The 71,362-nt window shown below is 45.0% G+C and overlaps 4 protein-coding genes, 2 long non-coding RNA genes and 1 pseudogene across 6 annotated transcripts; 1 reads left to right on the forward strand and 6 right to left on the reverse strand.

The window, feature by feature from the left end:
* Window positions 1–4,971: 4,971 nt before the first annotated feature.
* LOC109768791 (uncharacterized) lies at window positions 4,972–14,849 on the reverse strand (annotated as a pseudogene).
* Window positions 14,850–19,933: 5,084 nt separating this feature from the next.
* Window positions 19,934–23,073, reverse strand: LOC109768775 (uncharacterized). Its single transcript, XM_020327500.4, has 9 exons — window positions 22,875–23,073; window positions 22,723–22,788; window positions 22,546–22,651; window positions 21,979–22,021; window positions 21,787–21,859; window positions 21,557–21,644; window positions 20,541–20,597; window positions 20,371–20,449; window positions 19,934–20,261 (listed from the first exon to the last, which is right to left on the reverse strand). The coding sequence occupies exons 1-9, from the start codon at window positions 22,946–22,948 to the stop codon at window positions 20,248–20,250; spliced, it is 600 nt and encodes a 199-aa protein (XP_020183089.1). The 5' UTR covers window positions 22,949–23,073; the 3' UTR covers window positions 19,934–20,247.
* A 119-nt stretch (window positions 23,074–23,192) lies between these two features.
* Window positions 23,193–26,550, forward strand: LOC109768759 (uncharacterized). The gene is made up of 4 exons (XM_020327489.4): window positions 23,193–23,402; window positions 23,869–24,069; window positions 25,908–26,040; window positions 26,125–26,550. The coding sequence occupies exons 2-4, from the start codon at window positions 23,903–23,905 to the stop codon at window positions 26,179–26,181; spliced, it is 357 nt and encodes a 118-aa protein (XP_020183078.1). The 5' UTR covers window positions 23,193–23,402; window positions 23,869–23,902; the 3' UTR covers window positions 26,182–26,550.
* Window positions 26,551–37,235: 10,685 nt separating this feature from the next.
* On the reverse strand, window positions 37,236–37,967 carry LOC141026848 (protein FAR1-RELATED SEQUENCE 5-like). Its single transcript, XM_073503710.1, has one exon. It carries the CDS (start codon window positions 37,965–37,967, stop codon window positions 37,236–37,238), a length of 732 nt encoding a protein of 243 aa, XP_073359811.1.
* Window positions 37,968–39,181: 1,214 nt separating this feature from the next.
* Window positions 39,182–40,250, reverse strand: LOC141027705 (uncharacterized). Its single transcript, XR_012189436.1, has 3 exons — window positions 40,189–40,250; window positions 40,024–40,103; window positions 39,182–39,396 (listed from the first exon to the last, which is right to left on the reverse strand). It is a non-coding gene; the product is annotated as an uncharacterized lncRNA (long non-coding RNA).
* Window positions 40,251–40,735: 485 nt separating this feature from the next.
* Window positions 40,736–41,803, reverse strand: LOC141026849 (uncharacterized). The gene is made up of 5 exons (XM_073503711.1): window positions 41,592–41,803; window positions 41,314–41,508; window positions 41,058–41,231; window positions 40,794–40,967; window positions 40,736–40,744 (listed from the first exon to the last, which is right to left on the reverse strand). Exons 1-5 carry the CDS (start codon window positions 41,610–41,612, stop codon window positions 40,736–40,738), a joined length of 573 nt encoding a protein of 190 aa, XP_073359812.1. The 5' UTR covers window positions 41,613–41,803.
* Window positions 41,804–48,684: 6,881 nt separating this feature from the next.
* LOC120968498 (uncharacterized) lies at window positions 48,685–51,684 on the reverse strand. The gene is made up of 2 exons (XR_005763027.1): window positions 51,057–51,684; window positions 48,685–49,641 (listed from the first exon to the last, which is right to left on the reverse strand). It is a non-coding gene; the product is annotated as an uncharacterized lncRNA (long non-coding RNA).
* Window positions 51,685–71,362: the final 19,678 nt, after the last annotated feature.

Raw genomic sequence — 71,362 nt, forward strand, 5'->3', positions numbered from 1 at the left:
ATAGGGCATTCATTCAAATTCTCGTATTCACCGCGGTAGAGGATGCAGTCGTTAATGCATGCATGTATCTTCAGAACCTCTAAACCAAGAGGGCAGACAACCTTCTTTGCTTCGTACGTACTGGCGGGCAACTCGTTATTCTTCGAAAACATATTCTTCAACATTTTCAGCAAATTTTCAAATGATGAGTCACCTACACATTCCTGTGCCTTCCATTTTAGCAAATCCAGTGTGCAGCCCAGCTTTTTCAGACTATTATCGCATCCTGGATACAACGACTTTTTGTGATCCTCTAACATGCGATCCAAATTCTCCCTATCCTTGTCAGTTTCGCAGCGTCTCCGTGCATCAGCAATGGTCCGACCAAGATCATCAGCGGGCTCATCATGTGCCTCTTCTTCACCTTCACCTAACCCTTCCCCACCTTCAGCATCATCCTCCATGAAAGTATCACCGAAATGATCATGATAGTTGTCATCGATATCATCCCCTTCTTCATCTTCTTCCATTCTAACCCCTCTTTCTCCATGCTTGGTCCAACAATTATAGCTTCGCATGAAACCGTGCCGAAGCAGGTGCATGTGAACGTCTCTTGAGGAGGAGTAACCCTTCTGATTCTTACAGACAGCACATGGACAGATAATAAAACCTTGCTGCTTGTTCGCATTTGCCACTACGAGGAAATCTTTCAAACCCGTAGTGAACTCGCCGGAGAGTCGGGGACCGTACATCCATTGCCGATTCATCTGCATTATTATTATATAAAGTATATAATTAACCATCATGCATTTGTTAAACTAACTAGCTAGAAATAATACAAATTAAACAATGAACTACACACATGCGTATTTTATCAATGACACATGAAAGGTTCAAGTTGCTAACCGCGATCGCGGAGGAAAAATAAATGAGAAAGCTCAAGTGTGGCTCGGACACTTCATATCATGTTTGTTTCAGGCTCTCGGGCATTTCATCGAACACCTTGTGTGCATAGGAGGAACCAAAAGCAAACCCACCACCCCCTTCTGAAAATTGTGAAGTGAGCTGAGTGAAGTGAAGTGAGCTGAATCCTATATATAGGGATGGGCCTTTAGTCCCGGTTGGCCTGGCCAACCGCGACTAAAGGCCTTCGGGGACCTTTAGTCCCGGTTGGCCAGGCCAACCGGGACTAAAGCCCCTCCCGTCCGCCAGCTGGATGGGCCTTTAGTCCCGGTTGGCCTGGCCAACCGCGACTAAAGGCCTTCGGGGACCTTTAGTCCCGGTTGGCCAGGCCAACCGGGACTAAAGCCCCTCCCGTCCGCCAGCTGTCGACCGAGCGCGCTGGGCCCAGATAGTTGGTCGCGGGTCTCTTCCCGAACCGCGACTAAAGGCCCCTTTTGTCGCGGTTCGATTGTTTTGGGGACTAATGGGGGCGTATGGAAGCCTCTTTTTCTACTAGTGGTAGATCGGAAAAACAGAGGGCAAATAGAAGCCACTCCCCTTTCTCAAAAATTCACTTGCACATTGACAACAGTCCAAAATAAGTTGGTAGAGCTTTCTAACTATTGACATCCAGCGGATGATGAGAATCTCAACGCTTGGATTTTACTCGCACAGAAGCACGGAAATTGGCTTGGTTGGACGCAGCTATTCCACATTTCATAAAATAAAATTCACTACTGGCCACTTTAGAGCATCTCTAGCCGATCTCGCAATCGGCCGGGGCCCGCGGAACTTTTTTACGGTACCGCGAACCCTCAAGCGGAACAGATCCCATAAATCCGTCTTTTGCGCACGCTTTTGAGATCTACTGCACGCCGGAGGGCTCGTGGTCCTGCAGATTTGCATAACTTCGTAAATTAGAGATTTCAACCAAAAAAACCAAGTAGAATCATAATATACATTAAACATTTGAATATAAATGGTCCCAAAAGCAATTCACAATACAAAAATCGGTCTCATTACAACAATCGATCATCTCTTCTATGTATGAATCATCGGACGAAGACAACGGGGATGAACTCCAATCCATCTACAAAATGCACATGAATCGCATATGAATTTCACCCGAACCTCAACCAAGTCAAATCGAACACAAACCCGTGGGTGTTGGACATACCTCGCCTAGAGCCGGCCGCCGAAGCAAAGTCGTGCCGGCCCTTTCTTCTCCCCAGCCGGCCGAAGCAAAGCCGCGCCGTCCCCTTCCTTTGGCGCGCGCGGTCGAGCCCCACCGATTCTGAGGCTCACCGCCGCCGGAACAACCCGGATCCACCTGCTACAAGGTCGCGCGCCAAGCTCCAGCAGGGATTGGAGGCGCGAATGGAAGCAAGCGGAAATGAGTTCACGCCAAAGGAAACGGGAACCAGCAAAAACAAGGGAAATCCCGTAGATATGAAGGAAATGAGCCCGCGGATTCGGGATCCCACAAAAAAATTGGGACGGCCAAATTTGCGGGATCTATTCGGACCGACAAAACGGCATCCGTCCCGCAAACCAGCGGTTATTTTGCCAAATGGCCCGGTTTGCGGAATCTGCTAGAGATGCTCTTAGTCTACAGTTATTCTTGCACATGCACGAGCCTGTAAAGCTTAAGTGGCCAGTGCATCCTATTATTGCATTATATGCAAGAAAAAAAACAGTGCAATATTCACTTTTTATTTGCGGGCTCATCACTTGTATTACTCAATCATAACATCATTACAATCCTCAGCAACTATCTCCAAAACTACAGGAGGACCCGACCCTAACCAAGTCATAGTCCTATTATTAGCACAACCAAAAGCAGCTAACCTATCACTCGCTTTATTTTGTGAGCGCGCAACATGAGTAACACAAGTTTGATGAAGATTCAATAACAGCCTAATCTCATTCACTAGAGAAGAGTACGCCGATCGATCGATGCCCCCACATGTGATCATAGACACGGCAACTGAAGAATCCATCTCAATTGCTATCGGCAATTCCGTGCGTTGAATCGACGAGGACAGCCCCTCCATACATGCACAAAGCTCCGCCTCCAACGCGTCTCTGCAAGAGTATAAGGATCTGCATGCTGAAAAGATTACCTTCCGCGAAGAATCTCGCAAAATCATCCCTGCACTAGATTCATCACTCGTAACAAATGAGCCGTCTGTATTCAGTTTAGTCCAACCCTGGCTCGGTTTAGTCCATCTAGGCGACTTCGCCACTTCAACTGCCAGCTTTTCCCTCGGATCCAGGGTGATATACGCCTTGCCTTTCACCGGATCAGCACCAATATCATATTTGACGGCCATCAACGACTCCAAATAGCTCCGTAGGAATCTGACAGACATAACCATCGGCGGGGCAGGTTTGTGATGCACCAGTTCATTGCGAACATACCAGATACACCTCTCCAAATCACTCCTTGGCGCTAGTACTTGCAGTAGCCACTTCTTCACACAATTAACTAGCGATTGTAGGTGAGGGAGTCTCCTTGGCGCTAGTACTTGGACGGGATTTATATATGGCAATGGCGAAAATCTGGAAACAGTGCAGTATTCACGCTCATCGAAAGAACGCAATGACAAGTACAAATACTCATAAAATGTAGGTCCATCCTTGATGATTCTACTTATACAACAACAAATGGGTTCTTTTGAGGCAGATCGTTATCTGACATTCCCCAGCATGTACCCTCCTAAATTATTCTATGTGGTTCCAATGTGAGTCAACAGTTGCCATGCGAGTACGTACGAGCTAGCACCCAAGTGAACCCTGAGTCCTGAAGCCTCTCAAGCTCATGATTTGCCATCATGCCACCATCCCAGTGTATAGGGCATGGTGATAAACTCTCTGCCTCGCTTCCTGTCTCCTCCATTCTATTTTCAGTTTAGAAAATTATGTGGTGGTAGGTTTGCTCTCCCTATGCCACCTTTTATAATACGGTTTGGTTGGATGTGAATGTACAATGTCATGTTGGAATTATAATGTGATCAGATGGTCAAAATGTTAATTACCATAAGTTAATATGAGCCCATTAATTAATTTCGGGATTAATACCAATTAAATGGCAATTAACAAATCGGGCCCATGATTGGGGGGCTGAATTAACGCTAATATGGTTAAGGTCCCACGGTCAAAGCCAACACATTATATAAGGAGCAGACTTGCACGTACGCATCAGTCCATCGCATTAGCCATCGTCTACTCCGAAAATCACTCCTTTTCCAATCAGGAGAGCACGGCTCATTGACGTGAAGACTTTCCATTACTCTGGCGAGGTGCCGGAGACATTGTCGAGTTCTTCGTCCTCTCTAGACCCGAGATGGCATCACCAAACGGAGGTATAATCAATCTACTGCTCCTAATTTCTGCATCAGATCAAATTGTGTTCATGCATATTAGATACGATCCGAATAGCAGTTGAATAATCTCAGTAATTATTTCTAACATGTCCTACTACCTCTGTAACTTAATGAGGTAGTACACTAAGCTCATTTCCTTTCAGAACAGATAGTTTACAGAACCCAAAACGCAGCACATATGTTGGCTTGGCAACTGAGTGCAATGAACCAGCGCACGGCTAATCAGAGTCTGCAGCACTTGGACCATATGACAACACTTACATATTACATAAAATATATCCTCGAGTCTGCAGCATTAACAACACCAAGCAAGCTGGGAAGTTGGCTACAGTTCAGTTCAAAACGAAGGACAACGATACACTTCTTCTAAAGTTCCTTCCAAAATTTATGAAAACGATGCCCCTAAGGAGGTTGGTACACCCCCCGCAAAAAAAAAGGAGGTTGGTACACGATTTTGAAGTGGTTACAATCAGCTCGATTCAGCACGGCAGTACTCATATCCATCCTAAATCAAGGAACCTGGGCAAGTGTGATGGTGTTTGGTACCAGCGCACGGCTAATCAGATTCATGGCGCTGCACAAGATACCAGTGCATGAGTTGGGTTATGTATTTACCATAGCCAAAATAAGATAAACAGAATATAGCAGTGAACAGAAACTGTCACTAGAGCAAGCTATTATTAGCTCCACCAATTGTGGCTTCGGGGATTCTTTCTATCGAGTACCTGTGTTGGGTGATATACATGATTGCAACACCAGGAACCTGCCAACCAGCATGTACTCATTATCAGCGTATGGGTATCGCTCCGAAGTCCTAGTGCTGAGCTTTAAGGAAGCAAGTATACCTTTCTTATTCTCCTCTTTAAATCTCTATCGCAAGTGGCAACAATGTAGCATTTGTGCTGTTACAGAAAACGAGTCAATTGCAAGAAACCACCACATTTACGGCTAGATTTGCAAGAAACCACCAACTCATTAATCCGTTGCAAAAAACACCGAAAAATCTGTTAAGTCGTTGCAAAAAGCACTTATCGGATGATTTGGCCCATTTAATCACTTTCTTACAAGTGGGGCCAGATTGTAAGGAATTGACTTAGAAAAAAATAACACACACACACACACACACCTAGATCTAAAAAAATAAAAGCAATCAGCTCCTCACGATGATGCCCTCGTCCGCCCGCTCAGATCCGTCGCTGTTGAGCTCGGTTGCGACGGGATCCACCGAGGGGAGGTGCTGCAGCCATGGCTCCTCCTCTGGTCGGGCTCCCCACCACCCTGACCATGCCCTCTAGCGAGGATGATGCCATGGTGGCCCTTCTCCGGCCGCCGTCAATTTGTGGAACTCGTCCTCTGGCAGCGTCCACTCGCTGGCTCTACTCACAGGGAGGGTGTCCCCTAGGGTGGGCATTGTCTCGCCCAGCGAGGGCATGGACGGAGAGGTCTCGTCGCCGCCCGGCGAGGCCCTGGTGCGGCGGGAGGCGGCAGCGTTGGAGAAGGAAGAGAGACAGCAGAGTTGGAGAGGGAAAGGGGCGGCGGTGGTGCCCGGTGCATTGGTGAACTGGCGGAAGCGAGCTACAGGGAAGCCCGATCGGAGCGGCGCGAGGCTATGGCGCTGCCGATGCCAGCAGTCGGAGACGGGCGGAGCCGCCGGTGCGCCAGAGAGAGAGAGAGAGAGAGAGACGAGGGGATTTGATTGTGTTTTTTCTTTTTTGATCGAGGGGTGTCTATGTAAAGAGCTTGGAGAAAAATCTTTTTTTTGCCAAGTCAGCTCTCATGATCTGGTCCCATCTGTCATAAACACCCTTAAAGGAGTCAAAGTGGATGATCAGTGCTTTTTGCAACGACTTAACGGATTTTTTGGTGTTTTTTGCAACGGATTAACGAGTTGGTGGTTTGCTGCAAATCTAGCCGCAAATGTGGTGGTTTCTTGCAATTGACTCTACAGAAAACATGTGGTTTCAAATGATTACACTTGAATCCAATGTTTAACATAAAAGGCAACATAGACCAAAATGACTATTGACTTGCCATCTAAAGATGAACTTGTGTAATCCAAGGCAATAAAGACGGTATTACTTATGAGTAAACTGAAGCATTTTGACTTTTGTTTTTGTATGAATGTGCGTGAATAATTATAAAAATTTATATTGTGAAGCCATTCTTCATGATATTTGATTGTACATTTTCTATATATATATATCAATCAATGGTTGAAGATAGAGAATTCTGACTGCACGCTTTCTAGGAAACATGTATTGATACTAGAAGCATACGCGCGCCTTGCTGCGCCGTTCTACTTTTCTACCGTTTATTTGTTTGATTGTTAATTCACGAATAGATTCCTTGTTGCTCTATTTGAGGTCGGGGGTTGTTTTTCATTTCAAGGGCCTTCTGTGTTTTGGCTTCCATAATTTTGGGGTGAGAAGACCCTTTATTGCATTGCAGAATATGTTCGGATGCTAAGACACACCATCATCTAGTTGGTAGGATATTACTCTTTTTTTACAACTATTGTTCTTCACAAAAATGATATGTTAGCAGCACTCCCAAAAACATATCCAAAGTAGTGGTTGGTGTCACGTATGTCCCAGACCTGCAGGGTTACACCGTAGTACTGGATGGACAAGATAATATTTATCTGCAAAACTAATTCAAAAGTATGATATGCATAACTGAGGTTTCCGATTGTAGTATTCATCTACAACAATCATACAGCTCTATGATTTGACCAACCAATATTTCATAACTTACCTTAGTCACATACAAATAATAATAAAAACACCGATAATAATGGTCTGCAATAACGGTAAAAGGGTAGTGGAAGTGTGAAATACCTGGAAGTTGCAACACTGCACCAAATTATATGGCTTATAGTTTTCAGTATCGATCATTCAAATGCGTAGTTAGAATCAAAATAGAAAGAAAATATTTGAAATAAAAGCAATGGTTTGCACTGACTAACGACAGGAAAGGGAATGAAGCATGTTTATAGCGGCCTCTAAGAGGAAGAGACGAAAATGGGAGGGTAGATAAATAATAGTACAAGTGATTGATCTCAGTTTTCATTTGAATGTAACATTACTGATACATTAATAAGGTCTGGTCAGCTGTGTAAATAAGTGACCCGGTGACAATTAACCAAATTATCTCCACAGGAAAACCTAGTTATCATCTTGTCTTATTGTTTTAGTGCCAATTAAGTTCAGTTAGAGAACATGCGCCTTAGGCATGGAACCATATGCTAATTAATATTCCCTCTATTCTAAAAATATAGTACATACTTTGTTTTGAAAAGTCAAGCGTATCAACGTTTGACCAAGTTTTAAAAATTCAACATCCAATGTACTTTTATAGTTTATTTATTTAGTACTTAGGATATTGATAGTTATTCTAGACACTTCGTCGAACATGGACATTTTTGACTTTTGAAAAAACTAATATGCACTGCATCGTGGAATAGAGGCAGCATAAAGCATGCCATGTATAAACTGACTAAGGTTGTTAATCCGCGAGCACGGACATGGTACTCAAGTAGTGAAGTGTGATGCTTCTAGATTGAAACCTTACACGGTGAGACAAAATCCCGGTATAATGTACTACTTTTTTAGCCCCGAAGCGAGCGAGATTGAATTTGAATCAGGGTATCAAAGAAAGGATGGCAGAGGGAGAGGAAGGAGGTATCGGGAGTTGTACTGCAGACCTTTTTGACCATGGCATGCTGATGAAGGCGACGAAGTTCCGAAGACGATAGCCGTCCCTGTCCAGCGCCATTGCTAGCCGTGGCAGCCTACCTTGTCGACTGCTCCTCTAGGCCCCAAGCGTCGTCGCCATTGGATGTTAATTACCGCACAAAAGAAGGGGAGAAAGATGAAGAGATGGGTGGCATGTGCGGCGTGGTGGTTGACAGGCAAAGCCCGTGCAGCCATGTGGTGTGGAGGAGGCGGTGTGGGCCGGGCATCTGTGCAACCGTGTGGTGTGGAGAAGGCGTTGACGGACTGGCGCCCGTGCAACCATATGACGCAGAGGAGCAGGTGATGGTCCGGGTGCCTATGCAACCGTGTGGTGCGGAGGAGGCGGTGATGGCTCGGGCATACCCCATGAGAGAATGGGAGAAAGATGGAGAGATGGGTGGGGCATGCGGCCTCGTGGTGGACTGACGGCGCCCATGCAGCCATGTCACGCAGAGAAGGCGGTGATGGGCCAAGCTAGCGGTGACCGTGCAGGTGTGCGATGGTACATCACTATGATAGGCGTGAATATGGTTGGCCGCATCATTAATTTCCCTCGTACCAGTTGTACATGAGCGGCATGCAACCCTTTTTTCTCACAAAAAAAAGTTATCCCTATTATCTAAAATAAATATCATGGTTTTAGTTCAGAGAGTAAGTGATACGTAACCCATCAAGTGTTGGACACACATAGTTGGATGGTTGACCCAAACAGTAAAGAATACCTACTGTTGGATGGCTAGGAGGACATTGGTATCCTCTGTCCACCAAAGTTCTTGCTCGCGTTTTCCTGGATTTATTCCAGGCCTTTTGGTGATGTGCGTTCAGTGGGAGGAGACGTTCTAGTCGACTTGCGAAGGTGTCTGTGGCGACTTCGTCAATCTTAAGATGATGTGCAGACTAAGTCTCTCAGAGGTGCTCATAGGGATTGGGCGTGTGCGCATGCGTGCATTTATAGGGATGAGTGTATACTCTTATATGTAAGCGACTTTGATTGTACCATGTTAAAAAATACCTACTCATATAGTAAAAGACCGTGATTTTTCTAAAAAAACTAAGTGATTCGGTAATTCACAGGAGCGGACGAGCTCGCTCGCTCCCGAAATCGAGAAGCGCACGTTTGCATGGGGATGCGGGATGTGTCAGGTATTATGGGGTGTATAGCACAGACGCAAATTAAGTATTCCCTACCATATAGGTAAAGAGCGGACCCACATGCAGAGCTTTCCGCCAGGTACGTGAGAGCTGCGGTGTCCTGTACCAGCCTGCTTGTTCGGTTAAAATGGCATCCGTGACTGACGCCCGGCAGGTCGTTCGTCGATGGTGTCTCATCGCCAATCATATTTTAAGGAGCCCCACATTTTTTGGATTTGCAGAAAAATCATGCAACTTCCAAGGAAGCGACTATGGTAGGAGTGCGGCGATTTGGCTCCCGGGCTCATCTGCACCCGCGCTCACGGAAAAAATCAAAAAAAATACTAGAAAAATTCAAAAAATTCCAAAAAAAATTCGGGTGGTAGATAATTAGGTGCGTGAGGTGCACTGCAAAAATCAACTCGTTTGGACATTTGAGCAAGTCTGTGCAAAAAAGACAAATCGGGTCAAAACAGTTTGTGAACAGTAAACTTTTTCACAGACCCTGATTTTGTCTTTTTTGCACAGACTTGCTCAAATGTCCAAACGAGTTGATTTTTGCAGCGCACCTCACGCACCTAATTATCTATCACCCGAATTTTGTTTGGAATTTTTTGAATTTTTCTAGTATTTTTTTTAAATTTTTTGCTAAACAGGTGCATCTGAGCCCGGGCTCTGCCTTGAATTATCGCTATGGTAGAGATTTCCCTGAAAAAAGAAGAAGAATAGAGATTTTTTCAGCTGCGCGACGAGCATGGCCGATTTGCTGTAGACCATATACCCTCGAGGATTCCGATAACTGGAGCTCCCAGCGCTGGCTTATATGCCATACTACATCCGGAAACTGGAGCACTTTATGTTAACAAATGTACTTGTGTGCCGATGAATAATTAGGCCTCCACCGCAAAAAAAGAAGAAGAGAATAATTAGGCCTCCAAGCGCTGTCCATCAAAATGAACACACTAAATGTCCGTCCGCAGACACCGTTCAAATGTGTCAATGGATAGCGCTAGTAGACCCAGACGTTGAACCATATACATCAACTGTTTGCTGGACATTTAATTTGGTGCCCAAGCTCATCTGCACCCGGTGAACAATAAAATAAAAAATAGCAAAAATAATTCAATAAAACTGAACAAAATTTGAATCCAGGATGATTCAGTGCGCCGGGTGCATGAAAAAATTCGTGGCTAAATGACATTTGAGGAGCTCATGAAAAAAAATGAGATCCGAAAAGTGTTGTTTTCAAAAGTTTCTCATAGGCCCGAAATTTGTCTTCTTTACTGAGAGCTACTGAAATGTCTAAATTCTACAAAATTTGGCACGGACTTCATGTACATGAGCATATCGCATCACCAAAAAAGGATTTGAAAAACTATTTTAATTATTCTACTGTTCACCCATGTGTGCATATACACCCGAGAGACAATATACCACTTCCAAATGTCCGCCTCTTTTTAAAAAAATAAGAAGAATACAACTATTCAAATGTCCAGCATGCAGTCATTGAGCAATAGCAATTTAATCATACATTTAAATCACAAATAAAAACATTGGATGTTCTACAAGTTTTTTAAATTCATCGATCTCAAATTCAAACATACTCCTTGGTCCTCGTAAGTGACCTTTATCTCAAACTTTACCTCCTTGAGTATGACCTTCTTCATCACCACATGCTCTCTTAGATGGGCTGGCCTTTGAGTTTTATCCAACAGTGAATAAATGTGAAGGGTTAGCTCTCTATCCGATAGTACATCGCGACCAGTAGCCACCTTCTTCCACTTGTGAAATCGCGTTGGAAAACTTCATGAGGAATTTCAAAGTAGTGTACCACCGATGTAGCAACGACTTCTCATTGCGATCATGGATCACATCTAAATTATAGGACGTGTAATGCTTGTACTCATGAAACCAATAATGCACATGTTGCCAAAATATCGTGCCCTATTTTTCATGGTTACAAACCCCGTACTTGTGGCTGACCATGCGTCGCATAAGAATGCATTCTCCCTCACCGTTGCATGGATATCAGTCTTCGCCAACATATTTTCAAGAAAAAGATATCCGCGCAGAATAACTAGAAACATTACTGGCCTGTTTTGATTGTGACTATTTTTTCCACATATTGCCATATTATTTTTGGCACACTTGCCTTACTTAAGTTGCTCAAATTCATAGCCACATTTTGGCTTGCCTTAGGGAATGTTGCCACACCTTTTATGTCTACGACATGGAGGGCTTACTACCCATAAAAGAATTGTCTTAGGTGTGGCTAGAACCAAACACCCACCTAATTTGGTCAAACTTGTCTAAGGTGAGGTGTGCAAAGTGTGGCAAGGAACCAAACAACCCTTACACCTTTTTACGTTGTTGTTTTCACCTGCTGTTCAATAAGGAGTTAGTTAGGTAGAAATTCCCTTTGGCACATGGGAGTATATGATCCTGCCATCAAAAAATATATTTCAAAATGTCAAAAAAATCCGAACTCAAATTTGACACGCACATCTCAACATTGTATGTGCGCACGCCAAGTTTCATGAAAAACCGACATTTTATACGCCTTGTGTAAAAAAGACAAAAAAAGTCTCATGAAAATCCTTTTTTTAACACTAAATTTTGTCTTTTATGCATGTGACACAAAAATTGTTGGTTTTCTACGAAACGAGTTTGTATGCACTTAGAATGTCAAGATGTACGCGAGAATCATTTTGTCAGAATTTTGTTACATTTCAAAATATGTTTAAACACAATTTAAAATCCAGGAGCATATGCTCCCATGTGCCAAAACGCCACTCTCGTTAGGTAGAATTTTTAATACATAAACTTGCATAGGATGTACACATATATACATAAACTTGAAATTGACATAAATCGATCCTACAACTTGTGTTTCAGATACTTTTGAGCACATTTATGTCATTGTCGTTAACTCTCCATCAATACTTTTTTGCATATGAGCCGTTATGGTTCACACCCTATCACTTGGACAAAAGTTGTTATGTGAAAACATCTGCATATGAGCATCTTCTAAAAAATGGGCTCACGGAATTTTCCATAACCTATCGACCAGGAAAAATGGTGATGAGAGAAGCACTCACACAGTAAACCCGTGCAACACACATTTTAGATTGAAGACAATTTTCTGGATTAAATATATATAGCATTACATAACATTAACCAGAAATAGCATGTGGTGCAGTGGCTACTGCCGGACACGTGCGACACTCTTGAGTTCGAATCCAAAATAAAATATCACTTCAATTTTTTCAATCTAATGAAAAATACCAAAATCAAGAAGACAAAAACACTTGTTCAAACCTTGATGCAGCGTTTTGGTTCCAAATCAATTATTCTTCTAAAGAGTATAAGTAACGTCTTTCTCCACTATTGACAGAAACTACCAGGTGGTGCAGCGGCTATCACTTTATTTTTGTATAATGGTTTTCCTTTCTTTCCTTGCTACTGACAGGTAGGTATTGAGCGTGTGCCAGCTGAATTAACATAGAGTTAACGAACACACTGGAAATGTAATCAAACGTACCCGAAATACAAATTGTAAGGCCGGCTCGTATCATTTTTTCAAAATTTATATATGAATCTGCACCGAATGTAATTAACGACCAGGAGGCAGGCTATAAAAATGTAATTGATTTTTCAGTAAGCATCAGAGGGAGGGTATACAGAAAAAAGTTCAGTCAACCTGAGGTATCGTATTAAATGGCCCCACCCCTTTGTTGGACACCTCGTTCTGTAGGACCTGTACCACCAGTCCACCCGTACATCATGGTGGAATTCCTTCACGGCAATGCATCGTTCCGTCAAGTTGAGTATACGGTGCCATTACGGTGTATCTGCCATTTATCGCGCTAATACGAATCTGCATTTCCATCAGTCATAACTGCCACCAGCCACGTGACCTTGCTCCATTCGCTCTCATACCAGGAGCGCGCGCGCCCGAGCACGCTATCGCCGCTCTCCTAAGTGATTCTTCTATAAAAATAAGAGATGTAGCCACTTAACCCTTCCCAACCCCAAAGCGCTCACAGTGCTTACAATCGAGGGAGCTTAAATATTGTAGTGACGGTACTTGCACGGGCACAATGGATGCACCGGGCACAGTATATGCAGGGCCACAGAGGCTCTGCTCACATGCAGTACCTATTCATTCACCTGGGAAGGAATTTCAATGCCACAAATGAATAAGGCGAATCGACTAACAACTCAAAAAGGAATGAGTGACACTTCGTTAATCAAAAGCATCATAAAAAATTAAAAATCTTACAGTTTTGATCTTTAATGAGCGATCAAACCCATACTTCCAAATTTTCACTGCAAATGATTCTAGTTGCAAGTTTACAACGCCAAAAGAATATGGTCTTCATAGTAATGACATACTTATGGAGCACTATTTGTAAAGCATCTGAAGCGCCCGCTTAGGCGTCCTGATTGACGCTTTAGTGCAGAGAGGACGCCTTAGACTAGCCAGGCAGGGGAACAGAGATCTCTAGTGGGGAAAAAGGGCTGGCAGGAACACAAGGGCAGGAAAACTGGGCTCATATGTGAAACAGTTACAGGAGTCAGGAGGGGAAAGAAAGAGAGAGAACCAAAACCAGAGATGCAAATCTCCAGGCTTTAAGCCCTCTCCTCTCTAGTCTGGCAGCGGCTTCCTCCTGAGATCTGCACTAGGTTCCTCCTCTCCGGCCACAGCTCCTCCCCCTTCTCCTCTCCAACTGCAGCTCCTTCCCCCCTCCTCTTGCGCAACCACAATATGGCTCCTGCCCTCTCTTTTCCCCTTCCCCTCTCCCTTTGCTCTTTCTTCCATGCTCAAATCTGCACCAGCTTGTCATGCCTTTCCTGCTCTGTTATGTGTCATGCTATGCACAGCTCGTCTGCTGTTAGGTGCTGCTGCTGCTTCTCTTATAGTAGTTGACTAGTTGCTTACTGCTTAGTGGATGGATTAGAATAATGGCTACTAATGCATATGCTCACAGGTGGATTAAAATCAAGGTATGTATGTCTCACTAAATGATACTCCCTCCTTTTATCCATTTTGATGACAAGTATTTTCGGACGGAGGGAGTACTCTATTCTACAGCCCATCAGGTGCGGATTCTGTCTAAAGGGTCGCCTCGCTTTACGCTTTAGCGCTTAAGCAGTGAGCCCCCAGTAAGCGTCACAATTATTGCTGGTACCTCCACTCTAAGTACACAGAAAGTAACTCAAAGCAGGCAGAATCCTACCTGAGTAATTTTGTCAACGATACAGTCATCAGCATAAGTTCCTTTGTGTGTGCACGCCAGTCTCTAGAACCTAGGGTCCTTTGAAATTCTATGATACAGGGAATCACAAAAAATAAAGGTCAAGTGCTAATGGATAAAAAAATAACAATATCAAACACCTAATCACACATATGTACAATTAGCACAATTATAGAGGCATGAATATACCTTAAAGCCACACGATATTTTTGTCCCAACTTTTCAAGCTCAGCAATAACACAATCAGTGATGCAGAGGGTACCTTCATAACAAGGTCGGGTTTGTCATCAAAGAATTATGCAGTTCAACATACACAAGAAAAAGATAGCACACATCCAAATAAGACAACTGACAACAAAATAATGGCGCTATAAGCTTACATTTTGCATAAAGGCAGTCCATCATTCCTTTCTCCAAATCCAACTGCATAGGGAAAAAGAAGCATCAAGTCAGGCAGATAACTTTCTATGCATGAAGACGAGTCTGACTTGACTGTTAACATCACTAGCATTAGCAAAGCATATGACCAAGGCTATCGGACTAAATCTAATCCCAAACAACCACTTCATCCTGCCCATTTTCTTAGCTATTATAATGGTTTTTTATCTAGTAAGAATTAGTAGCTTCAGTTAATTTAGTGCTGAAGCTTCGCACACCGAAGCATGCCTCGATACAAGCAAATGAAATTATGAGAATACATTAACCGTTGCACATGAACTAGCACACATGCCTAATGGTACAACTCAAACTTGTCGGTAAGAAAAATAAACTCTTCATCTTGCGCTTTGAGCGTTGCTGAATGCAAATTCGAAACTGTCTGCTGTCCAAACGAGGCATTTGTAAGACAAGTTCTGGTGAACACAAATATTTTGTACAATTGAGATTACACGGGGGGCTTCGAATAAGTAAGTATAGACAAACAACAAAGCAGGATAGTTCTTCTTAATGAAAAGATAGCACTTCGTCTTCTTGCTCCGGAAAACAATCTAGGTTTGTTGTTGCATTACAAGTTCTCGAAAGCTACTAGCAGCCTATTTTGGGCCCATTGGCGAGAAAATTGCAAAGATGTTATGAAGAAGGCCCTAGGTCGGCACCCCGACTGCCTGCGGTACAGAGGATTCCCGTTTGTTCTATGCTTCCATGATAATTTTGAATGGAAATGATAAGATGTCACATTTATGAACCTCAAGAGAGCTCAATGAAAATCACCAAGCAACATTGCGCCTACCATATCTAATTACAAGCTCTGTCATCTCTATGACCGTCTTAAAGCCTGACACACACACTTGACACCCTTTAGTGCCCCTATGCATGGGGGTATGGCAGTTGATTGCAGACTAGGATGAGGAGCCAAGGTTCCAACTAAACTACAACGCAAATCTCAGCCAGAGGTACTCATGGGATCCATAAGCTAGTAACTGTGATATTATTGCTGCAAGTAGATTTGGTTGAAATAAATAAATAGAGTTTGGCTAATATTTTGGCAATCTGGTGCTCACTAGAGGATAATGAGCAGGCCATGCACTAACTTTAGTAATGAATTTGTAAAGCTGCTGATGTGCCCTTGTGCCTCCTCCGGGATTGTAACTATGAGGTTGTAATACTTATTTTGTGTTCAAGTGCATTGGCAGTAGTAGGAGAACTCAACAAGTAAAGGCGGTGTAAGGAAAACAAGTGATAGGTGTATGGTACTCCCTCCGTCCCATAATATAAGAGCATTTTTTACACTAGTGTAGGACGTGGATCAAGAGTATCCATGACATGCTGATGTGATGCTTGGTAAACGTTCAAAGCCAATTAACCATGTTGTTTTTGTGAATCGGTGCAATATGTAACATTATTCGATCCTACGTGTGTACACTTTTAGCACTGAACACACATGGTACTAGCTAATTGTAACTATTATTAAAAAATACCAACCAAAGCTCTTGTCAGCGCCTCGGGTTCCATCAAACATGCAACACGGGCATGAGAGAGCAACACCGAGGGCTTGCGACACAGAGTGACAGACATCCTGAGTGAGGGAATGTAGAAAAAAGAAATAGCCCAAGATCATCAAAAAGCACCCGAGGCAAGATGTACTAGGTACATCTACAAGGATTGAAGAAAGAAAAAAGTCCGTTGGCCATGATGTAACCCAACAACTTATCCGTCCATACCCGATGTCTCTCAAGCCCACGATTTTAGTTGCTCACGTTTTGTCTCCCATCCAGAGTGGCTTGGTCCGAAGCATGGCAATCAACTTCCTTATCCATATTTCTTTCTTCCATTCTTCCACTTTACAAAGACTATTGTGTGTATCATGGTTTGCTCTATGCTACTCGACCACTTATACATGGCTCAGCTGGATGCATTTTTTCAACCACATTGTCCCACTAAATGAAGGCTATTCATTATCTATCTTCGCTACAGCCAAGGAGCACATGGTTCCTATTGAGGATCATTTCCTTTACTCGTGTAGGAGTGAAGTTCTCATTCTCAGCATTTATGTAGCTTTAGTTCTGGGCAACCACAGCAATCACCACATGGTCCGTACCCCTAGTTTAGTTGCTACTTCGTATTAATTGCATCATAAATAGAATACCCTACACATGCTCATTCATAAGAATTTGTAACGACTTAATGGGAATTATAAACATGTTGTTTTGAAGCATTTAACTCACCAATAATCACATCGAAGAGTACACTAACTGTAGTGCTTTAAATGAAGACTCTCAACACTATATCATCTCAGCATTTGCATGGAACAAACCTCTGCAACAAGCTCATTCCGAGGAAACAATGATGGATGGCATAGATAGGTAACCCATAATACTCTTTTCTCAAAAATCATTGTGCACATTATATGAGTCTAAAACGGTTGAAGACCTTCAAACACTTGAGCCATGACTAAGTTTCAATTCACACAAAAATTATAGAGACTGAATTTAGACTAGTAAGGTTATAATATGATATTGCGGAGCCAGGAACTATCTGCAACATACCCATTCAGAGTAGAAGAAATTAAACTAGAGTATGCAATAAGTAATGTGATATCATTCCCATCCAATTGTTGATAGTAAACTGAGTAATTACTATCAAATTTATACAACATCCCTTCTCTTTAAAAAAAATATGGAACATGTTTCTTCCACTTTTTGGTAGATAAAATTCTAGCAAAATTCTTGTCCCCATTGGAGTACAATTACATCGAACAGCACACCTAGCAGTTTTTGGGTGGACAACTTTTGCTTCACCATTGTGCAAGTAAGAGCATCTACAGTCGGACTTGGCAAATTCGGCCCCTCAAACGCCCGCGGACGCGTCCGGGCGCGTCCGCGGACACTGACCGGGCACCCCTCAAATCGCGCCGTCCACATCCGTGTATCTCATATCCGAACCCCTGTATCCATACTAAATCATGCAACATCGATCAAACTACGTAGATCAACCGACCGGACATAGAATCGGACATAGGACAGCACAATAGTTCACCAAAAGATCACCAAAGTTCACATAAACGACGGACAACTTTATACTACATCTAAAACTTGAAATGAAATTGAACTTCACCACTTCCGGGCCGGCCCTTCTGGTCGTCGACGTAGCTGTAGTTGTCGGCGGCTGGTGGAGGATCATCGGATTTGTCGGACGAGGAGCCGTCACCGCCGAATGACGAGGAGGAGATGATGACGAGGCCCTTGAGGCGCTGGATGGCCCAGTCTTGCTGGCGCCTGAGCTTGGCCGGCTGAGCCGCCTCCGCCGCCTTCTCCTTCGCCTCCCGCTCGGACTGCTCGATGGCAAGCCGGAGGGCCTTCGCGTTCTTCCGGCGGAGCCGCCGAGCGTCCATCTCCGCCGTCGTAAGTGACTGGCGGTAGACCCTCGCGAGGAGCCGCTCGTCCTCATCGGGCTCTGCCGGTAACCCACAGTGGCGGCGGATAGAGCTCTCCGCAGCGTCCCTGTCCCTTGCCCGCTTCCTCTCGCGGCTGGCGGCACGCGCCTCCGACTCCGGCGTGCGCGTCCAAGCCGGCGGGTCGGGCACAAGCACCCACCGCTGCCATGAGGGGGAGAGGCAGCCGGCGGGGACAGGGGATGGCGTAGGAGAGGCACGGATTGCGCAGGCCGCCTGTCAGAGCTGCCCTGGGCCGGGAGGGACCAGCGCCGGCGTCCGAGCTGCGCCAACGGGGAAACTGCGGCTGCGGCGAGGCTGCAGATCCGGAGCCGCCCCCGGTCTCCACCTTGGACCGCTCCAAGGCGATGCAGAGGGCTAGCTCATACTCCGGATCCAGCTCGTCGTCGGAGCGGCTGCCGGAGCTCGACATTGCGCCGGATTCGATCGAAATCGGTGCGGGGATAGGAGAGGACAGAGAGAGAGAGAGAGAGAGAGAGAGGAGAGAGTGAGTGAGCTAGGATTTCGGAGCGATGAGCGCGAAGGGGTTTTTTGTGGGACATCCATGGGGGTCGGTGGTGAGCAAGGCTTGTCAGGCGGACGCGCCCGGGCGTGCCCGGGCCGCCTCATATCCGCCCTACATTTGGGACGGAAATGAGGGGTGCCCGTCAGCCCGGGCGTTTGAGGCCCGTTTGAGAGCTCCGGTTGGGTTGATATTTTGTGACCGGTCAGTGACCGGACAGCCTTCACCTGTAAATAGAATTTTTGGTATGAGAGGATCAGAATAAAGTAATTGCTTGGCACTGAATCATAGATGAACTGAGAAGAGGAAACCTACCAAAAAAACATGCTCAAAGATTGATGGGCTAAGGTCCAGTTAACCACGTTGCATGGATTTTTCCACGGGAGTAGCCATCCTCAGGACAGCTAGCCCACTTAGCGATTGATTACTGGAAGATGCAACGACCTGACTAATGAAAACGATCTGCAAACGAGATCTGACGGCCAAAATTACTGAGGCGCTGAGAGAGCTCGCTTTAGGCTTGGTTTGACTGTCCTTAATTCCCCAGCATGTTATTTTATGTGGTTCCAATGTGAGTCAACAGTTGCCGTCATGCTGCTACAAGCTAGCACCCAGGTGAACCGTAAGTCCTGAGGCCTCTCAAGCTCATGATTTGCTAGCATGCCACTATCCCAGTGTATAGGGCATGGTGATAAACTCTGTCTCCCTTCCTGTCTCCTTCATTCGATTCTCAGTTTAGAAAATTATGTGCTGGTAAGCTTGCTCTCCCTATGCCACCTTTTATAATACGGTTTGGTTGGATGTGAATGTACAATGTCCTACTACCTCTGTAACTTAATGAGTACCAAGTAAAGGTTCATGATTCTCTACAATGACCAAGAGCAGAGACCATGTGGCCACCATTTTTATTTGTCATGTTTAGTTATCACCACACCCGCAAAAAATGTTTAGTTATCACTACAGTAGTTGAGCAATTATAGTTATCGCTACAAGAGTCATACATGAGCTTATAAAGCTTAGGCTACGAGTGCACTAAGCTCATTTCCTTTCAGAACAGATAGTTTACAGAACCCAAAACGCGGCACATATGTTGGCTTGGCAATTTAGTGCAATGAACCAGAAGCATGCCAAAGCATTGAACCATATGACAACACTTACATATTACATAAAATATATTCTAGAGTATGCAGCATTAACAACACCAAGCAAGCTGGGAAGTTGGCTACAGTTCAGTTCAAAACGAAGGACAACGATACACTTCTTCTAAAGTTCCTTCCAAAATTTATGAAAACAATGCCCTGAGGAGGTTGGTACACAATTTTGAAGTGGTTACAATCAGCTCGATTCAGCACGGCAGTACTCATATCCATCCTAAATCAAGGAATCTGGGCAACTGTGATGGTGTTTGGTACCAGTGCATGGCTAATCAGATTCTTGGTGCTGCACAAGATACCAGTGCATGAGTTAGGTCATGGATTTACCACATCCAAAGTAAAATAAACAGAACATTTTCATGAACAGAAACTACCACTAGAGCAAAATATATTACCTCCACCAATTGTAGCTTCAGGGAGTCGTTCTATCGAGTACCTGTGTTGGGTGATGTACATGATTGGAACACCAGGAACCTGCCAAATCAATATCATGCACATGTTATCAGTATAAGGGGCAAAACTTCGGTGTCCTGGTGCTAAACTTCAAGGAAGCAAGTAAGTATACCTTTCTTATTCTCCTCTTTAAATCTCTATCGCAGGTGGCAACAATGTAGCATTTGTGCTGTTACAGAAAACATGTGGTTTCAAATTATTATTTTAAATCAGTGTTTAACTAAAAAGGTACCACACGCCAAAATAATTACTGACTTGCTATGCCACCATTTATACATTATACTGTGAAGCCATTCTACAAATCTGATGGTGCAATTTCTATCCAAACAATATTCAAGTACTGCTATCTTTTTATTAAGTAGTGGTTGGATATACAGAATTCTGAAAGCACACTTACTAGGAATCGTGTATTTTTGGATGGAGGTAGTACATGCCATGATACGGTACTTGCATTGGCACAGGACAAAGTATATGCAGGGGTATAAATAAACAATAGGGAAGCATCCATAACGAGTGGTTGTACAGGACTTTTTGGGGCTGTTTGGATTGATGCCCTCACACGCCCTACAAAAAAGTTGGCGTTGACCCAGACCCTGTGTACTCATATGGATGGCTACCAATATTTTGGTGCGCCCAAGCCCTCTACAGCACACTAGTTTAAATCTCTGCCAACTTTTTGGCGGTCCGTGGGTGGCGAAAACATTTGCCAATTATTTGGCTAGCCCATGGTTGGCAGGGCGAGCATTGGCTCGAACCAAACAGCACCTTTCATTCGCCCTGGGAGATATTTAGATGCCACAAATGGACATAAATAAAGAATGTAAATCAACTAACAACCCTTCAGGAAAAGGGGAAAATGTCATTGTTGTTGAAAACTTCATAAAAATATTATAGTTTTGATCTTGAAGGAGCGAACAAACCCAAACTTCCAAACTGTCGCTGTAAATGATTTTAGTTCAATCGTTTGCAACACCAAAAGAATATGATCTTGATATAAATGTCATACTTATGGAGATTCTACAGGTATCCAGCTAAAATAAACTATCCTCAACCTTTTAAGCATAACAAATGATGCCGGCACCTCCACTCTAACATAACAAAAGGTAATTCAAAGAAGCAGAATATTACCTGAGTAATTCTCTCAACAATACAGTCATCAGCATAAGTTCCCTTGTGTGTGCACGCTAATCTCTGGAACCTAGGGTCCTTAGCAATTCTGTTACAGAGGGAATTACAAAAATACAAGTATTAGTGAAAAATAAACAATATCATAATAGCACATATGTGCAGTTAGCAGTAGCTCATTTATAGAGAGACGACTTGGCAAATATTACAATAATTATTGGGCATGAATATACCTCAACGCGACACGGTATTTTTGTCCTAGCTTTTCAAGCTCAGCCATAACACAATCAGTGATGCAGGGGGTACCTTCATAAGAAGGCAGGGTTTGTCAGCAAAGAATTATGCAGTTCAACATACACATGAAAAACGGCAGCACATATCCAAATAAGACAACTACGAGCAAAACAATGGCGCTATAAGCTTACATTTTGCATAAAGGCAGTCCATCATTCCTTTCTCCAAATCCAACTGCATAGGAAAAAAAGAAGCATCAAGTCAGGCAGATAACTTTCTATGCATGAAGACGAGTCTGAATTGACTGGAACATCACTAGCATTAGCAAAGCATATGAGCAAGGCTAGCGGACTAAATCTAATCGCAATAAAACCACTTCATCCTGGCCATTTTTTTTGGCTGCCATGGTGGTCTGTTATCTGATAACAATTAGTAGCTTCAGTTTAATTAGTGCTGAAGCTGCTCACACCAAAGCATGCCACGACACAAGCAATGAAATTATGAATACATTAACTGTTGCACATGAACTAGCACACATGACTAATGGTATAACCCAAACTCATCAGTATGTAAAATAAACTTCATCTCATGTTTTGAGCGCTGCTGAATGCAACTTTGAAACTGCCTGCTGCCCAAACGAGGCAGTTCAGTTGTAAGACAAGTTCTGGTGAACACATAAATACGTACTTTGTAGTGTTGAGATTACACGGGGGCTTCCAGCAAGTTAAAAAAAAAACAACAAAGCAGGCTAATTCGACCTTGTTCTGGATGGAGAAATTGATGAAGTTGGTGTCGACGATGACCCGGTAGGGCGGCCCGAGCGCCATGTTGTAGCTGAAGAAGAGCGCCGACGACACCTGCGGCCTGCGAGCACACGCCGATTAGATCAAGAATAGCAACCCCCAAAACAGGCCCCCCGAAATCCAAGCACTCACACATTCCGGCCGAGCTTCTCCTTCTCGGTGTGCTTCTTCCGCGGGTCCAGCACCTCGTCCTTGTACCTAAGCCGACCGGCGCAAACCTCATCTCAGGGCCCCGAGACCACACGAAACCGCGAGAAATCGCAAAGGGGAACGGGGATGCTTACTTCTTGATGGTCTTCTTGCTGATGATCTTCTTCACGGCGGCGAACTTGGCGCCCTTGCTCTTCGACTTCCCCATCCTCCCTCGAACCGAAGCCCTAGCACCGGCTGTGGTCCGCTCCGCTGCGCTCGAGTGCTCGACGGCGGCGGCGGGTCCGTGGGATGATGGCTCCCGAGGTCGGCGAGGGGGCGAAGGCGGCTGGCTTGTGGTATCTCCTGGGCCAAGCCCTTCCCTCTATCGGCGTCTGACTGGGCCGGGCTGGGCCGGGCCTAAACCCTTGGGCCGCGTGTGCCCTTTCTGTCTGTCAGTCATCGCCCATGCTCCCAGCCCAACTTGGAAGCCATTCCGCGATGTTCCTCCCCTGATCCCCCACCCGAGTCAGACGGCGGCGCGGTTCCGGCGCGCCTGGCATTCTGCGGTGACCCCCGCAATCTCCGTCGAGCGCGGCAGGGAGGCGCGCCCACTGCGAGGCCCGGGCTCGCCGCGGCTCTGACGGTCTCGGCATCCGCTCTCTCCCCTGACTCCGGCTAGGGTAAGATGAGGAACTGAGGAATCACCGGTCCATTCAGTTGTGGTACTACTGTACTAATGCCACTACCTTTCATCAATTTTCTGATTATCTGTTGCTCAATGGTTGATTTGAACTTGAATTTGGAATTGTTAGATTTCAGAGAAAGGGGAGGTTTTTCATTTTATCAGGTTCTTGGTAGCAATGATGTGATATGGGTCATTTGGTTGAATGAATTTGTGGGACATCATTTTACAGACAAATAGTATAAATCTGCATTATTGCACTGCTATTAGCCTGATAGCCTCACAGCAAGAAATTTCCTATTGTGTTAAGTCTTCTCCTCGCGACAAAGACTAGCAAGCACTCTTTTGCTCTGCAAGATAATTGAAACCTCTGGCGACCTTTGCAGAACTTGCTTCGCTACCTGCTGGTAGGGGTTGAAATGAAGGATTTCTTAACAATTCATTTTCTCTTATGGTCTGCCCAGGCTCTAGAATTTTCGTGGCCCCGCCTGTTGTAGAATGGCGGCGGCAACGCTGCGTTGGGTGATCCAGATGCACCGGGACGTGCCGCGGGCTGCACGATTCTACGCAGAAGGGCTGGACTTCAGTGTCAACGTCTGCACACTCCGTTTTGCAGAGCTCCAGTCAGGGCCGCTCAAGCTAGCGCTCATGCACACAAATGACAGGTTCAGAGCTGCACTACCATCTCCTTGTGAATTACTATAGTTCGTAGGGGTTTGAAGGGTTAGGTGGATGTGGCTGTGGAGGTGTTTGATGGAATGTCACCGAGGCCCGAGGGGATCCTTGCTATGGCATGGCATGAATGTGTTTGTTCAATTCCATGTGTGAAGCATTTCTTTTAGTCATCTCCTGAATAATTTATGGCATATTGGGTGTGTCCAAAGAGATAAAACCTAGGCAGCAACTAACTGATTCATGCCTGAAAATTTGAGCTCCATGACAAGAAATTATTTGCCTGTGGATATGAACTGGATGCTAAAGTCATGGTAAAAAAAGCTGGTTGCTTAAGTTTCCCCCCTCCCCCCGCTAATTTCAGTTTCTTTATTCGCTACAGGTTGCAAATGGGCATCACAGATTCATGTGTTTTGACTAGGTCTGCAGAAGAGTCTGTTTGTTAATTTCGTCACTTACCCTAAGTAGTATGCATATATCCAATATGTATCAAATAGTAAACACACATTGTGGGTCTAACAGATTAACACTGCTCTCAAGCATACATGAGTGCTGCATCTGCTTCGTTGCTGGTTTGCTCATTATTTTGGAGTAAAATATCACCAAGCTGAGTTGTATCCTTTTCTTGCTGCATTATATAAGAACTCTTTGCAAAGAAAGCATACATACTATGGAAAATACCCTTTGGAACATGGTGGTAATTACACCTGATAACTGATTTTACTTTTTAAAAATTTCGGAAAAGGTCAAAACGTTCCAAAACTTTTTTCCCAACAAACTTGAGCTGTTGTTTCTGTCGTACAAAAATATTCTGTAACGAAATATTCTCTGACAAAAATGACAAATTGCCCAGGACATATAGCGTGAACAGTACCTCGTATATAGTGAAAAATTTGTTTTTTAACATCCACAACAACATGAAAGTCATATCTTCACGAAAGATTTTATACGAGTGCAACCATAAATCTACTTTGTTTGCAAAAAGTTTCAGATTATTATTTTTTACTTTCATACAAATTACTAACGTTCCCATCCTACATAATATACCTCATTCATCAGTATGATGATTTGAGATCCTCTATGTATCAAATATCAAATGCACATTGTGGCTCTGACAGACTAACACTGCTCTCAAGCATACATGAGTGCTGCATCCGTTTCGTTGCTGGTTTGCTCATTATTCTGGAGCAAAATATCACCTAGCTGAGTCGTATCCTGGTTCTTGCTGCATTGTGTAAGTACTCTTTGCAAAGGAGGCATACATATTATACTGCATTCATCAGTATGATGATTTGAGATGCTCTAGGGAATATGCACTGTACGTCTGCCTAATTTATACTCCCTCCGTTCCAAAATAGATGACTCAACTTTGTACTAACTTTATACTACAATTAGTACAAAGTTGAGTCATCCATTTCGGAACGGAGGGAGTACTAGAGAACCTTTTAAAAATAAAATAAGAGTTCAAAAATGTAATCTCCTAATTCTGCTGGTGTCCTGGATTCAAGATAGGTTATATTGTATTTTATTCTCGGGTTATTGTGTTACTTTGGCTCTGAGATAGCTAGGGTGGTAGGGTAGTCTATGAAAATGCGTGACTGAATTCATGTCTCATCCTTGGAGATTTGGAGTTTGTCTAGTGTTTCTTGTGGATTTCAAATATGATCATCCTATGGATATGATTTATGTTATAAGAGGACTTGGCCATGTTCGAAATATGTAGCTGTGCAATCTATAAATTATGCATCTTAGCCTATTTTTGTTGCGACATTATAATATCATTTTGCAAGTAACAAGCTGCTTTTGTCTGAATATCCGTACATATGTGCAGTACCCTTGCAACGCAGAGAGCCTATTCTTCGATGCTGTCCTTCACCGTACCAGACATAACCAGCACAGTAACAAAACTAATGTCTCTCGGAGCGGAGTTGGACGGGCCGATCAAATACGAGATCCATGGGAAAGTATGATATCCCTCGACATCTATACGTGATACTAGTACTCATTCATGGTTTCTTCTTACATCATATTTATTTTTAATAATGCAGGTTGCGGCCTTACGATGCATCGACGGCCACGTGCTAGGCCTGTACGAGCCAGCCTGAAGAACCTGTTTCTTCAAACATGCTGAATGAGAAGCCATTTTCATCGCTCGCAGATTAGGGATACGTGTGCTTGTTTCTTGTGGCAAAGTAGATAGATGTTTTGCCAGCGCAAATGGCTCGGTGTACAACTTCTGGGAGGTTAGGGGTGCTGAGGAATTTTAGGGGGTGACTGTGATGCTGCTCACTGCTTGCCTCATGCTGCCACTGGTGTTGCACATTTTGCGGCGGGTGCGTAAAAGCAGCAGCTCGGGATACTGGCCAAAGCCAACCAGTTCATCCGTAGGGTGACTGTAAACGCACATTGTATTCGCTGATCCTGGTTGATCATGGCCTGGACTATTACAGGCGTGTCAGTGCTCTTTGGACTAACTCTGCTTTAAGGCCGTGATGGTTCCAAAACTATATAAATAAAGAAACACCAGGTATAAACTTGTCTTCCCATAGCAGTCAGTTTGGGCCTTTTAATCTTCCTAAAATCTAAAAAGCGGCCGGCCACCAACTAACAGACACGGGCGGCTGATAACTGGCCGTTTGATCGCGCCCAGATCCGCCAGGTGCCACCTGGTCTGGATTGGCCCCGCACCGCGGTCGTGGGCGGTTGTCCATATCCGGACGTGGGCAGGCCCACCTGTAAGCGGTAGAGAAGGGGAGTAGTGGGGGTCGTGGGCGGCGGTTTTCGAAATGTGTGCCTGAAATCCCTCGCCGCAGCGTGCTCTCTCCCCATTCCGGCTTCGTCTTCCTCCTCGCAATCCTCTCCACCGAACGGGGCGTCGCGGCGGAGTGCTCAGATTGGCGGCGGCTTGCGGGTGGTTCTCCTCGCGGGGGAATCGCTGGTGCTCCTCGCCGTCGGAGGTATGCTCGCCCTCCACTTCTACATGCTTCTCCTCCCTCTCTCTATCTCGCGGAGCGCGGATGGTGCCGAAATGTGAGGGGAATGCTCTCTAGGGTTCGGGAACGGCGCGAACTACCCCCGCTTATCCTCGATTTTGGTCACGTTGAGTTCCCTTCTCCTATCTCGTAGCACGCGCCCAACGGTGGTCGGGATCTACAAGGAGGCGTAGTTCACGGCACGGGGGTGGCTGGCCAGGGTCAACGTGTAGTTGGCCAGGGTACGCGGTAGTCGTTAGGTAGAAGGGATGCATGTCCACGGCGCCCGTTGCGCGATTTTAGGGCGATTTGACTGTTTAGTTCATGCTTCGTTCAATTTTGCAGAGGTTTTGAGATCTGTTCATGATTCTTAGTCATTCTGCAAGTTGTATTAGATGTGCGCAATGTTGTGTGCAATGCATTGGCTTATTTTGTAGTTTGTGTTCAGTAATTTAAGTGGTTAGTTGCACAAAATTCTCCTCAGTTGGCTGCGTCCATATAGTACTTGGCTGTCCATATGCTCTGCAGTTGCAGCAGTTGTTTTGGTCAGTTGGCTCACTGTTTGTACTAGTTGGTTGTCTATACGGTGTTCAGTTGCACAAGTTGCCTGCTCAGTTGGCTGCATCACTTTTTACTAGTTGGTTGTTCATATGTTATACACTTTGTGCTAGTTGCTGTACTTAGTTGGCTTTGCTGTTTCCCCCTCTGTTGTGTGCAACTAGTGACTCTTGTTTGTGCAATTTAGCACCAATGCTTGCCAGTTTTCCAATACAGTCTACCCAATCCACCAGCCTTGTGGTGGCTGTGGTGGTTCATGTGTTTTCTCCTGCTTTGTGCAACTAGGGCCCCTTGATTGTGCAAATTAGTACCAATGCTTGCCAATTTTCCAATTTAATTTTTCTCAATGTGCAAGTCTTTGTTGTGGATGTGGTTGTTTTCATGTGTTTCCCCTCATATGCAACTAGGGACGCTTATTTTTGCAAATTAGCACTAATGGGTTGCTAATTTTTCAATATAGTATACCCAATTGTTTTGCTGGATTTTTTGCTTTGCATTTTTTGCTTGTTCCAATTTGCACAAGTTATCTTACTGAGCTTGTTGCCTTTAGTTAACTATTTTCTGCCTAGTTATTACTTGTCACAGTTGGCAAGTAATACCTAGGCAGAAAATAGTTAGTTGGCTTATATGCTGTCCAGTTTGCACAAGGTTTACTGCCCAGTTGGCTGCATCATTGTAGTAGTTGGTTGTCCACATGTTTTTTGGTTTTTTGCATTTTGTGTCCTGCTTATGTGTAGATGTCTGCAGATCAAAGCAACCTTCTATGATTTCTCTAGTTTGTCTCCGCATCTTCTAACTATGTTTTCTTTTGTTGTATTTCCTCCCGCAGGGTAAAAATGGTTATAATAGGAGGAGATGCGGATGGCAATGAAGAAGATGTATTTTTTTCACTTTTTCTGTGTTTTTGAGTTGTTTTCAACTTATGCACATATGCTAATGTCCTTTTTTTTCATGTTTTCTTTTTGGGTTGCTTAATCAGCGTTCTGGAAGTCAGTCGCTTCGCCGGAACTCGAAGCGTCCTGCTAATCGCCAGCCACGACCTGCGCGGAGTGTTGAGCAGGGAGAGGATGTTGAGGTAAGTGGCATGCTGATGACACAAGCCCATTTTTCGGTTTTGTTTGGGTCATATAACTTTTTTTCCCATGCTCATGTTTTTTATTTTTTCTTAGGATGTTGATCAGTTCCGTGTTGTAAAGCAGACTAGACGTGCAGCACTTGGAAAGGGAGTTGAGTCATCTTTTAGGGTAAGTAAATTCTCGAATATAAGTGTTTCTCGCTTTTTAGACGCTGATGAAATTATGCATCAGTTCTCACCACTATTTTTGTTTTTATTTTGTCAATAACAACCTTGTAGTTGACATCTCTAGTCATCTTGATCTAAATACAGTTGACATTAGTTGGCATTAGTTGGCATCTTGTAGTTGACAAGTTGGCTTCTTTATAGTTGACATCACTGGTCATTTTTTTGTGCAGGCAGCAGTTGCTGGAGGAGCTCTCGCATCTTCCGCAACAGATGCTGAGGTATGTGGTTTTTGTGTGTTTATGAGCTATTGAACAGTTCCTTGCAAACCTTTTTTTAGTTGCTGTTATCTTGTTTGCAATATCATTTCTTATTGTTGCACATCCGCTAGAACTTTTTGTAGTTGCCAGGTATCGTATATTTTCTTAGTTTTTTTTTGAAGGTTGCACACTGGCAGTCTTCAGTTGTCCTCATGATCTTTATTAGTTGCACAAATACATCATATTAGTTGGCATGATCCATTTTATGAATATATAGCTTTTTCCAATACTGAATCCAAATGATGATTGCTAGATTTTTTTCATTCTTGTTTTTTCTCTTGTTTTTTATGTTTCCTTAATGTTTTTATATTCTCATCAACAGGCCAGCGGTGAAGGAGTTGAGGTGGCTGCAGGGGAAGATGTGGAGCGACCATCACAAGCGGGCAGGATAAGGGCATCACCAGGGCGGTTTGCAAATTTCAACGCCTCTCTAACCCCACTACAGAAGTCAGAGCTAGTTTCGAGGTTGTTCGGGGGGCTATTGAACTTATCAGACACACTTCCAGCGGACCTCACTAAGTTCCTGGTGCAGTCCTACCAGCCACAGACCTCTGAAATGGTTTTCCCAGGAAGGGGAAGGATCCGTGTCGATGCTGACAGTGTTCAGAGGGTATTTGATCTCCCAAACAGGGCTCAAAAAGTCAGATATTTAGTTGACAAGGATGCCACTAGGAGATTCAGACAGGCTTTCAACATAACTGGAAATTCTCATCCCCGGATCACTACATGGCTCAAGATGATTCAGGATATGGCTGGAAGAACGGATGACACATTCTTTATGGCCTGGCTTGCGGTTGCCTTCGGCACTTTTCTAGCACCAACCACGGCCTTGAAGCTCAGCCCAGAGTGCTACGGACTTGTGCTAGATCATCAAATGCTCAAGAACACAAACATCTGCCTCTTTGTAGCAGAACACATTAATGAAGCTTTCCGGAACATGGACCAGGAGAAGCAAACTGTCTGCTGCTGCTTGTATCACTTGATGGTTAGTGAAAACGACCACTTCCATCTGTTCTTGTTCTTTTTGTGCAGTTATAGTTTGCTCAAATACTCATAATAATAACTGAACTTGGCTTTTCTTTTGTTGGGTCTGGTGAAGATACTATACCTTGATGCGCTTGTCCATGACATCCCAGTAAGCAACTGCGCGATACGATCGAATGCATGGGATAGTACTCTAATTGCCAAGGTGATCAAGAAGGATACCATCTCTCCTGGTATGTTCGGCAAATTACAAGTGAGTTCTCTTTGTCTTTTTCCAACAGTTTTTTCTTTTTATGTTCTTTTGATGTCTGGTCACTTTTTTGGAAATTGCACAAAAAACGGTCATCAGTTGGCACAACAATGCATGTAGTTGCACAGCTTGTACCTTTAAGTTTGGCATCTGCACACATGTTCATTTTAAATGGGCACACCATCTTTTTTAAGTTGCACAATTTTACTAATCTTGTTGCACAGATGTGTGGCATCAGTTGGTAGAAACTTTTTTTAGGTGCCATGTGGGTTGCACAGTTTTTGTGTCTTTGTTCAGTTGCATATATGTATAATCGAATTGTCTACCCCAGTATCTTGTTGTAGTTGCATAGGTTATAATGTTTGGTTTCGTTCAACACACAAATCTGTTTTGATAACCTTGTTCTTTTCTTTTTCTCTTTTTTACATCAGCTTAAAGAGGAGTATAGAGGCACGGAGCAGACACCACTGTTTGGTGGAATTTTGCAAGCTGAAGCATTCGTGGCATCCAAGTTACCAATAACCTACAATCCGCATGTTAGTGTTTTGCATACAGAAATTTGTACCACTTACCAACATTTTTCTTTTTGGCTGGGATGTATGTTCAGTTGGACATGTATAACTTTTGTAGTTGCGAGAATACAGGATTCAGTTGGTGTGATGTATGTTCAGTTGCACATATAAGCTTCTGTAGTTGCACATGTTCTTTTGGACAGTCAAAGTGTTCATTTACAACCATTGACATCAACTTGGCAGAATGCATGTTTTTAGTTTGTGCCACAGTGCTTGTGTAGTTGGCTAGAATCATGTTTTTAGTTGGCCAGAAAGTGTGTATTAGTCGGTTTTTGCTTATCACATCATGGTCAGTTACAGACATTTTACTTTTTAATTTTTTTTGTAACTGAATCAGTACTGAATCTTTTTTTTGTGTTGATGCAAAAAAAGGCAAAGATTGCGAAAGTGGTCAATGACCTGTGCAAGGTTGTAACTGAACAGGTTGGCACCTTCATTGAAGCAGTTGCCAAGATCGATGACGAGGAACCGGATATTGATCCTTACGTACAGCAGCCATCAATGCAAACCGGGGCGTCACGCCGTGCTCCAAAAAGAAAGAGACGGGGGTCAACTATACAAGAAGAAGAAGAGTTTGTTGAGGATGAGTCAGAAGAAGATGAGGAAATGGAAGCAGCGATAGATGTTGACGATGACGAGGACACAGATGCGGATGAATCAGAGGAGGAGGACAAGGATGAGGATGACAATGAAGAAGATTCAGAGGAGGAGGAGGAGGAGGAGGAGGAGGAAGAGGAGGAGGAGGAGGAGGAGGAGGAGGAGGACAAACAAGAAGAGGACAAAGGAGAGGAGGAGGACAAGGAAGAAGATAGTGAGGCAGAGGAGGAGGAAGAAGAAGGTGAGGCCAAAGAGGGGGACGGGGACAAAGGTGCAGCAGTTGATGGCAGTGAGAGGGGAGAAGACAAAGGCGCAGCAGTTGATGGCAGTGAGAGGGAAGAAGACGACGATGAAGAAGACGAGGATGGTTATGGTGATGATAAAGGGGGATCCAATGGAGGCAGCGACAGCAGCGATGATGATGACAACGCCCCTGGTTCTGGTGGTACAGGCGGCAACACATCCAGGAGGACTAGCACTTCTGCCACCCCTGCCACCAGCAGCAATTCATTGAGTAGCAGGAGCACACTACAGATGTTAATTGACAAAACTTGCTAGAAAGACAAGGATTTGCCTAAGTCAAAGAAAAATGACGAAGCAGAGTCTCAGTGCAGCATTGATATGTTCAAGCTCTGCAACTTGAAGCCAGCTTTGCCAACCACCTTTCCTGTGCCAGATTTTAGCGACCAAGATATGTGTGAGAAGATCAACTTTGCCATTGACAAGAGCCTGTTCTTATCAAGTGATGCTGAAAAGAATCAAATTGACATGGAGGAAGCAGGAAAGGGTCTTGACTGGGTTCATTCAAAGGGAAAATACAAGGAATATTTGAAGCATCTTCCAGACCTAAGCTCCGGCAAGAGCAAGGCAGCATCCATGGCAAACCCTCACGTGGTCCAGAAGCGTAAAGCAGTTTCAATGAAGAAGAATCTGCAGTTGCCTCAAACCAAGGAGAAGATGGTGAGTGCAGATGCTAAAGTAAGTATGGTCAAGGAAGCTGTGCTTCAAACTGATATGCCAACTGTAGTGAACAGAGAGCCAACCACCATCACAGGAGTTCAATAGATCAAGGGGAAGACTCCCCTTTCAACAGTCCCACCAAAACCACCTAAGCAGCAAATGATTGTCAAGTTTGCCAGGGGCACAAAGGGGGAACAGGCCACAAAAGGTTTGGGGTTCAGAGACGAGAGAGAACTGCGAGCCGCAGCCATTGATGCAGGGGTGCCAAGTTCTGCTAGGTTGCTGCCAACTCAGACTGGAAAGATGCCAACTACAGATACCAGTGTGCCAACTGATGTGTCAGTTAGCAGCGTGGTCACAGTCAAAACCACCACAACTGCTCAGGAAGGCACCACTGCAACTGCAAGCCCCAAGGTGCCTACTCATAGAGATGCTTCAATGCCAAACACAAAAGGAGGTGATCCTACTACCAAATTGCCGTCCCCAAGAGCCAGCACATAGCAGCCAAGCAAGCCTGCATCACCAAGAGCTGACTTTCAGCAACCATTAACACAAGAGGAGGTGTTCAACATGATAAGTAGGTGCAAGCCTCCAAGGCCGCCAACTACAACACTATTGCGAACCAAGTCAGTGAACGATGCACCCGTGTTTGTGCCGCAAGGAGATGCCCTGGTCCTTGAACCCATACGAAGATCAAAGTCTTATCATGGTGACGGGTTCTGCGATGCACCATCTTTTGACCTCGGCATAGATGGTGATGCTCCAGCACCTGCTCCAGCAGCAGAAACAGCGGAAGCCAGTGTGATTTGTATTGATGAGTGTGAGTTGGACCCAGCAGCTATGAATGAAGGATGCGCTGCTGCTGATGCTGGCAAGGCAATAGCTCAAGAGCTAGATGTTGGATCACCAGAGAATTGCCACACCCCGATATGCGCAGAACCAGAAGCTGGCACGAGCAGTTCTTCGGGACCACCTATTGCACGAAGACAGAGGAGGGTAATAAGGCCCGCAGCATCTCAAAGGTCTCCATTCATTGACTACAACAAGAAGAAGACTTTTAGCTCCAATGAGGCAGTGAACAAGCTTTACGCTGCCCTCTTGTATTGGGTCAGGCATCACCAAGGAGCAAATGATGAAGCTACCAGGTAAACTAACTCCGCACAGCCTACATACATATCTTTTTCAGTTTGCACAGGACCAGCCACTTAGTTGCACAGAAAGCATAGCATGTTGCACAGAACAGGGCTTTTAGTTGCACACTGTTCTGTTTTCAATTTCATGCACATTTTTTTTTGCTGCTGTGACCCTTCGAGCTAACTTGTCTTTTTATTGCTTTAAAAAAAATTCAGCCCTGAGATAATCAGGTATGGTGCTTTCTACATTTCTTTAAAGGAGTTAGTTGATTCGATGAAGCCGGTTCAATGGCTGTCAAAAATTGTTATTGAGACTGGAATCTTACACATCATGGATAACTTACCAGAAGGGTCAAAGAAGGTTGTTATGCCACTGAGGTTTTCTGTAAGTTTTTCCAAAACCTTCTTTACCCTCATCTTTGTTCTGTAGCACTTTTTTTGTTGACCAATTGAGGGAGGCCTTTCATCTACTAAGGAGTTTTGAGCCATGCTTTATAATCTCTGCAGATGAATTTACAGCAAGGGATCCACAACGTGAATGAGATAAACAAGAAGTTTGATTACAAGAACCGCCTCGACAAGAAAGACTTGGTGAGTGCTGTGCCCACATGGTCCATCTCTTTTAGTTCGCACCCACAGCATGTTCAGTTGCACATGACACATCTGTTAGTTGGCACATAATTGTTGCAACCTGTTTTTAACTTGACCAAGTCTTTTACTGTTTTTCTTAGCTACAGCCTGTATTTGTGTCTGAAATCGTTCACGCTTGCAGGTCATGCTGCCAGTGCTCGAGTGCGCTGATGTAACCGATAAGGAGGGAGGGAGGCATTATTGGGTCTTCAATGTCAACTTGAGGGACGGGCGCTTCGAAGTTCTTGACTCAAACAGGACGCTGGACAACATTGAGCTGATGACCACCGCCTCTACCATCGCGGGGGCAGTACGCCAGCTATGGAGGAAGCATTACCCAAAGTTCAGCATCGAGCACTTCCAGATTATTGACATTGACGTACCGAAGCAGCTTGGCAAGTAAGACAATAAGCATGTCATTCTTCCCAATTTCTTACCATCATTTTGTAGTTTTTAAATTTATCTATATGTGCAATCTTTAGTTTTTTAAGACACAGTACTAGTCTGCAATCTGTTTATCATTTTTATGAGTTTGTAATGGATTATCTAGCCAGTTGCAGAGTGGCACATAAGTAGTTGTACACTGGCACATAAGCAGTTGCACAGTGGCACATAAGCAGTTGCACAGTAGAACATAAACAGTTGCACAGTAGAACATAAGCAGTTGCACAGAGTGCATTGTCTTTATTGGTTTTATTTTTATGTGACAAATTTTCTTTCTTGTCCATCGCAGTAATGAGTGTGGGTTGTTCGCACTGCTTAACGCCATCGAGTGGAATAGTAGCCAACTGCCCAACTACGAACCCAAGGAAGTACTCAACATCAGGAAGAAGCTGGCATATGATTGGGTCACCAGCGTGCACAACACCGCCCCATGGAGGAAGTTGCTGAGATACGACAAGGACTAGGTCAGTACTCTTTTTCTTTCTCTGCTCCATGGAGGAAGTTGCTGGTTTGCACAATTTTTAAGCAGATTTTGTAGTTGCACACTAGTAGTAATTCCGTTTGCAACTCAATATCATCACTTTTGTTGATACATTAGGAGCACTGGACATAAAATTGTTGAACAACTAAATATTTAACCAGTTGCCAACAAAGGCACAAAAGCAACATTTTTTTACACAGTGCATGAACTAATTCAAGGAGCATAAATTAGATAAAGAGAAATCATAGATGCCGAATTTGTCCACTTGGTCCCAACATTGCTAAAAAAACATCATTCTTTTCCTTTTTTGTCTCAAAGTTACAAACGATGAAACAGAATCACAGTAGCCTGAGTGGACACACACCAGCAGTGTGCTCTGTAGATTGGCACTGGCTGCATTTGTTTTTCTTCTTTGGGTGTAGCTCCAGCGCCGATTTGTACCGTCGACTCTTTGCCCTACCCTTTGTAGTAGACCTTGGAGGATCCCTGGGCACAAAATCATCAGAAGCTTGTGCAGGGGATGCAGCCTCCAACGGGGCAGTAGGACCATCATGATCACCTGTGTAATAATCATATAAAAAATTTAGTATTTTTTTTGTTGTGCAACCAGCACTGATGTTCTCTGCAACCACACAGCCCATGCTGTGCAACTAACTGGTTGCTGTGTGCAAGTTAAGTTGAAAAAACACCTGTAGTAGCACGGCCCGTCATGGTACTTGGATTGTAATCGCCTATGGGCAGAACAGGAAAAACAAGTTAGATTTTTAGCTTGATCCTCAAACTAACACAGCGCACGCAACTAGGCAGCATGTTCTGTGCGACTGGCACTATGATATGTGCAACTGAAGTCACACACCCTAGTTTTGTTGGGAGTTGGGGAAGGTATTTTACCTGGGTGATGAGCCCCCTGAGTCCTGCCTGTAGGTCCATTGGGAGTAGCACGCAGGGCACTGCTAGTTGGGCCAGGCGGGGGAGGAGGTCTTTGAGGGTTGGCATCACCTATAGCCAGAACAGGACAAACAAGTTAGTTGTGTTATTTTTGATGCTCGAACTAACACAGCGTGCGCAACTAGGTAGCCTGTTTCTGTGCAACTGAGCACCATGATGTGTGCAACTGGAGTTACAGACCTAGTTTGATGGGGAGTTGGGGCAGGTAATTACTTGGACGATGAGCCCCCTGAGTGCTGCCTGTAGGGCCATTGGGAGGAGCACGCGGGGGAGGAGGTGGCAGAGGATGCCGTGTACAGCCAGGAGGTGGAGGAGGTCCTTGAGGGTTGACATCACGTATATCCAGAACAGGAAAAACAAGTTAGTTGTGTTATCTTGATGCTTGAACTAACACAGCATGCGCAACTAGGCAGCCTGTTCTGTGCAACTAGCCACCATGATGTGTGCAACTGGGCACAATGATGTGTGCAACTGAAGTTACACACCTAGTTAGATCAGGAGTTGGGGCAGGTAATTACCTGGATAATGAGCCCCCTGATTGCTGCCTGGAGGTGGAGGAGGTCCTCGAGGGTTGCCATCATCTGATGGCCCCGTGGCAGCAGTTGGTTTTTTCTTTTTCTTGGACTTGTTCAGGTGGCCGATCTCGGTACATGCTGCGCGCATATGCTTGTATACAATAGCTTGTGCTGGATCAGAACCACTCGCAAACTTTGCTAGTTTCCGAAAATCGTATATCATGTTCCTCTCCCTTATCTGCTTCTTTGATTGAGGAGGCATTTCATCCGGTTGCTCATAACCAGTCCCTGGCGCACTAGGTATAGCAGTAGGTGTCCACCGTCTTAGCAGGTACCTTTCCGGTATGACATCAACTCCAATATGGGTGAACACCTCGAGGATGTGGCAATAGAGGATGCCGTCCTTGTCCATTTTACAGCACTCACACAAATAGGAACCCTCCTCCACCCCTGCCTGCACCAAGTAGTTTCGAGAACCATATTTGGCAACAAATTCCTGGTTCGGTCTGAGCTCAAATATATCAGCACCAACTTGGAATGCATTATAACGTCCAATCAGCTCAAACTCTTCTCTGAACTTGCGGTAAAGGTCCCTAGTATAGGTTTGTAAGCTTGCTTCTCTATTGGGAAGTTGGACCACAGCTCAATCTCAAGGTGTTCTGTCCTGTAATCATTGCAGCCTTCCTTGGCAAGGATGTGGTTCTGGATTTTTTCATATTGTTTGACGAAGTTCAGCATTGAGTTGTGTGGGTTCACATATCTTTTCAGGACGGCGTTGAACCCCTCACTACGCTGTGTAGACTGTAGGAACGGGAAGAACCTGTGTTTGAAGTAGCACGGCACCCAAGTTGACCTATATTCGTACAACTTCTCAAAGTGCGTGTGTGTCATAGCCTCGTACTTCATCATTAACCCAGCCCATTTCTGCTCAAACTCGTCTATAGTGAAGCTGAAGTCAACACACTTGTTGAAATCATCAAAGAGTCCTGGATTCCGGTACAGCAGCCAACCAACTTTTTTCTGAGCCTTTTTCATGAAGTGCCATCGACAACAGCGGTGCACGGTGGTTGGAAATATGCTCTGTATTGACTGCCTCATTGCACCATCCTGATCGGTGATGAAGTTGTCAGGAGGTTTGCCATCCATAGCCTCTAGGAATGCTCCAAAGACCCAATCAAAGCTCGATGCCAACTCCTGCCTCACAAACGCACAACCCAGCATGAAAGATTGGCCATGTCGGTTTATTCTTATGAAGGGCGCGAACGGCATATTGTACATGTTGGTCATGTAGGTGGTGTCAAACGATATGCAATCGTGGTACGCCTCTGCATAAGCTTTTCGAGCTAAGCCATCCACCCAAAATATGTTGACAACTATGTCCTCTTCATCATATTTCACCTTATAGAAGAAGTCTGGATCGGTTTTTGTATATCCTTGAAGTGCGCAATTGTCTCAATCAGACCACCCTCCTTTGTGTCATCTCTACGGAAACTTGTACAAAGATTTGTTATTGCCTTTGGTCCGAATGGCACCATCATCTCAGATCCATAGAACTCTGCCATTACATGCATCATACGTCCTGCATAATACAAAAACAAACAATATATCTTTTTTAGTTGCACGAGTGCGCACATCCAGCTGCACAGTAATAGGACATGTGTTGGCACAGAAGATAATCGCAGGAAATGGACACCTAGCTGCACCTTTTTAAAAACACTTTTGCACTTTTTGCATACAGGACATTGTGTAGTTGCACAGTAAAGACAATCTAGTTGCACAACAAGCACCAAAAGTGATATACAAACAGCATGGGAAGTTGGACACCAGTTGCACAGTTAAGTCATTTCAGTTGCATAGTAGTACCATAACAGTTGCACACTGGACTGCCTACACTACAGGAAACAACTACTTTGCCGTCTGCCATGGCGGACGGCAAAGGCTCGAAAGGCGGACGGCAAAGACCTTTGCCGTCAGCCGCGGACGGCAAAAGGCTCCGTCAAAGAAGGCTACGGTAAACAGCTGCTTTGCCGTCTGCTTCCTGGCGGCGGACGGCAAAGGCTCTTTGCCGTCTGCGGCGGACGGCAAAGAGGGCGGACGGCAATAATTGCGCTATCAGTCCGTTAAGTGGCTAACGGCAGACCTTTGACGTCCGCCGCAGACGGCAAAATTTCTCTGGTCTTTGCCGTCCGCCTTATGATGTCATCTACACGTCACTAGATGGCAGGTTCTTTGCCGCCTGCCACTGATGGCAAAGTGCAGGTTCTTTGCCGTCTGCCACGGACGGCAAAGTCTTTGCCGTCTGCCACTGTAGGCAAACTGACCAAATGGGTCAGCTCCCAGGAAGCACAGTTGGCTGCCACGTGGCTTCTTTGCCGTCCGCGGCGGACGGCAAAGAACTCTTTGCCGTCGGTGGCAGACGGCAAAGAGCCTGCATATTGTCTGTTTTTTCTGTTTTTTATTAAATCCCACAATTTGCACAGAAAATATATATGACATAGATATATTTCACAGGCATTCATCACATAAACAAGTTCATACATCATTTCATACATAAACAAGTTGATCCATCCATCATTTCATACATAAACAAGTTCCATCCATCATTTCATACATAAAGAAGCACTCCATAGCTAAGGTGACTAGAATGAGAAGACAAGAATGAGAAGACAATAACAAGAAGAGTAGAACAAGCACTCCATCCAGCACATAATGAAATCTGCAAAATGGCAAAATAAGAAAGTTAGAAATGGATCGTTTTTTAGCTCACTTAGGTGAAATGGATCGTTTTTGAGGTAACTAAGGTGAAATGGATCGTTTTTTAGCTCACTTAGGTCAAATGGATCGTTTTTGAGCTAACTTAGTTGAAATGGATCGTTTTTGAGCTAACTTTGTTGAAATGGATCATTTTTGAGCTAATTTAGTTGAAATGGATCTTTTTGAGCTAACTTAGGTGAAATGGATCATTTAAGAGCTAATTTAGGTGAAATGGATCGTTTTTTAGCTCACTTAGGTCAAATGGATCGTTTATGAGCTAAATTAGTTGAAATGGATCGTTATGAGATAACCTAGGTAAGATGGGTCATTTTGGAGTTAAATTAGGTGAAATGGGCCATTTTAAAGCTAACGTAGGTAAAATGGATCATTTAGGAGCTAATCTAGGTAAAATGGGTCATTTTTGAGCTAACTTGGATGAACTGCTTCATTTATAAGCTAACCTAGGTAAAATGGGTCATTTTGGAGGAAAATAAGCTAACTCTAGGTCATTATGGTAAGCATATTGGAGGAAATAAAGCTAAGTCTAGGTCTTTATGCATTTGTTAAGCAAAACACTAGAGAAACTTACCGTGATCAGGGAGGTGTAGGAGCGGGGTGGCTAGTGCCGCTACCTGGAGAAGGATCGTGCGATGCGTTTCTGGAGTTAAGCTACACCAAAGATCCAATGTCTCGTTAGCATTACGACACTCAAATGTTAAGACTACCAAGTAATGTCCATTCAAACTAAACTCACCGTGCTCCCAGGAGCAATCACTGGCATCGGCGGAGCGGGCTGACCGGACTTCTCGCACACAGACTGCACATTTGGTTTTCAGAACAGAGTCATACTAGTTAGTAATGAGACTCAAATGTTAAGACTAGCAAGTAATCTGCAGAAGAAACTTACCACAAGGAGCTCGTACATGGCCCTTGCCTGCATGTCATTCCGTGCCCTCTCCTCCTCCATCATCTTTCTCGTCCTCTCCTCCATCTCCCGCTGCCTCTCCGCCGCCTCCGCCAGAAGTTTCTCCGTTCTATCTCTCTCAGTCTGTATAGCAGCCTGCAACACCACTCACATGACCATTTGTAATCATTGATGGAAGCGCACATAATGTAATGGCGAAAGATAACTGAGTACGTATCACTAACCTTGATGGCGAGTTGCACTGGCCGTTCACGAGGCCTTATCTCAGGAGCGGAGCTCGACTGGCGCGCCTTGATCTCCGGGAGAGTGCTAGGACAACGGATAAGTCCATCTCCAATGGCTATGGAGCCATGGGACCTCCCGCCACCAGATATCATCACCAGCTCTGGATCAATGGGACCCTGGCTCGGGTTAAAGTCCTCCCCTTTCCTCGCCTTCCCCTCATCTCTATATCTCACGAGCTTGTTGTGGGAGGAGATGTTGGTGAAGTTGTTTGCATCATCGAGGTCAGACTGAGAGAAAGCCTTGACTTTCTTGAAAGAGCCAGTGTGGGCCATGGCATACAGGTCGTACACCTCTGGCACCTTATCCGCCTTATTGTAGCGTGCCTGAAAGAGAGAAACAATGAAAATTAGTAATTAAAGGGCTCAAGCTAGCATGATGAATGAATTGCATGAATCATGAAGCAAACCACATACCCAGTTGCGCCCGAACTGATATAAGTTGGAGCTGCCTTGATGGTGTGGCACACCATCCATTTGGGCACGTTTGTCCTTGGCCTGGTTGTGGAGGGCTAGCCATTCTTGTGAGCACCACTCATCGACCAACACCTCCCAACAATCCATCCGATCCGCACACCTTCTCGGAGGCGCCTAAGTTAGCAAATAGAAACTTCAGCGCTACGGCTAAGAATTACTAAATGAAGGAACTTAAGTAGAAGGCCTTAAGAATTACCTTCATGTACTGCTCCTTACTCAGGAACTTATCGCGGCACGCCGGCTTGGTCTTCTTGATACCACGCAAGGCGTAGTAGTCTCGAACAGCCTGCACCCGAGCCTCGTGCCGTAAGTTCTGGAGTAGGCGCTTGCAGACGTTCTGGATAACATTTGCGCTGTCCTCCTCGTATCCCTCCTCACACCTGTAGAATGTCTGCAATCAAATGAGACAATATTGATTAGTACAATTAATAACTAGCTAGTTGAAGATTTTGAAATGTGTAAAGGAGAAATTACCCAGGACGTCCTGATCACCATGTCTGCCCTCGTGTCGCACACGACACCGTCGATAATGACATCCGGCGGGGCCGGGGCAGCCACGTAGTGCTCCCAGCTCAACCCAAGCTCTGGAAGCCGACCCTCACCAGGCAACGTGACAAACCCCAGGAAGTTTTGCCGGTAAAGAACTCCAAGGACGGAGTTGGGCCGGCGGACACTATGATGGTGGTCCCAACCCCTGCAGCATGACAAGGCCAACGCATTAGTTATTTGAAGAAACGTGAATGCAGAAGGTACAAAAATATTAAATGCACTTACGTACCTCTCCCCATCAGGGAAGATCAACCACCTCTGCTCGCGGGTCGCCGGCACGGACGGGAGCCGTGTAGCACCACGCTGGTAGACGGTGCCACCCTCCTCCTCAAGATCAGTCGGCTCCCCGCCATCATCAGCATGGCCACTCGGCTCCTCGGGCTGATCCGGCCAGGTACCCCATCCGGACGTGTGCTCCTCCGGGGTCTCGTGGGCCGAACTCTCGTGGGCCGAAGGCCAGTCGACCCGAGGCTCGTGGGCCCAAGACCCGTGGAATGGAGGCTCGTGGACCGGAGTCCGTGTAGCCTCCTCCTCGGACGAGTCCACCCTAGCAGTCACGTGCTCGGGTGAAACAGCTGGGGGTGGCGGCGAGGAAGGCGCCCTAGCAGTCACCCTACCTCCTCTCCCGCGACCACGTGCCCCACCTCCTCTCTTCCTACCTCGTCCCCTGCTGGGCACCGCGGTCGACGAAGAAGGGCCCGGCGGTGTGGACATACTGTCCAGCAACGCTCGGCGGAGAGGTACGTCTGGAATCGAAGACCTCAGACCACGCGCCGAGGAAGAAGGGGCCTTGGCGCGCTCCCGACCAGCGCCCACCATCTTTCAACACCTGCCATGACAAACAGTAAACGAAATTAGTACAACATAAAAAAAAGACCGACATGAATAATAATATGTGTATCACTTAAGTGTATCATCATCAAGTACAACATTAAAAAATTTAATACCTGACACTACTAATAATCTCGATCAGTATCATCAATAAATGCATAATCATCATCATCACTATAATCAATGACGGGCTCATAGGGTTCAGTGGCATCAACATGTGCAAGGCCACCTTGACGTAATCGGTCAAGCAATGACAGGTCATCCGCAGCAGTAACCTCTTCTTGTTCCGGCTCTTCTTGTTCCTCCTCTGGGGTGATGTCGGATTCACTGTCGCTGTCTACTTCAATGTTTTGGGGTGAAGTATAGCGGTTCTTGAAACGCTTTTTGGAAAGACGTGTATCTTGGAAGAATTCTCCTTCATATGTGTCTGGGTTAATGTGAGGTTCATAATCCTCTTCCTTTGGGGGAGATAGTCTAGCACGTGGCGGCACTTCATAAACGACATCCCAACCTTTCAGATTTGGATTAGTTTGGCAGGCCCACGGTAGATAGAATACTTGGGTCGCCTGTTGAGCCGTAATATAGACATCAGGAAAATCTAAATGGGTGCTTTGGTTGATTTCAACTAGCCCTATATGTTCATGAGTTCTTCTAGTCTCCTTCGGCTGAAACCAATAACATTTGAAGACTACGACATTCGGTGGGTTTTCACCATAGAATAGAAGTTCATAAATTGCTTCAACTCTCCCATAATACTCGGTACCTCCTTCGCCGATAGCAGATACACAACAATTTTTAGACTTTTGGTCGGCCATAGATAGCTCTTTGCCATAGGTACGAAAGCGATACCCGTTGATGTCGTATTTGTCAAATGAACGGACCTTATAGTCAAAACCATTAGCGACTTGTCTCAATTCGGCGTCCATAGACTCTGAATTAGCCTACAAGTTTAATATGAAAGGATTGTTGCATTACGCACAAATTAGTGAATGAAACCGGGATAGCCGCCTACAAATTAGCCTACAAGTCTAACAGAAATTACCGTTTGTTTGAACCAAGAGATGAAACCGGGATAGCCGCCACCTTGCTTTGCGAGAAGCTCATACTCTTCGACAGAATCCTTTTGGATCACCGCTCCATACGAGAATAAGGCGACGTATCGACTGTATGAAATATCCAGGAATAAGAGCAGTTCAAAGGAAATAGAAGTTGCGAAACTATGTACCGAGAACTTACTCGATGTACGGCCGCACTTCTATCAGGTTGTTGAAGATATACAACGAAATGGTCCGCCATTGTTCGTTATCCAAAGATACTGGATTTGAAACACTGGCTGGTGCGAGATTCCCTTTGAATAGGCTGAGGTTGGATCCACCCTTTTTAGGGTCGTCAGCATTGTACCGAGGCTTCGGATTATGCAAATGACGATTTTTGGCTTCGTAGTGTGCTGTCACGAAGTTTGCCGCCTCCTCAGTGATGAATGCCTCAGCCATCGATGCTTCAATTCTACGTTTATTTTTACATTTTTGTCGAAGCGTCTTCTGCATCCTCTCAGTTGGGTAGCACCAACGATTTTGCACGGGCCCCCCAATCTTGCCTCGATCGGGAGATGCAAAATCAAATGTTGCATTGGATTAAAGAAGCCCGGTGGAAAGATCTTCTCTAACTTGCAGATCAACTCCGGCGCCAACTCTTCCATTTCTTCTAGCACGCCAGGCGATAGTTCTTTCACACAAAGAACACGGAAGAAATAGCTGAGTTCTGCCAGTACTAGCCATTCATCCTCAGGGATGAAGCCACGCAACATCACCGGCATTACCCGCTCAATCCATATGTGCCAATCATGACTCTTGAGACCAAATATCTTCAATTTATCAAGACTGGCTCCCCTCTGTAGATTCGCTGCATACCCATCGGGGAACATCAACTGCATTTTCACCCACAAGATAATTTCCCTCATAGCCGGCCTTCCAAGATTGAACCATGCCTTTGGCTTCGTCCAGTTCTGCTTTCCTTTCGGTTCTTTCATGTTTTGTAACGGCCTATCACATAGCGCCTCCAGATCGACTCTAGCCTTAGTATTATCCTTTGACTTCCCATCTATGCCGAACAATGTACCAAAAAGTGCCTCGGCGATATTCTTCTCAGTGTGCATCACGTCGATGTTGTGTGGGCAAAGGAGGTCTTTGAAGTAAGGCAGATCCCATAAGCATGTTTTGTGAGTCCAGGCGTGCTTAGAATTATACCCCTTGAAGTACCCTGGAGGCTCTGGATCTGGCTCGAGAGCGTTTAACTGATCCAGGGTCTGTTGGCCTGTCAATGCATGTGGTGCAGAGTTTTTGACAACTCTACCTCTGTGAAGTTCTTCTTGTCTTTCCTGAACTTATGGCGAGGATTCAGGAACTGTCTATGCATGTCGAAGCAAGAAAACTTGCGACCGGCCTGAAGCCAACGAAACTCAAGAGCTCCCTTGCATGTGGGGCACGGGAACCTTCCATGCACACACCAGCCAACGAATAGCGCATACACCGGCAAGTCATGCGTCGAGTACATGTACCAGACACGCATTATGAAGTTCCGTTTGCTATAGGCATCGTATGTCTTGAACCCATTATCCCAGGCTTCTTGCAATTCGTCCTTAAGCGGTTGCGTGTACACATTCATATTTTTCCCCGGATAGTTGGCCCCTGGAATTATCAACGTCAGGAAAATGTTCTTTCTTTGCATAATCTGTCCGGGGGGGAGATTGAGTGGAAAGACAAATACGGGCCAACAACTGTATTGGGCTGCCGTCATACCAAACACACTGAACCCATCCGTGCTGATGCCGACTCGAGGATGCCTCGGATCTGCCGCTTTGTCACCATGTAATTCATCAAACTTTTTCCACGCAACACCATCCGATGTGTGTACAATCATCAGATTCCCATCTGCATCTAGTTCGGTTCTTTTGCCCGTTTTGTGCCATGTCATCTGTCTGGCCGTCTCTTCGACCATGAAAAGACGTTGAAGTCTTGGTACGATTGGCATATACCGAAGAACACTAACGGGGATTTTGGTCTGTGTCTTCTCACCCATACCGTTGTCTACCACAACATACCTGGAAGACTTGCAAATGGGACAATAGTTCAAGTCCGCATAGTCAAGCCTAAACAAGACACATCCTTTCTCACAGGCATGTATCTTATCATAGGGCATCTTCAGTGCACGGAGGATTTTGTCCGACTGGTATAGGTTTGCAGGCATTACATGGCCTTTGGGTAGAAAGCGTCCAAATACTGTCATCATTGCATTGTAGCATTCTCTGCCCAAGTTGAACTGAGCCTTCAGAGCCATTACTTGTGAGATGGCATCCAACTGACAAAGCTCAGTGTGCTCATGGAGAGGACGTTTTGAAGACTCCAACATTTCATTGAAGGCCTTTGCAGATTCCTCCATCTCCTCGTCCGAATCCCGAGCATCATCAAAGTCTTGCACCATGTTTTCCATCCCGGTACCATGCTCGTCTGTGCGACGACGATCCACCTCAGCTCGGTCACGTTGGGCAGACTCACCATGAAATGTCCACACCGTATAATCGGACGTAAAACCACTCTTCTGCAGGTGTTTTCCCATTTCAGCCTTTGTCCTCTTTTTCCAATTGCCGCATCGTAAACAGGGGCACCAGGTTTTCCTCTGGCCATTTGCAAATGCGGCTCGCACAAACCCCTTGGTTTTTGTGAACCATTCAGTGCTCCATTTGTTCTGACCAGTGTGACCGGTGTACATCCACGCACGATCACTCATCTTGACTTTCAGAGCTACTAGACACACAACAAATATATATATAATTCACCATGTATGTATTCATCAGTTGATCTACTTTGTCAATTTTATTACGTCCATGCAACCTACACTCTAATAGGTAATGATAGGTCCTAATCCCACCCGAGTATGTTTAGATTGGGTTCATTTTCCCATGCTATGCCCCGGATCCTACGCAAAATTTCAGCAGCACCTCCCCGCTGTTCTCCTGATACACGTCTCTGCAATAAACAGAGAGGATGTGTACCCGGAGAACAACAGGGGAGGCACTGACGAAATTTATGCGCCGGATCCGGAGCAAAGCATATGGGAAAACGAACCCAATCTAAACATACTCGGGCTGTCCATGGATAGCGTTGGACAATTCGAAAGAATCAAGGTTATAAATATGCAAATGCATGCATATTTATAACTATGACGCTTTCGAACAGGAGACACATATTGGTTATGCATACCGATGATTCAAGACACATATATATCTAGCTATCAAGTTTCATCGGAATAGATCAAATAATTAATGGGGGAGGAGGACATGTCATTTGTGCTCACCCACGAACGAAGGGGCAGAGCTCGTCAAACGCACGGCGAGGTCGTCGAACACCAAACCTCGCAGCGATGAAACAACTGCACATTTAAAACTACCCGATCAACACAATTATATATGATGTTTTTCATAACAAAATCGAAAGATATATGACCTAACTAATAATTCAAAAATATATGACCCCGTCGGCTTCTGGAAGGCCAAAGAACACCTTTTCGGGAGGTGTCGGGGGTCGGGGTGTCGTGTCGGTCTCGGGGTGCCGTGTCGGGGTCGGGGTCTCGGGGTCGGGGTGTCGGGTCGGGGTGCCGGGTCGGGGTCGGGGTGCCGTGTCGGTGTCGGGGTCGGGGTGTCGGGGTGTCGGGTCAGGCTCGGGGTCGGGGTGTCGGGGTCGGGGTCGGGGTCGGGGTCGGGGTCTCGGGGTCGGGGTGTCGGGGTGTCGGGGGTGTCGTGTCGGGGGTCGGGGTGTCGTGTCGGTGTCGGGGTGCCGTGTCGGTGTCGGGGTGCCGTGTCGGGGTCGGGGTGCTGTTTCGGGGTCGGGGGGTCGGGGTGTCGTGTCGGGGTCAGGGGGTTAGGGGGCCGGGTGTCGGGGTGGAGTCGGGGTGTGGTGTCGGGGTTGGGGGGTCAGGGGGTCTTCTCATTCTTCTACTACTTCTACTTCTTCTCATTCTTCTACTTCTTCTCATCCCCCGTCTTCTTCTTCTTCTTCTTCTTCTTCTTCTTCTTTCTCCTCCTCCTCCTCCTCCTCTTCTTCTTCTTCTTCTTCTTCTTCTTCTTCTTCTTCTTCTTCTTCTTCTTCTTTCTCCTCCTCCTCCTCCTCCTCCTCCTCCTCCTCCTCCTCCTCCTCCTCCTCTTCTTCTTCTTCTTCTTCTTCTTCTTCTTCTTCTTCTTCTTCTTCTTCTTCTTCTTCTTCTTCTTCTTCTTCTTCTTCTTCTTCTTCTTCTTCTTCTTCTTTCTCCTCCTCCTCCTCCTCCTCCTCTTCTTCTTCTTCTTCTTCTTCTTCTTCTTCCCCCTTCTACTTAACCTAAACCTAAACTAAAAACCTAAACTAATTAAAACTAAACTATTTAAACTAATTAAACCTAAACTAATTAAACTAAATAACCTAAACTAATTAATTCTAAACTGAAAAAACTTAAACTAAAAACCTTATCTAAATAGAAAAAAACAAAAAAACAGAAAAAAAATGGGAGGGGCTCACTGTGGGGGGCGGCGACGGGTCGGGGAGGGGCCGGCGACGGGGGGCCGGGGCGGGGCGGTGGAGGAGGCGGGGCGGCGGGGGCCCGGCCGGCGGGGGGGGCGGGGCGGCGGGGGGCCGGGGCGGGGCGGTGGAGGAGTCGGGGCGGCGGGGGCCGGGGCGGCGGGGTGCCGGGGCGGGGCGGTGGAGGAGGCGGCGGGGGGCCGGGGCGGTGGTGGGGCGCGGGGCGGCGGGGGGCCGGGGCGGGGGGGCGACGGGGCGGCGGCGCGCGGCGGGCGGCGGCGGCGGCGGGGGGTGGGAGGAGAAGGGCGAGGCGAGGACGAAGTGAGTAACGGGGGGGGGGGGGTACCTGCCGTTAGGCAAGTGCCCTCTTTGCCGTCCGCCAGCCTTTGCCGTCCGCCTTTCTGGACGGCAAAGAGGTGGGCCGTTAGGATTTTTTCAAACGAGCGGGGGGTGGGGGCCACCACACTCTTTGCCGTCTGCTGGCAGACGGCAAAGAGCTGGCAGATGGCAAAGAGCTTCTTTGCCGTCAGCCTTTTCTTTGTCGTCTGCTTATGTTTAGCTGATGGCAAAGAGCTTCTTTGCCGTCAGCTAGCAGACGGCAAAGAGCTGGCAGATGGCAAATTAGCTGATTCCAGTAGTGCTAGAGGAAAACTTAATTCTTTAAGGGATATAGAAAAACACCACACCTGTAGTCAAGTTGCAGTTATACAAGATGCGCAGAAACTCCTTTTCATCAGGTGAGATGCCTTGGTGGGATCTCAAGTATTTGGACAATGAAGGTTTGTTCACGAGCGGATGATTGTGGTCACGAACAAAGTGCGTCACCTCCCATCGCCCATCTATCAGCTTCACCAACATTTTCGCTTTGCACTGAGTCTGCTTTATTGTCTCGCGTTTGCGCTTCTTCTTCTTCTTCTTACTAGTACCAGCCTCCTCTTCAGCAAATATTGGAGGTTCTTCTTCCATCTCCTCATCACTGTCAACAGATTTTGGATCTGGAATAGGGTCCAGGACTGGAGGAGCCTCAGCTCCTCCATCATCAGCTTTGGGCTTCTTGAACTTGTTGCAGCAAAACTATTGTTTTATCAATTCATTGGTGCAGGGTATCCGTCTAGATGTGTTCATCTTGATAGAGAAACCCATCCGTAGCGCGTAGCTGTTGTAGTGATCCTTAGCGATTTGAAGGCTGTCAAACCTCATGCCAACATAGGGTTCCATAGGTTGAGAACCAACCTCATCCTCTCCTTCTTCTCCTTGCACAGCTCCGTCAACAGCCCTAGCTCCTAGCTCAGTCCTGGTTGGACCAGGAACATTTGCCTCGGTTCCCGTGTCATCTAGAGCATGGCTCTCTGACTGCAAAGACACCACTACAGGAGCACCACGGTCTGATGACTGGCCTGCCACATTGTCATGGCCCATAGGGTTACCATCATGACTTGCCTGCGTGTAGTAAACAGATCGACCATTTTCTGTCCATTTTCCTTGTTGTATGCTGGCTTGCTGCTGATCCGTATCATGAGGAAGCTCATTGAGATCAGGAGGCAACTCATTGAGATCAAGCATTTTTTTTCCTTTTTTTGGATGCTGCCACACACTCCCTGCACATATTAAAAAGTAGAAATTGATATCATCTGTTGGTAACCACAGAAAAGAGTGTTTCAAACAACCTAAAAACTTAGTAAATAGGTAGTTGCACACCATTTTGTGACAATTTTAGTTCCAAAAGCAACATGACTGTAGCATAATCTTTATTATAACAGTTATGAATTTTTTTGTTTGCACAGAGTTGTTATGTTAGTTGCACAGTTTGCAGTAAATAGCTGGCAAGAGCATGACTTCTTTTTACTACAGAGTTTTCTGACTTTTTCCCTTTGTTTTGTTGCAATGATCTGTAGGTTTTCTGTGTTGGCAAGGAGTTGTTTCAGATTTTTCTGCACATAATTTGATGTTACATTTGAGACGGAAAATCCAGGTGAAAGAAGAAAGAAGAATTGGAGGACAGATTATAGTTATATATTTTCATCGCCGTTATGTTTTTAGTTCCGGTATGTTGAACATATTTTTACACTATAGCTTTGCAATAGGTGTGGGACCAGAATATATGTGTGGGACAAGATTATATGTGTGAATATGTTAATATGGTTTGTGGCTTCATTAGCCATGGACAAAAGTTCTTTTGTTTTTGCTGTCGCACTACAGATTTCTGGTTTCGCTAGAATAGACGTCTCAATTGCCAGGATGCATTTTTCCACTTGGCCAGCATACATATTCAGTTGGACATTCAATGTTTTTAGTTGGCTAGAATAGATGTCTCAGTTGGCCAAGTTGCATTTATTTCAGTTTTTGGCCAACATGCATGTTCAGTTGGACAGTTAATGTATTCAGTTGGCTAGAATAGATGTCTCAGTTGGCCAGGATACATTCTCTCAGTTTTGGCCAACATGCATGTTTAGTTGGCCAGAAAACATGTTTTTATTTGCACATATACTACAGTTTTGGCTAGCATGCATGCCGAGTACACGTGGGGTACAATGCATGTTTTAGTTTTGGCTAGCATGCATGCTGAGTTGCCAAAATATAGGTTCAGTTGGCTGGGATGCATGTTCAGTTGCACATTTATGAATTTTTCGTTGCATATATCTATTGGACAGTCAATTTGTTCATTTGCAAACAATAACTACAAGTTGGTAGAATGCATGTTTAGTTTTTGGCCACAATGCTTGTTGAGTTGGCTTTAATCATGTTTTAATTGGCTAGAGAACTGCTTTTTAGTTGGCTTGTTTAACACATCCAGGTGGGAGAAACTTGTTTGGCATGCATCAAGTAGTTTTTGGCTTGTTTAACACATCCAGCAGTAACATCAAGTAGGCTGGTGTGATGTGCCAGATTCACCTCTTTTTTGAAGCAGCTTCTCCATGGATTTGTCCTAGATCCATGGAGAAGGGGGTTTACATATGCCTACATATATGCAGTAGAAGAAAGGGGGAAGTGAAGAGGGGCAGAGGGGGCTTACCTATTTGATGTTCATGCCTGGTATGGCTCTGACCACCCTGCCCTTAGATCTTCTTTTTTGAAGCAGCTCCTTCTTCTACTTTGGGGCTCCCATGGCGGCTGTGTAGGAGGAGGAAGAAGGGTTGGGGGGCGATTCTGTTGGATCTCCTTCTGGCGTGCAGAAGAAGAAGAAGGCAGCGTGGGAGGGGCTGAGGCGTGGGGGCGAGCGGGCGTGGGTGCGAGCTGGGGACAGCTGGCCACGTGGGGCGGTTTGCGATTCTGTTGGTGGCCGCTCGATCGGCCGGGTTGGTGGCCCTTCCTTTTCTGTTTCGCGGGAAATAGGGGTTTCCTTTTTCAGCCGGCCGTCGGTTGCACTAGTGGGCAGCCGGCCGCCCACTAGACGCGTCCTTTAATCTTGGAGGGAGGATTACAAAGTCCATGGGACATTTGTCGTCAAATTTCTGCATAATGCAAGGCCACTGGAATTCAACCTAGCCACCCCGTTTTATTTTGTTTAGCTCTAGATCTTCTAGTTTATGGGATATGTCCGTCCCTGACGTTATTTCTCATTTGCTTGTAAATGATCTATCCATTTTTTGAGGAATAAAAGTCTATTACCATAAAAAAAAAACTTGCCTTGAAAATTCAACCACGTGTTTGTCTCACCGTTGTACCAAAAATCACACATCGCTTGGACGCGAGTATATGTATATTTCTTTTCGGAAGTTAATTCAAGGTGGTTTCTTTGGTGTGCACACATCCAAACACACTACCTTGTGGATTACTGCATCGACTCGTCAAAAGCCTATCACCGGACAGACAGTCACGCACGCGGGGGAGGAAGGTGGCGGGAGGAGCGAGCCAAGGCGGGTCGGTCCACGCAGAAGAAGACCGTCATATGTTTCCAGGCTTCAGCAAATCCACCTGCCCCCCCCACTAACAACGTCATCCAGTCAACACAAGACGCTGCGTGCGTGGTCACCTGTGCCGTTGTACCGCGATACTATAATATGATGATGATGATTTTCTACAGTGCAGGGGTCAGCCCGGCCATGCCATGCCGCGCCGCCCTGCACCTGCCGCACTCCGGGAACTCCGGTGAGCGTGTCCCCATTGGACAAAAGGTTGGATTGGAGATCGGGGCACTGTCGTATCAACTGCTCCAGGGCTGCTCCATTGATCTTTCCCTTTGGTAAAACAAACACAAGGCCCCGGTTTTGGGTCGCGTGGATTCCGCCAGGCATTCGGTTCTCTTGGAGTTACACACATGGAAGAGTTCCATACTTCCATTGGGGGAAGCAAAGGGGATTCCGGTCTTCAAAATAAAGGGTTTCGGCGGACTTGCTAGCTAGGGTTGTCAAAAGTTCAAGAGTTCCTTCCACCGCATTCTCACGTCCCCTGGTGTCGTTGGGAAACCCGCACGAGTCCTCATTTTACTTTGGACCATCACATCCGTACTCGCGTGTTGCCTATGTGCATTCTATTTCGTGATATAATGTTGCATTCCATTATAGTATCGCGGTGCAAGGACGGCACAGGTGAAATATAATGCAACATTATGGGCATAATATAGTGTTGCATTCCATTTCATAATGTGATTGTTTCTCATAATATAATTACAGTATCGCATGGCATAATATAATTTGGATCCCGTTTTATAATGTAATTATTCTTCTGAAAGAAACAAATCGAGTAGCAGTACTCCCTCCGTCACAGTTTAATAGGCACAGTTAAATTTGCGTGGGTTTCCACAATAGACAAGGTTTAGGGCGCATTGCATTTATTTCTAGTAGCTAATTAGTACTCCGATATACTATTTCTATATGCATGCGTAGTGTGAATGCTATTTTTTAGCCCATCTCACAACCAATAGATAACCACCTAGGTCCCAGAGAATTTTCGAGCACGCCTTCTAAACCGTGACGGAGGGAGTACTAATTAACAGCCAGCGTCCCCCTAAATATAGGAAACCATTTCCTTCCTTTGGTTTTTTAGGGGAAATTCCTTCCTTCGGTGATTAAACTCTCATTGCTTGGCCCACTCTACCCACTGACGCGCCGGCGGGGACGCATCAACCTATTTTTGAGTAGGAGCACAATATTTTCAAAACCCAACCAGCCTATTTTTCGCTCTTATTTATTTATCCCGCCTTGGTTGAACTGAGAGCAAACCAGAAGAGAAAAACCAGACGTCAAAGCACACAAAAATAAAAGACCATCTACATGGCATGCCCGCTTTAGTGTCAAAAATGAGGAAAAATACATGATGGCGGTTAAATGTAGCACAATTTTGATCAATTAGGGGATACATTGAGATTGTTTCCAAAATGGGGTAAAATATGTTAGAAAGTTAAAACTAGGGGGTAAAAATGAAATTTACTCTATTTCTAGACGCAATAAGAAGACCATACAGGATACATCTTGATGCAAAACAAATAGACAAAATAAAAATATTTTTTTATATAAAAGCATAGATTTTCTACCATTGCTTAAACTGACATAATAGATACGTGCATGTGATTGATCTATTTTAATCGTTTACCAAAGAGAATGATTGATATTTATGTGTGTGCGGACCATGACTTTATTGTTAGTTATTGGGTTACCAAAGATGTTTGACGGGTTTTACCATAAGAAATAATTTGTTCACGAATTGTGAATTTATTGCTAAGATTGATCGGATTAACTGTGTTAATGTAAGTGCATCTAGTGCCCCTTAGTGATTTTGGTGTATTGAAGACTTATAGGTTAAGGGACTAATGTGTTTATGAGTGTACACAGGTCTATAAGTCTATGAGGAGTTTGATATTTACAGAGAAAGTCGACCCCTAAAAATGAAATTCTTCGACTGAAGACTTTGGATTTCTGAAGACTTTCTGAAGACTTTGAAAGTGAAGAAATTGGTGTGACCTTGAAGACTTGGTATACATTTGAGGAACATGAAGCGTGAAGACTTTTGTTTTCGTAGTTTCATTTTCCCTTTCTTGAGTCATAGGAAACACCGTACTGTTAAAGGGGGTCGAGGAAATACTAAGGAAAAATTTCCATATGATGCTCAACTCAAAATCCTACACCTACCAATCCTTTCGAGTGAAGCCATTGGAAATCTCATACAGTTCAGTCATATTCTTCAGTGACAGAGACGAAGTTCTTCTGGTCTCTAGGAATTTGTTCTGACTGAGGAGTTAGGAATTCGCCAGTGAGGAACATGATAGCCCTGAGGAATTTGATACTCAAATTTCCGACCGTTGCTGTGCTATGCGCCAGCTGTCCCAAAATATCTACCCACCTAACGGTCATATCATTGAAGGGCATTTATGTCTTATCATGTCGGGCTGCTCCCTGGGCTATAAATAGCCGCCCCCTACAACCATTAGCTGGTTGGCTGCTCCGAGAGAAACTGACACTTGTCATTTGAGAGCATCCCATCCTCCGAGGACTTTGAGCGAAAATCATCAAGTGAGGAAAACCCAAACCCAAACACCTACAAACCCAAAGTGATTGAGCATCACTGAAGAGATTGATCCTGCGTGGATCCGACGCTTGTTACCTTTGAAGACTGTGCTTCTTCCAGACGGTTAGGCGTCATGGTCTAGAGCATCCAAGAGGAATTGTGGATCGCCGAGTGACCGAGTTTGTGAAGGTTCGGAAGTCACCTGAAGACTTACCACAAGTGATTGGGCGAGGTCTGTGTGACCTTAGCTCAAGGAGAATACGGTGAGGACTGTGTGTCCTCAGGTTTAAATACCTAGCCGCTCCAACCAGATGTACAACTGAGACAGCAGTTGGAACTGGTCTACTAAATCATTGTCTTCACCAAGCCTACTGGTTCTATTTCCTCAACTCTTTCATTTCCTCATAACTGTGTTGTGCACTTATTCATATATGTGTTTGAAGACTTTGACTGAAGACTTTCTCAATTTCCTCAGTTCAATTTCTTCAGTCTGTTTGTCTTCATCCTGTGTTATCCTGTGTTTACGCTTTCTGTACTCTGTGCTTGTCTTCATTTCATCATGATGACCATGTTTGTGTTCTGCTATGCATACTTTTGAGTACTTGTTCCGCTACAAGTAGTTCTTCGCTAAGGAATTTCCTCACTGGCAAATTCCTCAGTGAAGAATTCATAAAAATCGCCTATTCACCCCCCTCTAGTCGATATAACGCACTTTCAATTGGTATCAGAGCAAGGTACTCCCTTGTTCTGTGTGATTTTGGTTTAACCGCCTGGAGTTTTAGTTATGTCGACCGCGGGTATGATCAAGGTCTCTGCTGGGTGTCCTACCTTCGATGGGACGGACTACCCCTACTAGAAGAATAAGATGTGAATGCATCTTGAGGCAATTGATAACGATCTCTGGTATGTTGTAGAAAATGGTATTCCCTCTGTCTCACCCTCACTGAACGCTACCTATGTGAAGAGATTCAAGCAACTCGATTCTCAAGCGAAGAATATCATATGTGGCCATCTGAGCAAAGGACAGTATGGAAGAGTGAGTGCTTTGGAAACTGCTAAGCTTATCTGGGATAGGCTGTCCAAAGGGAATGAAGGAGTCTCAACTCAGCGTGACTCTCGAGTTGATGTTCTTCGCAATCTCTTCAACCGCTTCAAAAGACTCGACAATGAAAATGTTCAACAAACCTTCGATCGCCTCACTGACATCTCAAATGAGCTTCAAGCGCTCGGTGCCACTGACATTACCGACCATGAGGTGGTGAAGAAATTGTTGAGATCGCTTGATTCCTCATTTGATACTCTGGCATTGATGATACAAGAACATGCTGATTACAAGTCACTTGATCCCGCTGATATCCTCGAAAGGCTAAATACTCATGAGTTCCAGCTTGCTGAAAAGAGAGACCTCTATGGTTCGAGCTATGGCAGATCACATGGACTGAAGGCCAAGGCAGTTTCTGAGTCTGAAGATGAAGACTCTGGCAGCAGCCTTGGTGATCCTGAAGAACTGAGCCAGGAACTAGCACTGCTCGTGAAGAAATTTCAGAAGTTCTCAAGACGTGGTCGCTTTGGAAGATCCTCAAGGAGCAATGATTCCTCATCCAGTGACTACAAGAAGAGGCTTTGTCACAAATGCAAGAAATCTGGACACTACATTCAAGATTGTCCTCAGTGGGAAAAGGAATCAAAAAAGAAGAAATACAAGGATTACAGTTCTGATGATGCAAAGCAAAAGAAGAAATCCTCAAAATCTTCATCATCAAAATCCTCAAAGTCTTCATCTCACAAGAAGAGCAGCTCCAAGAAGGCTCGGGCATTCATTGGCAAGGAAATGGACTCTGGAGCTGAATCTGAGGAACATGAGGAAGAGGAGGCATCTCAGGAGTCCGAGTCTGGAGTAGCAAGTATAGCTCTCGCTACTGCATTCGTCAGCAAGTCTATCTTCAACTCTGAAGAAAATGGCTTCACCAACACGGCTGATGAAGGCAATGATGACTATGCTCCCACCTATTGCTTCATGGCAAAGGGTGCCAAGGTACTCAAATATACCTCCTCTGAATCTAGTGAGAATGAATCTGATGAAAACCTCAAGCCCAGCTACTCTAAATTTGCTAAGATTGCTGTGAAACAACAAAGGGCTTTTGAAAAGGTTCAAAACATGCTAGACAGAAGTGATGATATGTTGGGTGAAGAAATGGATTGCACTAAAACCTTGACTAAAAATCTCCAGAGACTTCAGACTAGGTTTGACAACCTTCAAGGTCATCATAACACTCTCTTATCTAATCATGAGAAGCTTTCTTATGAATTTCTTCAAAGAAAGCAAGATCTTGAGAAGCTAAGTGTGAGTTATGAAGATCTTCAGAGGGAGCGCGATTCATTACTTGCTCAACAAATCAGCGCTGCTCAGGAAGAATTTGTTCCTCCATGTTTGAAATGCATTGAACGTGAATCTGTTAACTCTTCACCTGAATGTTCAAATTCTTCTAATGCTACAAATTCTTCAACTGTCTCTGCTATCACTAATTCCTCATCTGAGGACATTGCTAGTATCACTGACGATGCAGGGCTGAAGGAATTGTACATGACAGGCATTTACAAAAGCCTCAAAGGGCATCAGACTCTTTGTGATGTGCTTCAAAAGCATATCCTCAACAGGAACCCTAGGAAAGAGGGTATTGCCTTTGAGAGGAAACTCAATGCTAATGGTACATATTGGAAGCCTGAGCAGTACCCCAAAACCCCATGGGTTGCTGCAAAGGGACCTCCAGTTGATCCATCTAATTTATCTGGCTTTACATGTGAATCTTCTCATTCTTCTGGTGAGTCATTTGACTCCAACTATAAACTGTTTAAAAATCAGAATGGTGAAGTATTTGCTAGATATGTTGGCACTAACTGCAGGAACGGTTCTCATATGAAGAAAATCTGGGTTCCCAAAAGGTGCCTTGAAAGTCTTCAGGTGAATGTTCTCATGACACCACCTGTGAATAATAGGAACCCCAGATCAAATTCTTCATATGGACCAAATTCTTCATGTGGATCCAAGTCCTCATACGGATCGAATTCCTCACATGGATCATATTCCTCAAAAGGATCAAAGTCCTCATATGAATATCATCGTGCTAACAACTCTGTTTCGCGGGGAAGAGCTAAGGGCTATGAATATGAGCATTATTCCTCTAATCATTATGTTCATAAGTCCTCGAAGAATTTCTCTGCTTATTCATATGCTTACCCTAACTCCTGTTATGTGAAACGAAATGGATTGGCTTCTATGCCACCTTTCTCGTATGGAGCTCGCAGAGTGATGAACTCTTTGCCACCCCTTCAGATGTGGGTGGTGAAGAAAAAGAACTAATCTCTTATGCAGGGTCAGGTCTCCAGACGTGCGTGAACGTCTGAAGAATTTGCTGGAGACCTGAAAAAGTGCCTGATAGGACGCAGGCTAATCATGAAGAAATGAACTTTCATTTCTCACATCCTCATACTGCTTTATCTGTTGCATTGCTTGATGAAATTGATCTGATGAATTGTGATGTCATATTCTTCACTGATGAAGTATATGAAGTTCGTAAGCTGCACTAATTCATCTGCAGGATGATCAACCCAAAGCCACTGAGTGGGTCCTCGATAGTGGATGTACAAATCACATGACTGGTGACAAGAATCTATTGATGGATGCTCCCTTATCACCATCGCATCTGAAGCATATCATCTTCGCTCACAAAGGCAAAAGTCAGGTATTGGGTCTAGGTAAGGTTGCGATCACAAAGGATCGACACATGGACATCATGCTTGTCGAGTCCTTAGGATACAACCTCATGTCTGTCTCAATGCTTTGTGATCTTGATATGGTTGTTGTCTTTGGCAAGTATCGTTGTGTTGTGGTTATGGAAGCTGACAATTCCAAAGTCTTCGAAGGCTTTAGGAGAGGAGACTTGTATATTGTTGATTTCTCTACAAGACCGCAACCAGCCGTGTGCCTACTTGCAAAAGCTTCAGAAGGTTGGCTATGGCATCGACGAATTTGCACACGCTTGGGAAGAAGAAGAAGCATGTCATTGGCATTGAGAATGTCAAATTCCTCAAGGATCACTTGTGTGGAGCTTGTGAAGCTGGAAATATGACCAAGGCTAAGCATCCAGCGAAGACTATCATGACCACTACTCGACCATTTGAATTGCTTCATATGGATCTCTTCAGTCCTAACCATTACTCAGCAGTCACAAATGACGCATCTCTCTATGGCTTTGTTATTGTTGATGATTACTCTCGATACACATGGGTACACATTGTTACTTACAAACATGAAGTGCAGGAAGTCTTCAAACGATTTTCCTCGAGGGCTTCAACCAACTTTGGTGTGAAGATCAAGCACATCAGAAGTGACAATGGAACTGAGTTCAAGAATTCTGGTCTTGATGACTATCTTGATGAACTTGGTATTACTCATGAGTTATCTGCTCCTTACACTCCTCAGCAGAATGGCGTCGTGGAGCGCAAAAACAGAACTCTTGTTGAGATGGCTCGCACTATGCTTGATGAGTACAAGACGCCTCGTCACTTCTGGATTGAGGCAATTTATACTGCGTGCCACATCATCAACAGGGTATATCTTCACAAATTCTTCAAGAAGACTGCCTATGAACTCCTCACTGACAAGAAACTCAATGTGAGTTATTTCAAAGTCTTCGGTGCTAAATGTTGGATTAGAGATCCTCATCACAATGCTAAATTTGCACCGAAAGCACATGAAGGTTTTATGCTTGGTTATGGAAAGGACTCGCACACCTACAAAATCTTCAACAACGTTCTTCACAAGGTTGTTGAAACTATAGATGTGCGGTTCGATGAAACTAATGGCTCGCAAAGAGAGCCCCTACCCTCTATGATAGATGAACCAACACCTGAGGAAACTATCAAGTTCAAGGCTACTGAGGATGTCATTCCTACCAAAGAATCTGCTGAAGAATTCATTCCAGAACATGAAGATCGTCGAGCTAATGCACCTGAAGAAAATGCTGAAGAAAATGGTGCTGAAGAAAATGCTAATCAAATTCCTCGACGACAACCTACTCATCCTCGCGTTGCAAAAGAAGTGCAAGTTGAAAAGATCATCGATGACATTGAAGCACCAGGTCCTCTCACACGCTCAAAAGCTTCACACTTATCTAACTTTTGTGGGCACTATGCTTTTGTCTCTATCACAGAGCCCATTAAGGTAGATGAAGCATTTCTGGAAGCATTTCTGGAGCCTGAGTGGATTCAGGCCATGCAAGAAGAATTACATCAATTCGAACTCAACAACGTCTGGGAACTGGTTAAACGTCCAGATCCTCGCAAGCACAATATCATTGGCACAAAGTGGATCTACCGCAACAAGCAAGATCAAAATGGCCTTGTGGTGAGGAATAAGGCACGACTTGTAGCTCAAGGCTACACACAGGTTGAAGGAATTGATTTTGATGAAACTTTTGCACCTGTTGCTAGACTTGAAGCTATTCGCATATTACTTGCTTATGCTAACCATCATGATATCACTTTATATCAAATGGATGTGAAAAGTGCATTCCTCAATGGTAAGCTTGAGAAAGAAGTATATGTTGCTCAACCCCAGGTTTTGAAGATCCAAAGCATCCTGACAAAGTCTTCAGACTCAATAAGGCCCTCTATGGCCTCAAGCAGGCCCCTCGGGCATGGTATGATACTTTGAAGGAATTCCTCATGAAGAAAGGCTTCAAACCCGGTTCACTCGACCCTACTCTTTTCACTAAATCTTATGATGTGATGAATTTGCCTATATGATGAGTGAAGAATATCAAATGTATATGATGGGAGAGTTGAAATTCTTATTAGGTCTTCAAATTCGTCAACAACACAATGGCATATTCATATCTCAGGAGAAATACCTCAAGGATGTACTGAGGAAATTCGGCATGCAAGATTGCAAAGGCGTCAAAATTCCGATGCCCACAAATGGTCATCTGTGCACTGATGAAAATGGTATTAACTTCGATCAAAAGGTATACCGCTCCATGATTGGTTCTTTATTGTATTTATGTGCATCTAGGCCAGATATTATGCTTAGTGTTTGCATGTGTGCCCGATTTCAAGCTACACCGAAGGAATCACACCATAAGGCTATGAAACATATTCTTCGATATCTAGCTCACACACCAACACTTGGATTATGGTACCCCAAGGGCTCGGCTTTTGATCTCATTGGATATTCTGACTCTGACTATGCTGGTGATCGTGTGGACCGCAAGTCAACATCTGGTACATGTCATTTCCTCGAACGATCTTTGGTCTGTTGGTCCTCGAAGAAACAGAACTGCGTATCACTGTCTACTGCTGAAGCTGAGTACATTGCTGCTGGTTCTTGCTGTGCTCAATTGCTGTGGATGAAGCAAACTCTCAAGGACTACGGCGTCAACGTGAAGAATGTGCCTCTCTTCTGTGACAATGAGAGTGCCATCAAGATTGCTCACAACCCAGTTCAGCACTCGAAGACAAAGCACATTCAGATTTGTCATCATTTTCTTCACGATCATGTGTTGAAGGGCGACATTTTTATTGAGCATGTGAAGACTGAAGAACAGCTAGCCGATATCTTCACAAAGCCCTTGGATGAGAAGAGATTTAGCAAGTTGCGGTGTGAGCTAAATATCCTAGAATCTTCGAATGTTCTTTGAAAAGGACACTCATCCTAACACTTATGCAAAATTGATGACTTAGATATGCAACACATGAAGAAATGTTTTTCTTCAATCAATGAAGAATAACACTCTAAGTGTGAAGAAATTAACGAAGAATTTGATTCTCAGAACCCTACGACAATTGTACGCGGTGTCTGAAATCATCATTCTTATACGGTGGGTCACGCCACCACAAAAGTTGAGAATCTTCAATTTGAGTTTTTCCTCAGTTTTTTGAAATTCCTCAGTTGTTTATGTTCTTCAACTTTGCATTGTCTTCACCTTCTCCGTCATTTTTCTTCATTGGCTATATGTATATATATATATATATGAGTTTATGTCCTCTACAGCATTCACTTATGGCTAATTCTTCAAGTTGATTTTTCTGCTAAGTGAATGTGATCGGACCCTTCCCCCTCTATGCTATACTCAACCCAATCTATTCACAAATTCGTCATGTACGTTCTATTTGAAACTCGTTCAAAATCTTCACTGTGTCTTTGTCAGCTGAAGAATTTGCGAACGGAACTTTTAACTTATCTTATCCAAATTTTCGGCTTTGCCGCTCAAACCGTTGCGCATCCCACGAAATACTTATCTAGTCACCCACGATCTAACACGATCTCCACTTCTCAGTACGTGGTGACACATGTCAAGCGAATGAGAAGGGTCAGGGGCACGTTCGTCAAATTTCTTCGGGCGAACAGTTTTTCACCGTGGCTATAAATACCCCCTCTCCCCTTCCTCACTTCCTTTACTCCGCTCGACCTCTCTCCAGCTCGAGCTTCTCAAACCCTAGCGCCGCCGCTACTTCATCGTCGCCAGTGAGGAAGAGCTTCACTGCCTCGACCTCGTCGCCACCGTACTCGTGCCGGTCGCGGAAATCTTCACTGCGCCGCCTCCGTAGCCATCTTCCTCCGCCGAGTTAGGGCGTGGAAGATCTGCACAGACGAACTTCTCATCTCTACCTCACAGTTCGTCGTGTTCTTCGTTCAGGGTAATTGAAAGTTACTTTTACTGCCCTCCTTGATTCAAATGATTTCTACAAAATCTTCAAAGGTGTTTATTCTTCAAATTCTTCACACACTAAACACCTCACATGTCATCTGTTCTTGATTCGTTTCTCTAAGCAATAATTTTTCTTCAAGATTCCTCAAAGTTGTGGATCTTCGATCTATACAACTCTGGAACCTAAGACAAAGAATGCTTAGTGAAATTTTTCAAGACTCATCTGGTCAAATTCCTCAAACTTGTTCTTTTTGAAAAATCTTCTGAGAACGCATATGACCTCTTCAACTTCCTCGCAACTATACTCTGTTCACAGGTACTCATGTCCGCTGCTAAATCACTAGGTTCTCATCAACTTAACTCATTTGCAGCGTTCCTCGAAGAAAGGTTGCATACTTCTTCAGAGATTTCAATTGTTCAAATTCCTCATCTGAAGAAAATGGCTGATGGAAAGAAGCCACAGAAAGGAGGAAAGAGGCCTGAGATCAACACTGCATTTGAAATCCCTGAGCACATCTATGCTGGGTACTGCACACCCCCTGAGGAAGATAAAAATCAGCGCAAGGTGCGCATTCAGAAGATAGAGAGGAGATGGGCAAGAGAGTGGAGAGAGTACAGATATGTGACTCGCAAGTACATGAAGAAATTCGCAGTCAATCCTCCATGCTCAAGACCTCCGTTGGCACCTGGCCAAGAAGCTGATCTCACCAGCCTCAAGCGTGGTGAAGATTATCCTGGTGAATGGGCCAAGCGCCAGGCCAAGCTGGCTAAACAAGCTAGAGAAGCAGTGAGGAAATTCAATGAAGACTCTGCTGCTGCTGCTGCCGCTGAGGTCTCTGTCAAGCCGAAGAAATCCATGGCAAAGAAGCCTGCGCGTAAGCCAAGTGCTTCACCGTCAATGTCCTCACGGCCAATTCCTCATGCTGCTCCTGCTCCTCCAAAGTCCTCAGCTGCTCCGACCAAATCCTCAGCACCTGTGCATCTTGCCACGTGCCAAAGGACTACAAGCATCTCTATTGCCTCAGGAGCTTCAGCTAGTTCCTCAGCTGCACCAAATTCTTCAACAAGACCCTCTCTGCTGAAGACAAAGACCACTGCAGGATGGGGCTCTCGCTCAAGTCCTCACAAGAAGCAGGTCGCCTTCCAAGTGCCGTCTGAAGAAGACGAAGCTGATGATGAAGAACTTGCTGAAATCATCAGAGATAGGCAAGTCAGGGCCGCTAGAGCCAAGGGCACAAATGTGCCTCTGCTTTTGGATCCAAAGTTGATCCTCGATTACATTGATCTCTGGCACAAGGACCCAAACACTCCTATGCCTGACTTCAAGCTGACTCCTGGCCAAGTCATATGCTGACTGCCTTCATCCAAGAAGAGAAATGGAAATTTGAGAAGGCCAGGCAGCTCAAGAAAGCGCAGTACAGGAAGGAGAAATTCCTGAAGAACAACGTTGTCTCTATGACAACTGATGAACTTGTGAAGATCCAGTCTGAAATCAAAGTCCTCAGCGATGATTTCAATACTTACTATGCTGATTGGAACGGAGCCAAGGTCAGGTTTGTTAAACTGACTGAGAAGTTCACCTCCAATGTTGCAGCCCCATTGCAACAAGAAATTCAGCAGGCTGAAGCATCTGCTCAGCCAACTGAAGAACATGGCAGCACCGTTGATGACATTTAGGCTGCTGAAGAAAATGTGAGTTCCAGGGCTGATGACTGCAATCCAGCTGCTGATGAAATTGCCAGGGCATCCACTAGTGGTGCGCCTGAAGAAAATGAAGAGGTCAGGGCAACTGCATCAGTTGTGCCTGAAGAAAATCAACCACAATCCTCTGCTCCTCCTGCGCCTACCCCAACTCCAATTCTTCCATCTGCATCAGATGTGAAGAAGACCAAGGCTGCAGAGCGTGCAGCAGTGAAGAAAAGGAAAGCATCAGCTCCTTCAGATTCTTCTGCACCGAAGAAGATGAAGAAATTGGCAAGCTCATTTGCTAATCCAATTGATGATGTTCCTGTTTCCTCCATGCCATCAAAGGAAATCGTCCCTTTTGATGAAGAATATGTGATCCCTAACGGATCTGATGAAGAAAATCCTTCTGCTGCTTCATCAGAGCAGATGGATGAAGAAATTGAAGTGGATAAAATCCCTTCAACCCCCACAGTTTCCTCGCCTATGCCTCAGTTTACTGCTGAAGAGGCCGGCGTTGAAGAAATAGAAGATGAAGACGTGGACACTGGTTGTACCACACCAGTGATGAATGATGACTTTTGGGAAAGTCAGCACCCCAACTCTCCACTCTTCACACCATTGCAACAAATTTCCATATCACTGGACTTCCACCATCATGTGAACACGGTGATAGCATTGGTCAGGCCAAAAGATGTAATGGTGTATGCTCGAGGGATCAACCACGAGTAAGACAACATTACGAACATCGTTGGTTCTGATTTGACTTGATGATAGCCCATACTCAAGTCAAAGTTTTGACAAGGCAATAGATCCAACAATTGATCACGAGGATCAATCAATGAAGATATTATCTTTCTTCAACACACACACTCAAAAGATATCCTTTTAGATGAACTAAGTCGGACAAGCTTTATCTTCCAACTCTCCAAGTTGTTGTTTGGCTTAACCAACTAGCTCAGGGGTATCCAACACGGATTCTTGGAGAAGGGGTGGTTTACAAGAAACCAACTTAACCACGAGCTCAACATAGCAGTCAGGTGACAACCTGGTAATGCTTCCGAGAAGATATTCGGAACGTCACGAACCACCGATATGTTACTAAGCTCGAGAACAATCTTGCTTTTCAGGGCAAGACGATATGATCAAATAAGCAAAGATTGACACTATCCTAACTCATTGATCGAAAAGTGCATCGAAAATAAGGACTAGGTAGCACGATAAACCTTAGGGTGATGATTCAATAATCAACACGCTAAGGATAAGATTATTGGCCATTAACTACCAAGCAACACAGTTGCTAGGAGTATTGATTTCACACATCACGATTCACTTGTCGGCATTCCGGTTGCGACAACATGACACCGAGGAATGAATAATGATGGCGAGAAGTATCACTATGTCAAGAATTCATAAGAGAGGGTGCAATTCTCATGACAATCCTGACATAAAGGGGGTAATACTCCAGGGTAGAACAGAGCAAAAGCTTGATTGCATTTGATCTGCGGAATACAACTGCTTTGACCCAATCCTAGAAATGGATGAGGTAGTGGAGTTTGTTTCTCCTAGTCATTCTGAAATAGAATGTCTTGACGGACCACAAGAATAATAAGCATCGATAACACGGATGCACAATTACTCCTGACTATCAATTGATAGACGATGGTCGGAATACAAATGAAGAGGGACAACTCAAGGAAACATATATCTTTCTGAGTTGTGGATGCATAGAATAATATGTCGAGCGAAGCTCAACATTTCTTCCGAATAACCCATGCGGAAAGGGTAGAACTGGCAGATTCACAATATAGAATGGAGAACTCATCAAGAGCACTCTGGTCGTGACCTTTTGGTTCAAAAGAACTCCTGCCAAGAATGGTTCATGGTAATTGGAAGAAGGATGTACCACAAACCTCGAGGACTATCGCAAAGGTTACTAATATCCTAAAGGAACTAGCAACACTATCAACATGAGGTAAGTAGGGTGAATCTCGGGTTAAAGAACCCAGGAATATAATACCTACTACTAAATGGCATCACGGGATGGTTTCAAGAATGGTGGCCAGAATCATCACACGGGGAACACAAAACATGGCTAGTTTACTAGGTAATCTTCTAAGACACCTAGGGTCGTAATAATAACTCCAACATATATGTCGAGGCAATAAATTACCTCAACGCACCGGTTAGTGTGCTTATTCTGACCATAAAGGACATCGGGAACGGAAAGAAGGGATTTGCAAATGCATCAGACTATTTAGAAACCTGGGATGACTCGGACAACATAACGGTTGTAAATGCTCAGAAAAAGATTTGAGACATTCACAAGGATTTGCATAGTCACTTAACAACATCATATCAAGGTTCTGGTTCAACTGACAACATACTAAAAGTAGTAGAAACTGAATTGAGGCTTAAATCCATCAATCCTATAAGTCTCTATCATAGTAACTCGTCATCCTGATAGATAGATGAGAAGGCCTAGTTCTTAATCCCCGTAGAAAAGAAGAGGCTGACTCAGATCAGAAGGCATAAGGTATAAGGAGTAAAAAGAGCCTTACGTTCCCTTCCACAATCAATTCCCCTATATAACTAAAGCATTTGTAGACTCAACTTCGACCAGTTTGGCTTGGTAATCCTACAGGCAGTCAGGCTCTGATACCAACGCTGTCAGGACCCCGATTCCAAGTCACATCGATCTAGCCGGTAACACCTCATATCACTTTGCGGCCTCACGCACGGTATTCCCACGGGTGTCGCCTTACCATGGCCCGGGACTGTTTGTGCCTTTTGGCTCACGTATATGATAGTGTCGCTAGCATCCATATGACAGAGAACCCGGGCCGACATGACTAGTCGTGAACCCAAAGTGGCACCAACTTACGAGGACAGGCATACATGAATCAACATCGAGCATGTCGGTCAGCAGCGTGCGAATCCGGGCTGTAGCACTGGGCTAACAGGACTCTGGTGAACCGGGGTGTAGCAGGCTAGGCAGGACTCCGAATGTCACCGCGTGACATTTCCCCGAAGGGACAGACACAGGAACGAAGTGAATCACATGCCGGCCAGTCGAGTGTTCCGGAGCAGTAGTGCTGGGCTAGCAGGACTCCGGTGAACCGGGCTGTAGCGGACTACTATGGCTCGTGGAAGCACAAGACTACATTTCCCCATAAGAGAGGCTACCAAGGATAAACAACTAGGTTGTCGGATCCCACACATACCAAGCATTTCAATCATACACACAATATGCTCGATATGTGTAAATACAACATGGCATCACAACATAACTCTATGACTCAAGTATTTATCCATTAGGCTCCGAGGAGCCAAGTATTACAAACATGGGTCTCATAACTCCAACATACAGAGCATACAAGCAACAAGCACATGCGGAAGCTTAACTTGTCTGAGTACAGACAACTACAAATGAAGAAGGCTGAGAAGCCTGACTATCTACAAGACCCTGCTGAGGGCACAAGATCGTAGCTGAGGTATCAAGCTAAACATCAAAGTCCACACGGAACTACTAGCGAGACTGATGTCTCTCTGCAAAACATAAAATAGGCAAACGTGAGTACAAATGTACCCAGCAAGACTTACATCAGAACTAACTACATATGCATCGGTATCAACGAAGGGGGTAGTGGAGTTTAACTGCAGCAAGCCAGCTTTGACTCAGTGGCTAACCTGAACTACGACTGCAAGCAACTCTTTTGAGGTGGCGCACACGAGTCCACATATTCACCATATCAATACACCACTATGGATCCGCTCCCGTCTCCCTACGAGAAGGCCATCCATAGCACTCACGCTTATCTTGCGAGTTTTATAGTATCCACTTTCACTTGTCTATGAACTGTTATAGGCAACCCAGAAGTCCTTTACCGTGGACGCGGCTATTCGAATAGATCATTTATAACCCTGCAGGGGTGTACTTCTTCACACATGTTTCCACCACTTAGCGTCTGCACACGACATGTGCTCGGCAGACTTCAAGTGAAAGCCGACGTGGGTGTAGACCACGACCTACCTAAACACTCAAGTCTCTAGTCCAGGTTTATCGCCTACCTAGGTTCCATCCGCAGGGAGTCCGGTCGAGGTTTCCACATACGGCCCCGAACGATGTGTGCAGGGTTCCCGAGACACCAAACGGGCGCCCGGTACACCATGCCACGTGCCTACCGCATCACAGCCCACCCCTCGGGTCAGCGCTGCGCACGGCCTCCAGCATACTACAAACACTAGAAACTACTTGAAACTCCTGGACAGAGGACTAGGGTGGTTAAGAAGTCGAGCGGGGTCATATTTCAGGGCCCAACGTGTGGTAGTAGCTGTTTCATGGATCACAAACACAGAACTCAGTTCCTGAGGACGGCTTCAATGAGACAACCCACCATGTACTCCTACATGGCCTCTCACCGCTACCTTTACCAAATCGTGTTCACACACTTAGCTCACACACAGTAGGACATGTTCATCACCATTCCAATTCATCCCCGATGAATCAGACCTGACTCAACTCTAAGCAGTAGCAGGCATGACAAACAAGCATGAATGAGTAGGCACATCAGGGCTCAAACAACTCCTACTCATGCTAGTGGGTTTCATCTATTTACTGTGGCAATGACAGGTCATGCAGAGGAAAAGGGGTTCAGCTACCTCAGCATGTAACAGTTGAATCGATGTTGTCCTAATGCAGTAAAAGAGAGCAGGAGCGAGAGAGTGGGATTGTATCGGAATGAACAAGGGGGTTTTGCTTGCCTGGCACTTCTGAAGATAATATAGTTCTTCATCGGTGTCATCGAATAATCGTCGGAACGTCGTCTACTGAGAGGGGACAGACACCGGCAACAGAGAAAGAACACAATCAATGCAATGCGACAATATGATGCATGATCATGACATGGCAATATGATGTGAGTTGAGCTAATGCAGCTAGCAACGATTTAAATGAAGTTGGTTTGAACCCAAGGTTCAAATTCAAACTCCATGTAAGGCATTTCAAATGCCATTTATTCAAATTGTCTTATACATTAACTTTAAGTTGTTCAACCATGCATGGAAATGGTACAGATGGATAGATTAGATTTTTCTGATCATTTTTCATATATAAATTATTTCATTCTGAGCTACGGTTGATTTTCTATGATTTTTAGAAGTTTATACTATTTTCTGGAATTTCCTGGTTATTTTAAATTAGACTAAAACCAGAAAATGCATTACTGCGTCAGCATGACGACTGCATGACATCAGCAGGTCAACAACGCCAGTCCAGGTCAAACCTGACGGCTGGGACCCACACATCAGTGTCTCAGGGCTAGTTTGGGTGGATGGCAGGTGGGCCTGGTCAACGCTGACTAGGCAAAGGTCAGAGCTGACACGTGGGGTCCACGACATTAGCGCTAATCTAACAGAAAAGGAAAACTAGACTAACCTAATTAGGCTCAGGGGCCCACATGGCAGTGGCTCAAGGGGGTGTTTACAGTGGTCATTAGGAGCTAATGAGGCTGCCACATCATCACGCCGGAGATCTGCCGGCGGCGACCACGGAACACGGCGGAGGCACGCCGGAGTTGCTCGGGCTCGCACTACAGGCAGCGGTTTGCGGCGGGGTTTGGCTTTACGGTGAGCTGGCGTTCGCGCGCATCTGCTAGGGCAGACGGGAGGGGCTGGGACGGCCCAAGCTTGCCGGAATCAAGCTCGCGGCGGCGGAAGGATTTCGGGTGTGCACGGGGTCGCGGCTACGGTGCAGGGCAGGCCTAACGGGCGGGTGACTCGAGCTCCTGGAGACTCCCTGAGTGCGTTGACGTGCTCGGAGGCGAGCTTGCGCGGCCGTAGCCGCGGTGGCGGCATGGCCGGCGGCGAGGAGCTATCGGCTCCGGTGAAGCTAGGGCTACGCAGCGCAAAAGAGGCGGGGAAGAGAGGGGTTCAGAGCGGGAGCTCACAGCGGTGCCGTAGGGATGGTCAGCGTGCTTGAGGAAGCCCTGTGGACGATGAATCGGCGGCGACGATCTCCGGTGCCCGATAGTGAACACGACGTTGCCGGCGACGTTTTCGGGGCTTCCGGCGTCGGGAGGCTCGGTGAGGAGGAAGAGAGGAACGAGGCGGAGCTCGTGGGCAGCTCCAGGGTGCGTAGGAGAGGTGGTGGCCATGGCTATGGCGAGTGGCAGCGGCGAACGCGCTCGGTGGTGCTGCGGGAGAGAGCAGAGGAGGGGGAGCGGGTCCACGGAGAGAGCGAGGGGGTCGAGAGGGAGTGCGTGGCACTCGGGGCTGGCTCCAGAAGCGGGGGAAGCAGGAGGTGGCTCGGGCGCGTGCCGGCGCGCGGTGGCCACGCGCCTCTGTCCTTCTGTCAAAGGAGGAAGAAGACCGGGGAGCCCCTGGTGGGCTGGGCCAGATCAGGAGCTAGGCCGGCTCTGCTGCAGGTGAGAAGCCCAGGTGGGTCCTTCTCTCTCTCTCTTATTAATTGTTCTGTTTTTCTAATTTTTCTATTATGTTTTGATTTAGTTCAAAGACCAAACCATCTTCAAAATTCATGAAAATAATTGTGTGAAGTAAATGGAATTATCCAAAGCTACACAACAATTTCCAGAATTATTGAACATATATTTATTATATAACAAATATAGATCCAATTCAAATATTTATTGGATTAATTCAAAGGCCCAAAATAATTGTTTCTGAGATTCTAGAAATATTGGTTTGAATTTTATCCCTTGCCAATATTTCCAGAGATTAACAGGAACATTTTCTTGGACTCATTTGATGAGATTTAAATGTTGGTTATTTTTAGAGGTCTTCTGAGGCTTTTGAAAATTCCTCAATTCAAATTTCATTTGAATTTAAACATGATGCTCACATGAAGGGCTAGCCTAGTGCATACCAGAACTAGGGATGTGACATAGCCCCCCTTTGGTTCATAGGATATAGGATTATCATAGAAATAGAAACTTATAGAAAATGATATGATATGTATCTCAAATCGTATCAGTAGGAATAAGAAAGGAGATGTTATTTGATTCACATCATAGGAATTTTTCCATCGAGTCTAGGCTCATGTTTATTTTCTTTTGAAATGTGAAGGATATGAACCAATCCTATGTAGGAAAAGGAATCCATTTCTATGAACAAAAGGCTCTAAAGGAAAATTTCTTATAGGAATCATATCCTATAAAATTCTCCAAAACAAAGGAGGTCTTAATGTGTCTTTTTTTGCATGATAATACGTGTCTCTTTAATAAAATAACGATTTAGTTACAGGCCACTAATACGTCTCCAAGGTATCTATAATTCTTTATTGTTCCATGCTATTATATTATCTGTTTTGGATGTTTTATATGCTATTTTATACGATTTTTGGAACTAACCTCTCCTGTGTATATAATCAAGTTCTGAACCACACAGAGCAATATTGTGTTGCCCAACGCCCGATTGTTATTGCAGTTGCAATACAAGCTAAGGGTACAGTTCACTATCGCCCAGG

Source organism: Aegilops tauschii, chromosome 7 (genome assembly GCF_002575655.3).
Source record: "Aegilops tauschii subsp. strangulata cultivar AL8/78 chromosome 7, Aet v6.0, whole genome shotgun sequence".
Lineage (NCBI taxonomy): Eukaryota > Viridiplantae > Streptophyta > Magnoliopsida > Poales > Poaceae > Aegilops > Aegilops tauschii.

Coding starts and splice junctions, on each gene's coding strand:
- LOC109768775 (XM_020327500.4), bottom strand. CDS start 22,948: ATGGGGAAGTCGAAGAGCAAGGGCGCCAAGTTCGCCGCCGTGAAGAAG. Junction 22,652..22,722: donor GAGAAGCTCGGCCGGAATGT/GTGAGTGCTTGG, acceptor GTGTGCTCGCAG/GCCGCAGGTGTCGTCGGCGC. Junction 22,022..22,545: donor ATTTCTCCATCCAGAACAAG/GTCGAATTAGCC, acceptor TTTCCTATGCAG/TTGGATTTGGAGAAAGGAAT.
- LOC109768759 (XM_020327489.4), top strand. CDS start 23,903: ATGGCGGCGGCAACGCTGCGTTGGGTGATCCAGATGCACCGGGACGTG. Junction 24,070..25,907: donor CTCATGCACACAAATGACAG/GTTCAGAGCTGC, acceptor ACATATGTGCAG/TACCCTTGCAACGCAGAGAG. Junction 26,041..26,124: donor AATACGAGATCCATGGGAAA/GTATGATATCCC, acceptor TTAATAATGCAG/GTTGCGGCCTTACGATGCAT.
- LOC141026848 (XM_073503710.1), bottom strand. CDS start 37,967: ATGACCAACATGTACAATATGCCGTTCGCGCCCTTCATAAGAATAAAC.
- LOC141026849 (XM_073503711.1), bottom strand. CDS start 41,612: ATGGTGATCAGGACGTCCTGG. Junction 41,232..41,313: donor GTAAGGAGCAGTACATGAAG/GTAATTCTTAAG, acceptor TTGCTAACTTAG/GCGCCTCCGAGAAGGTGTGC. Junction 40,968..41,057: donor ATCAGTTCGGGCGCAACTGG/GTATGTGGTTTG, acceptor TCTCTCTTTCAG/GCACGCTACAATAAGGCGGA.